This window comes from Pituophis catenifer, unplaced genomic scaffold (assembly GCF_029215685.1).
Source record: "Pituophis catenifer annectens isolate HBS135680 unplaced genomic scaffold, rPitCat1.0.hap2 SCAF_1, whole genome shotgun sequence".
In the NCBI taxonomy this organism is placed as follows: domain Eukaryota; kingdom Metazoa; phylum Chordata; class Lepidosauria; order Squamata; family Colubridae; genus Pituophis; species Pituophis catenifer.
The window spans coordinates 9,553,920-9,626,008 of NW_027256881.1; the positions used below are offsets into that span (position 1 = coordinate 9,553,920).

General features: G+C 41.7%; 1 protein-coding gene across 2 annotated transcripts; it reads left to right on the forward strand.

Moving 5' to 3' along the window:
- Positions 1–4,345: 4,345 nt before the first annotated feature.
- Positions 4,346–55,899, forward strand: WSCD1 (WSC domain containing 1). 2 transcript variants are annotated; one of them, XM_070945559.1, is made up of 9 exons: positions 4,346–4,415; positions 5,735–6,431; positions 18,734–18,848; positions 22,099–22,283; positions 25,002–25,123; positions 44,370–44,547; positions 49,359–49,523; positions 53,553–53,753; positions 55,068–55,899. In XM_070945559.1, exons 2-9 carry the CDS (start codon positions 6,005–6,007, stop codon positions 55,418–55,420), a joined length of 1,746 nt encoding a protein of 581 aa, XP_070801660.1. In that variant the 5' UTR covers positions 4,346–4,415; positions 5,735–6,004; the 3' UTR covers positions 55,421–55,899. The 2 variants fall into 2 exon arrangements, with proteins under 2 accessions (XP_070801660.1, XP_070801652.1); XM_070945551.1 differs by lacking the exon at positions 4,346–4,415 and adding an exon at positions 4,599–4,672.
- Positions 55,900–72,089: the final 16,190 nt, after the last annotated feature.

Genomic DNA, 72,089 nt, shown 5'->3' on the forward strand with positions numbered 1-72,089 from the left:
ACTTTGTATAAATATACAAAAGAATGAAGGCTATTGCTTAGCGCATTGTAAGCCGCCCTGAATCTCCGGAGAAGGGCGGCATATAAATCAAATTTTAAAAAAAGAAAAAAGTAAGAAAAGTGATGATTTTCTTTCTAATGGGAAGGAGATTGAAGTGTTCCGATGATCTAGTTCAGTGATGGCAAACCTTTTTGGGACTGAGCCCAAATTCGAATGTGCATGCATGTGTGTGCACCGGAACACCGGAAACCTGAAGACCAGCTGGCAGGCATGCACATGCCTGTTTTTTGGCAGTTTTCTGGGGCATTTTCAGGCCATTTTCTGGGGCGTTTTCAGGCTGTTTTCCAAGCTGTTTCCAGGCCATTTCTTAGGCTGTTTCCAGGGCTGTTTTTCTGGCCATTTTTGGGCTGTTTTCAGGTTATTTTTCAGGCCATTTTCAGGGCCATTTTCAGGTCATTTTTCAGGGCGTTTTCTGGGGCATTTTCAGGCTGTTTTCCAGGCTGTTTTCAGGCCATTTTTCAGGCCATTTTCAGGGCCATTTTTCTGGCTGTTTTTGGGCCGTTTTCAGGTCATTTTCCAGGCCATTTTCTGGCTGTCTTTGGCCCAAAAAGGCCCAGAAAACAGCCTGAAAACGGCCCAAAAACGGCTTGAAAAACAGCCTGAAAAATGGCCTGGTTTTGGGGCATTTTCTGGCACTCCAGCACCTGTGAAGAGCAGCTGATGATGGCTCACTTGCCCACAGAGAGGGCTCTGTCTGCCACCTCTGGCACGCGTGCCATAAGTTCGCCATCACAGATCTGGTTTATCTTGGTTTAAGGCTAAAGAATTGCATCCCAAGAATGAATGAATTGGTGGGTCATTACCAAAAGGGATTGCAGATTTGAATGGCCACCTCAGGTTATTTCTTCCAAAAAAATAAAACTCTTTTGGGAAAAGCTGGGCAAATATGCTCTGCGTATTTCTGCACCTTCTTCCTTGAACATGGCACCATCGTCGCATCTTTCCTGTAATGGTGAAAATCTCACCCAGAAAACCCAGCAGGCTGGAGAAGACGAGGACCTAAGTGACTGCATTTAGCTTGGTAAATAACACTGAGCCATTGGATTCAGGGTCAGAGTGAGATGGCAAGAATATATATGTCAAATATATCTTCAAAAGAAACAGACCCGTATGATGCAAGTAGGATACACAGAGAGGAAATATGTTTGTAAATGATAAGGGAGGGGAAAAAATGTGAGGTGCTTCTCTGGTTACTAAGGAAGCAGACTGTTCTTCTCCATAAATTTGTTCTAAACCCTTTATCTGGTTGCAGAGCTGTCTGACCTACATCTCAAATGAAGGACGTAAAATGGCATCTGACAAGCTATCTGCTCAAAATCACTATGAAGGATTAACTTTACTACTAAGTAGTCATTCTTAACATCATCTTTAGTTTGGAAATTGCAGTCCAGACATCTTTCAGTCACCAAGTTTGAAAAAACAGAACAAAATAACAGTTGGAAAAACAGGAAAGCCTGTACCATTTCAAACATGTGTGACTGTCCAGTCTCTTCTTAAAATCTCCAATGATGGAGCACCCATAACTTCTGGAGGCAATTCATTCTACTGGTTGATCGTTCTCACTGTTAGGAAATTTCTCCTTAGTTCTAGGATGCTTCTCTCCTTGATTATTTTCTATTCATTGCTTCTTGTCTTTTCCTCTGGTGCTTTGGAAAATAGATTGAAGCCCCACCCAAACCTCTTTGTGGCTCTCAAATATCGGAACACTGTTGTTGTGTCACCCCTAGTCCTTCTTTTCACTAGACTAGATATACCCAATTCCTGCAACCGTTCTTCATATGTTTTAACCCCCAGGCCTCTAATCTTTCTTGTTGCTCTTCTCTGTACTCTTTCTAGAGTCTCAACCTCTTTTGTATACTGTGGTGACCAAAACTGGATGCAGTATTCCAGGTGAGGTCCTTATACTTACAACCATTGCAGCATCTCTGTGATCATGTGATCAAAATTTGGGTGCTTGGGAACCAGAATGTTTTTACAGTGGTGGCCAAAATTGTGGAAACCTTTTGGGAAAAGTGTATTTTTGAGGTTTGATGGCTAATAACACCACTTTTTTTTTTTTTTTTTTGGAGTTTCAAGATAATCCTATTCCACTGCTGGAATGGCCTGGGAATAGCCCAGACCTTAACCCAATTGAAAATCTATGGAGCAGACTAAAGAAACTTGTTAGTCAGAAGCAACCAAGCAACAAAACCCAGTTAATAGAAGTTATCATTCAATCTTGGTTTTACATTATCACAGCTGCAGAACTAAAAGACTTGGTTCACTCCATGGGAAGACGTTGTAAGGCCGTGATTCATGCTAAAGGTTACCCAACTAAGTATTAACTGACATGGTGATAATGTTTGTATATCTCATTTTTTCTACGTGTTTCACTTTTCTTCTTTCTACTGTAACTGCTATTCTAATAGCAAATCCTTCATAAAAGTTATTGCATTACATTCTTGATTAAATTATCTTTCCATTGATATATAATGTTATGGTACTACTCCAAAAAAAAAAAAAAGTGTTATTAGCTAGTTTTAGAAAATTTTCCAAAAGGTTTCTAAATTTGTCATACAATTTTGTATGACAGTTGAAGTATTCCAGGATCCCCATTTGTGACCTTCTCAGCTGGCTGCCAATAAGCACAGTCAATGGTGAGCCCAGACTCTTTTAACAACTGTCTGATTTACTTAACAACCATGGCGATTCACTTAACAGCCATGATGATTCACTTAACAACTATGGAAAAAAGGTCATTAAATCAGGACATGACTCACTTCACAATCACCTTTCTTAATGACAGAAGTGCCAATCCTAATTGTGGTTATAAATCAAGGATTACATGTATTGTCTGGAATATATTTGGACAGGGTCTTTCTATTTTAATCACAAGCCACTCAACCTTTTGGTACTCTGTTTGATTTTGGATATCCCAAAGGTGCTTTTTCAAGAAGTAACTGGACTTTCTGATTTTTCTTTTCTTTCGAGACATTTCACTTCTTCAGAGCTGAAGAAGCTTCTTGGAGGAGAAGTGAAACGTCTTCAAAGAAAAACCAGAACATCCAGTTGCCTCTTGAAAAAGCACCTTTGGGACAGCCATGACCTGGGTGACCGAGAATCTCCATAGGCATTGATTTTGGGTAGTTTATTTGATCATTGGAGCTGATATAAACATTCAGAAACTATTCCTTGAAAATCAAGACCACGGGAAAAATCCCATAAAAGGAAAAAAAAAAAGTATTTTAAAAAGTGCCTTTGGTAGGGATTATGGGCACTTATTTTGTTGATTTAGGAAGTTATGCAGAATTGGACTTAGTTTGTAATTGGCTGAGCACCCATCCGAAAATCCCCATAGGTTAGTCCAGGAAATTGGAAAACATCCTAGAGAAAGGCAGTGGTAAACCTATGTTATTTCCAAGAAAATTATATGGATTCAATTATCATTAACTAGGCTTGGCACAAGGGCATATTTACTACTTTAGGAACGGATAAATCAATCTAGCTCCAGTTTGTGTCAGTATTACATAAGGTCAAACATAAAACTCTTTTTCATAGAGTTTTCAAAGATAGTATGAGCATCTCTAAACATAAATTTACTTTCTAAAATTTGCATTTCCCCTAAAGCACTCTTTTTATCAATATTTGCCTAAAATATATATGCTTGTGCACATTTTCTTCTAGGAAAAGGTGAAATGGAAAATGTGGAAGAATGTGAAATATGGATAACTATATTCTGATTTATGAATCCTGGGAATGCAAATTAGCTGCTTTGCTTTAAAAGAAGAACACACAGTCAACAGCCCCATCGGAGATTTGGTTGCAGTTCAGAGCTCCTGAAACAACTGGCAGTGATATAATTTTAATGTTCCAGGAGGGGATAATTGTTAAATACATGGGGAACAATCCTTTCAACTCTATTCAATTAATTTTTTTGCTAAGTTTTAATTAGGCTTTAATTTAAATTAAGTTTTAACTTTTCCTTGGCTGGCCCACCCAAAATCCAAGGATATTTTGGTTGAAAGTAGGTTATATAGCCAGTTTTAAAATAGGGTCTGAATCCATTTCTCCATGGTTTCATTTTAGACACTGAAATCAAAACATCATAGAACAGAATAGAATATTCCGAATAGAGTAGAGTAGAGTAGAGTAGAGTAGAGTAGAGTAGAGTAGAGTAGAGTAGAACAGAACAGAACAGAACAGAACAGAACAGAACAGAGCAGAGCAGAGCAGAGCAGAGCAGAGCAGAGCAGAGCAGAGCAGAGCAGAGCAGAGCAGAACAGAACAGAACAACAGAACAGAACAAAAAAGAACAGAACAGAACTGGAACTCTTTATTGGCCAGGTGTGATTAGACACACAAGAAATTTGTCTCAGGTACATAAACTCTCAGTGTACATACAAACAATAAAGTAATATAATTATAGTCCTACTGCATAGCAATAGCACTAAGACTTATATACCGCTTCACAGTGCTTTACAGCCCTCTCTAAGCGGTTTACAGAGTTAGCATATTGCCCCCAACAATCTGAGTCCCCATTTTACCCACCTCCGTAGGATGGAAGGCTGAGTCAACCAGCCAGTGATCAGCAGAAGTAGCCTGCAGTACTGCACTCTAACCACTGCGCCACCGGGTATGTGGGTAAATATCCTTAAACATAAGGCAATACTATAGTAATTAGGTATTCAGCAGAGTGATGGCACGAGAGGGAAAAACTGTGTTGTTTTGGTATGCAATGCCTTATAGTGGAGTCCCGAGGGGAGGAATTGAAACAGTTGATATCCAGGATTTGATGGCTATGTAGATATTTTCTCAACCCCCTTTGAGTCATGCAATATACAGGTCCTCAATGGAAGGCAGGCTGGTTGCAATTTTTTTTTTTCCTGCAGTCCTAACTATCTGTTGAGGGATGCGGCGGCTCAGGGGCTAAGACGCTGAGCTTATCAATCAAAAGGTTGGCAGTTCAGCGGTTCGAATCCCTAGTGCCAGGTAATGGGGTGAGCTCCCGTTACTTGTCCCAGCTTCTGCCAACCTAGCAGTTTGAAAGCATGTAAAAAAAAATGCAAGTAGAAAAATAGGGACCACCTTTGGTGGGAAAGTAACAGCATTCCGTGTGCTTTTGGCGTTGAGTCATGCCAACCACATGAACACAGAGACATCTTTGGACAGTGCTGGCTCTTCGGCTTTGAAATGGAGATTAGCACCGCCCCCTAGAGTCAGGAACGACTAGCACATATGTGCAAGGGGAACCTTTACTTTTTAACTATCTGTTGGAGTCTATACCTGTCCTGTTTGGTTGCTGTGCCAAACCAGATGGTTATAGAAGTGCAACTCAATAATTCAGACAGACTCAATAATTCCTCTGTAGATCTCTGCTCCTTGGGCAGTCTGAGCTTTCTGAGTTCATAGCTGCCAAAAGAACAAAAAGTTTTTATCATCCCAAACTTTCTCGGGTTGAAAATCAGAGAAAGCAGAAGGAAAATGAGCTACACATCCAGCTGAAAGTCCCTTATTTTGTTTCTCTCCCACCCTGCGTCTCATCCAGCATTTTTGAAGGATTATTGTTTTACCGACTGTCAGAGAAACAGACTGTGGTAAATTACAGATTAGGGTTTCAGCTAAAGAGGAATAGAACGGATTAGGAAGGAACAAATTGGTAAACTGGAACTGAACAGATTGTGCTTTCTTCTTGCAGATCTGAGGAACCGAGTCTTTGAAGTGTGATGGGCCGCAATCGAGAAAGATGCTTGTGAACAGTTGACTGGATGTTCTGGTCTTCTGAAACCCCCTCGGTGCAGAGAACTATGGCGACTAGCCTAGCGGTGATGGCAGAAAGAAGCATATTGGAGACAGGCAAAGTTCTAAGATGATCAGACGAACCCATGGGAGGGCCTGTAGCGAGAAGCCAAGGTGTGGCTTCAGAGCTGTTCTAAAGGCGTGAAGGGCTCAGTTTCCCAGGAAGGGTATGGCCAGATCCTTTTTCAGACCACAAAAGTTTCTTCGGAGGACCCAGTTTCTGCTCTTTTTCCTCACAGCCGCTTATCTGATGGCTGGTAGCCTTCTCCTCCTACAGAGATCTCGCGTGGTTCTGCAGCAAGGCTCCCGAGGGTTCTCCAGGAATCAGGGCCTACCAGTCGCTGAGACGTTGCCAGGTGAGGCAAATGCAGAGAGCAGACCAGTTCAGATGCCTCGCTTGACTTCTAAGCTTCTTGTGAACATGCATACAGTGTATGGATCCAACCCGGACGAGAAAGATGGACCGCGGTGGTTGATCTCCAGAAATTCAGAATTGAGACAGTTACGGAGGCGTTGGTTTCTCCGATTTGTAAATGACCAAGAACCCGTTCTGGCTTCTGGAGCAAAAACAGTGAAGCACGCCTCCAAAAGCAAAGGTAAATCTGGTTTTGAAGTTTGCACTAGATTTTGCAGAAGTATTTCTGAAAGGAGACATAGATACCTTAAAGTATCTTCTTAGGGTGATATTATTATTATTATTATTTACTTTATTCCTTAAACATGAAACTCAGTCAACTGAACATTAAAAAATGCATCACAAATACCATTGACTGGTGCTAATGGCTGATACGGGTTGCTGCCAGCGTCTTAGGTATCAAATAATAATAATAATAATAATAATAATAATAATAATAATAATAATAATAATAATAATAATAATATTAATTCCCCACTTTTCTACTTATCAAAGTGCACCAGGCAGTTTACAATAGCACGAAGTAGAAAATATTAAAAAAGGACCACCAAGAAATCAACAAAGAGCCCAATTTAAATTAATATGTAGTAGCTGCTACGTTGATGTCGATGATGACATGAAAGAGGAGCAAATCATTTCATTTATACTCACATTTCCTTTGGTTGGCTCATAATTCACCATCTGTCATTCTGCCTTCACAATACCTCCGTGAGATAAGCTAGGTTAAATGATGGTTAGTAACCGGTCAACCTTATAAGTAGGTAGACCAGGAAATTGATTCCCCAAGATGACTAGAACTATATTTTATTGAGATAGCCTGTAGTAACAAATTCTTGCAAATTTGCCTCTCTCTCCCTTCCTATCCTTTGTACCAGTGGTGGGTTGCTCCTGGTTCGCACCGGTTCGCAAGAACCAGTAGTAAAAATTTCTAGTAGTTCGGAGAACCGGTAATAACATTGGCTGGCCACGCCCCCGAACTGGTCCCTGGCCCGGTCGCCGCTCGCTTACCCCACCCACCTCATCAGAGGCTTTTTTTTTTTTTACTTTTAAAAGCATTTTTTCTGCAACCTCTTCAGCTGAAGAGGCTGTAGGAAAAAAATGCCTATAAAAGCCTCTGGCGATCCCAGCTGAGTTGCCTGATCGTCAGAGGCTTCTAAAAGCATTTTTTCCTGCAACCTCTTAAGGGTATAGAAAAAATGCTTTTAAAAGTAAAAAAAAAAAAAGTTGGCCATGCCCACCCAGTCACATTACCCCCCCACAAGCCACGCCCACAAAATAAGCCACACCCACAGAACCGGTAGTAAAAAAAATTAGAACCCACCCCTGCTTTGTACCATAGATGTGTGGTCTTCAACTCCCAGGATTCCCCAGCCACCACGTTGTGAGTTGGAGACTATATTGTAGAGCTGCCCAGGATGAGAAATGATGCCTAGGGAATGGGGGAACCAGTCTCATTTTGACACACACACACACACCAGGCTTAATGCATGTGTCTTCTCCATCTGTGGTTGTCTTGGCAGCTTAAGGAAATAATGATAGTAAATAAAATACATTTGTCAAAGCCTTACCTACTTTCCATTGTATCTCTTCCTTCTCCAAGATGGGCAGCCATATGAATTGACTAGAATGAATGAATGAATGAATGAATGAATGCCCATTCAAGGAAGTGCCTTTTATGAATTGACTAATACATATATGAATGAATTAATGAATTAATACATGAATAAATGAATACCCATTCAGAGAAATGCCCTTTATGAAATGACTAATATATATGAGTGAGTGAGTGAGTGAGTGAGTGAGTGAGTGAATGCCCATTCCTGGAAATGCCTGTTGTGTGACAATTGGCAATGAGGGATAATGCCCAAGGCTCAAACGTGGCAACGGGGTGAGGCAAAATATTGTTGAGTATGCGAAATCTAATCTAATCTAATTAAATCTCATGATTCAAACAGGCAAGGAGATGAGTGTGATTGAAACGTTGCCTCTTTGGCATGTTCACTGTTGTTACATGCATGCAGAAGATGGGGTCTTGATTGTGCTGTCACGCTCACATCTTGCCTCTTTTGAATAACCCCCTGCAGTGGTTGCCTATCTATGCACTATCTTTAGCTGTAATAGAAACATGGATTGCAATTGCTTTCCTCCAGAATTTCCCCCCCCCCCTCTATTTCCCAAGTTAGGCAACAGCTTGGTCATTTCCTGGTGGTCTCTCATCCCAGCATTAACCAATCCCAACTGTGAAGCACCAAGAAAATCAGGAGATCCAGACAGTTCAAATGGGTATAAATGAGAGCTGTGGTGGCACAGTGGTTAGAATGCAGTATGGCAGACTAATTCTGCCAACTGCCAGCAGTTCGATTCTCAAGGTTGACTCAGCCTTCCATCCTTCCGAGGTCAGTAAAATGAGGACCCAGATTGTTGGGGGCAAGAGGCTGACACTGTAAACTGCTTAGAGAGGGCTGTAAAACACTCTGAAGTGGTATATAAGTCTAAGTGCTATTGCTACTGCCTTAAAGATTTATTGTAAATGTAAGCTGTCTACAAGGATCTGTATTAATGGCCTAGGGAAATTGGCAGGAGATAAGAGTAGAAGGAATTCAAGGTGGGCTGAACTTAAATCTCTTGTGGGCACGCAGGGATTCATGACTTATGACATACCTCGTGCTCAGCCTGGTCATCTTCTACACCAACTCTGTTTAGCTTTTCTTATTGGTCACTTATTGCTTCCTAGGTGAGCCAGAGGGTAAAGTCAGCATATTGCCCTCTCCAACAATGTGGCTCCTCGTTTGACCCACCTCGGAAGGATGGAAGGCTGAATCAACATTGAGCCTAGTGAGATTCGATCTGCCAAATTGCAAGCAGCCGGCAGTCAGCAGAAGTAGCCTGCAGTACTGCACTCTAACCACTGCGCCACCACGGTTCATTAGAGATGTGAGCATCTCTGTGAGCACTAAGGGTAGTCAGAAGATGAGGCTCAAAATATCAGAGCAGGCCTTAACACAAAAGCCTTAAGAAGCCTTTTGTAATATTACAGATAGTCCTTTATCTACAACCATTCATTTAGTGACCGTTCAAAGTTACAACATCATTCAAAAAAATGACTTGTGACCATTTTTACACTTATGACTGTTGTAGCACCCCCATGGTTATGTGATCAAAATTCGGACTTATATACCACTTCACAGTGCTTTACAGCCCTCTCTAAGCAGTTTACAGAGTCAGCGTATTGCCCCCAACAATCTGGGTCCTCAGTTTACTGACCTCAGAAGGATGGAAGGCTGAGTCAACTTCAAGCCGGTGAGGATTGAACTGCTGGGAGTCGGCAGAGTTAGCCTGCAATACTGCATTTGTGTTACTAACCGAACAACTGCAGTGATTCACTTAACAACTGTGACAAGAAAGGTCTCAAAATGGGGCAAAACTCACTTAACAATTGTTTTGCTTAGCAACCAAAATGTTGGGCACAATTTTGGTCATATGTCAAGAAGTGCCTGTCACCTTAATTAAAAACGGTTACATAAAGCAGGTGTCAGTATTCTGAGTAACACATCCAAAAGTAGGATTCTGAGGCAGGTAGATTCCTCAAAGAACGTGTTTATTGAATACATCATATTGGCACAGCCAGTGAAAACGAACTCTAAAAAGTTCCTGAAGTTTTAGACTAATTAAAATAATAAATAGTTCCCTCCCCAAATGTCACTGTAGTTGGCAGGCTGCTTGGTCCCTCCTCTCTTCCTTCAATTGCCACCTGTTAGGATGACCTTGGTTCCCACAGGAAAACGCTTTGTTTTGACTGTTTGCCAGTCTGTCAACTTCCACTTCCTTTCCCCCTCTCAGAGTTTGTGGCAACTCTGTGGCAGCAGAAGATAGCTTCAGTCAGGTTCGCTCCAGAGTTGACAGCAGGAGGAAAAGAGGTTAAACCACAATATTCTATCTATCTCACAATGTAACAACAACTTGAGGAAGCCCAGATGGCTTTGAATGTGCAGCTGCAAAGGATGAAAAAAAACCTCTCCAAACCTGTGAAATGGAGCTCAGAAAGAGAAACTCCCACCTTCTTAGCAGCTTATTGTGGGTGTCTGTTCACAGCTTGTGAACTTCCTAATTGCATGTTTGGAAAGTGCCAATGTTCACCTCTTTAGAAGAAACATAACATTCACCTTGTCTCAACATCTTAATTCAGGAGTTCTAGCATTTCCTCCTACTTTGCTGATTTTTTTCTCTTCTCTACTCTTCTTTTTTTCATCCAAAAAGGAGAGTGATGTAGATTCTATTGGCTATTTTTAGCCATAAAAAAAAAAAAGGCTGAAGGTTGAATGATTTATTTTGGATCCATCTGTGGAAAGCTTTCATTCAGAGACTGAACGCGGGATGGGAAATAATGGAGGGGAAAAAAACCAGAAGAAAGCAGAGCCTCCATTTAAGTCTAAAAAGCTTGTGTATAGAAGTGTTTGTGGATGCGATGTATGTCAGAAAAAGTAAGGATGGTAGTGTAATTATTCAAAGCTGCCATCTTGAATTTCTTGATTCTGTTCCCTGTAAAGCAGGGGTGTCAAACTCGTGTTGTCACAGCGTCATCACATGATGTATCACAACTTTTTCCCCCTTCACTAAACCGGGTGTGGGCGTGGCCAGTCCGTGACGCATCCAGCCCACGGGCCGCAAGTTTGACACCACTGCTGTAAAGGAACACAGAATTGACTTTGGGGAAGATATAAGCCAGGGATGTCAAACTGGTGGCCTGCGGGATGGATACGTCACATGTCTACCCCAGCTCCATAAAGGGGGGAAATGTCACGATACCTCACATGATGGCAACATGATGCCACGAGCTTGACACCCGTGATATAAGCAATCTGTTAATGTTGCTTTACACCAGGAGTATCTAACCTTGGCAAACTTTAAGACGTGTGGACTTCAACTCCCAGAATTCTCCAGCCAGCCATTCAGGCTGTTGAACTAAACAATTACCCAGATTTCATCTAACTGGTTGATTCTATGATGGCTTGATTTGTTAGAAGCCAGGTGTCAAGTTCCAAAGTGTGCTTATGCTGTTGCAACCATTATCGCTTCTTGGCTTGCCAAAGAACAAGGGAGGAGGGAAGGTTGAGAAGGAAATGCAGGCTCCAGACTTTTGAGGAGGAGAGCTGTGAGATTCAAGGACACATCTGCAGGTGTTAGCCAAACCCAGAGACTATTTCTCATAACAATACAATAACACTCAATTGGACAATGTGACCTGTGCTAATAGGGGGAGGGGGAAATTCAATTTGTACTTTGTGGTGTGGGAAGCTCCCCTCTCCTAGAAGAAGGAAATACTTTGAGGAATATTGAAAAAGGCAGAATATTATATTTCCCTAATTGAAAAATGGAGAAACATGTTTTTAGAGGCAGGAAGCAGCCCAAGTCTCCCTGCCCCCAAGCAGACAGTGAGCTTTTAGAAATGCAGATTTGGTAATCCATTCAAGACAGGATATTTTGAAACAAAGGCAGAATGGTAGGATTAGAAGCAGCCCAGAGCAGTCCAAGGCCCCTTGATTGCACCACCCCCAGAGCAGTCCAAACTTCAAACCTGGGAGCTCAGGTAAACAATAAGCCAGAGGTTGACCAAATTAGCTCAGACAAGTGCCTAGGACAGTGATAGCTAACCTTTTTGCCATCGCGTGCCAAAAGCGGGGTGGTAGTGGTGGTGTCACACGGGGGGGTCGCATGCATGCTTATCCACACCCATAATTCAATGCGGCCCCCTGTGCATGCACGTGCGACCCCACTGCATGACCCCCGCTTTTGACATGTGATGGCATGGTGGGACTGGAAGGCCCATTTTCACTCTCCCCAGGCTCCAGAGGCTTTCTTGGAGCCTAGGGAAGGCAAAAATGGCCTTCCCCAATCCCCAAGGCCCTCCAGAGGCCGGAAACGGGCCGTTTCCCGACTTCCAGTGTGACCGGAAGACCTGTTTTTTACCCTCCCCAGGCTCCAGAGGCTTTCTAGGAGCCTGGCGAGGGCGAAAACTGCCTTCCCCCCTTCCCTGGAGGGCCTCCAGAGGCCGGAAACAGCCCGTTTCCTGACTTCTGGTGGGCCCAGAAGGCACGAAAATCAGCTGGAGCTGAGCTAAGTAGCTCTTGCATGCCCACAGATATGGCTCTGTGTGTCACCTGTGGCATGCGTGCCATAGGTTTGGCATCACGGGCCTAGGATTTGCATTTCCTCTTTTACCTAGAGCCAGCTATGACCCCTACATAACCCCTACATGACCCCATAGGAATCTGACAACAGCCAATAGAAAACACACTATTGCTGAGCACATTGTAAGCCGCCCTGAGTCTTCGGAGAAGGGCAGCATATAAATCAAATTAAAAAAAAAACATGTTCTTGCACAGGAACAGAAAGCTCAAGTGCAAAGCCCAAACGAAGATATAAAAATCACCCACTTTCAACTCCATTTTGTCAGCTGCCCAGAACCACAAACCCTGGTGGTTCTGCTTCATCAATAAATTGACCTTCTTTCCAATCAGCCTCCAGCTTCCATTTTATTTCCAGTGCCTTCCTCCCAGCTTGCAACTGAACTAGATGGATATTTCTTCCTACAGTGGGTTTGCGCGGGAATTTGGCAGAGCTGGTTTTGCCTTTGATAGTGCCAAAATGATGCACTCAACAAAGTTTTGCACTGAGACATTGGCAGGTCTTGAGTGTGTGCTTGCTTTGGTTGGGATCATCAGTAGGGATGTTGACCAGAGGTTATATTTAGTTGGTTTGGACCGGTTTGGGCGAACTGGTATTGGTTACCTGCAGGTGGGCCTGCCCACCCACCCAGGTGCAATCCCGTCCTATATCGCTGTGTTTTTGGCGCTGTACACACATGTGGATGGTGCACACTAGTGAATTGCCATGTTGTTTTAACGTTGCATGCATGTGTGGACAGCGCGCACGAGTGAATTGCCTTGTTTTGTGAAAATCAGCTGGCCGGTGCGCACATGCGCGCTGGAGCTGAGCTAGGGCAATGCTCGCGTGCCCACAGATTCGCCATCACGGATGTATACCATTCATATATACAATTCTTTCTACTTCACTCTCCTTTAAAGCAAGAGAAAATAGGATAAACCAGGCAGGATTTGCAGGTTGTTTTGATGCGAAATAAATAATTAAATGACAACATGAAATGGAAAAAAAAATATTGATCTCGCTTCAGATATCTTTTCCCTACTTTAAAGTACTCCGACCGAGATAGGAGAAATGTAGGTAGTCCTCAACTTTCAACCACAAGTGGGACGGCAGCTTCCATGGCTGTGAGATGGGGTTGTTAAATGAATCCAGCTTCCCCATTGACTTGTTTGTCGGAAGCCCAGGGGAAGGTCGCAAATGGTGATCACATGACCCCAGGATGCCGCAAAACAGGCATAAGTACATGCCAGTTGCCAAGCATTTGAATTTTGATCACAAGACCATGGGGACACTGCAACGGTCGTAAGTGCAAGAACTGGTTTTCAGTGCCGTTCTAACTTCAAACCTTGTTGAATGAATGATTGTAAGTCAAGGTAAGTCACTGTTCTTCTACCTAGAACAAAATTTAGCAATTTCAAGACATCTGGGCTAGAGCAGAGGTCCCCAACCACCAGGCTGTGGCCTGGCACTGGTCTTTGGCCCACCAGGAACTTGGCCATCTGCACACACACGGGATCCAGGCAGCAGGTGAAACCACACATCCCTGGTCCAAGGAAAAAAAACGCCCTCCATGGAACCAGTCCCTGGCACCTAAAAAGTTGAGGACTGCTGGACTAGAGTACAGGGTTTTGTTTGAAGAAATCCAGGCTGGCTGAGGAATTCTAGGAGTTGAAGTCCACACATCTTAAAATTGCCAAGTTTGAAATACAGTGACCTAGAAACTTCCGTAATGTGCGTCTACGGAGATTCTCAGTCATCCAGGTTCTGGTTGTCCCAAAGATGCTTTTTCAAGAGGCAACTGGACTTTCTGGTTTTTCTTTGAAGACGTTTCGCTTCTCCTCCAAGAAGCTTCTTCAGCTCTGCCTGGATGGTGGGGGAGTGGAAGAATAATTCTGTAACGTGTCCTTGTTGCAGAAATAATTCAACTACATTGCGTGAATCCTTCATTCGTGGAAATGAAATTGTTCACCAAGGCGTGTGCATGGAAAGGGGGCAAAGAGTCAGTAATAATTTTTACCCACAAATGCACACACAAGTAACATTCTCTGGTGACGTTCAGTATCTTTTTTTATTACTATTATTCTCTGTTATGTTCACATTGTGTGGTGGTTTCCTTTTGCATCAGAACTCTTGTGATTCAGATTTCCTTGCCTGTCTTTTATCTTACCGTGATTCAAATCAATCAGATAAAATTTAGCTCTGCTTTTTAGAGAGCGCTGGGCACGATTGTGTCGCTGTCAGATTTTGTGCAGTATAACCCATGCAGTTGAAGAGATTTCTAAGAAACACAAGAAGGCAGCTAGCTATCATGAGAAAAGAGACTTTACCAACCGTCAACCAATCCATTTCCAAAGCTTTTACAATACATGTTAAATGAAAAGGAGATATTTATGAGTTCTACACTTTTGTAGTTGATGTGATAGAGTGCTGTAATATAGGTCGTCGTCAACCTAGGACCACAACTGAGTCCAAAATTTCTGTTGCTAAGGGAGAGAGACATTTGTTAAGTGATGTTTGCCCCATGTTATGACCTTTCTTGCCACAGTTCTTAAGTGAATCACTGCAGTTGTGAAGTTAGTAACCCGGCTGTTAAGTGAATCTGGCTTCCCCATTGACTTGGATTGTCAGAAGGCGGCAAAAGGTGATCCCACAAGCCCAGGACATTGCAACCGTCAAAAATATGAATCAGTTGCCAAGCATCTGAATTTTGATCGCATGACCACGGGGATGCTGCAGTGTCCGTAAGGGTGAAAAGCGGTCATAAGTCACTTTTTTTCCAGTGTCGCTGTAACTTTGAATGGTCACTAAATGAATGGTTGTAAGTCGAGGACTACCTGTAATGCAGAGGTGGGATTCACTTATCTTCTCTACTGGTTCGCAAATGTGAGTACATGCATGCGCAGTGCTCGCGCATTACATCCGGGCGGGTGGGTGGAGCCTCCTGCAGTTACCACTACCGATTTGCCCGAACTGGACATAACCAGATGAATCCTTCCTCTGCTGTAATGCACATGTATTTCGTTTGGAAAGCCTTACAGAAAATGTCAGCTGATCAATGGCCAGGGCTGCTGCCACACCAGGGGTGAAATCCAGCAGGTTCTGACATGTTCTGCAGAACCAGTAGCGGAAATTTTGAGCAGTTCGGAGAACCGGCAAATACCACCTCTGGCTGACCCCAGAGTGGGATGGGAATGGAGATTTTGCAGTCTCCTTCCCCCAGGAGTGGGGAGGGAATGGGGGATTTTGCAGTATCCTTCCCCTGCCACGCCCACAAAGCCATGCCCACAAAGCCATGCCCACAGAACCTGTAGTAAAAACATTTGGATTTCATCACTGTGCCACACGCTAACCAAAAGGTGATTTTTTTCCCCCCGGATCAGCCTAAACGTTCCTGTTGCAATTTCGTAGTTCGTACATAATTAAAAATCATTTTCATGTCCTTTCACAAGAAATCAGATAAATGGCTAGTCTTCATTTCTCCACGTATGCCCCATCTTCTTCTCTCTACCTTTGCCTGACAGTTTGCAAGATTGAATTCAGAAGCTTTATCAAGGAGATGCAAACATGATAGTTTCATTTTAATTTTGCATTACAGAAGGAAAGGGGTCAGTGCGGAGAATGAAGGAAGATTGGTTTTAAATAAATGTTGCATTGCTTGAAGATTTTCCAAGTAGGATGTCGAAGTCAGGGAAAAGCAGGAAACATGCCTTAATAATGCCAGAATAAATTATATCACTTTTGCTTTCTAGCCCTGGTTCTAGTTTTCTTCTTTTTTTTCCTGGTTTCTCTGATGAATACAAAATCTGGGTTGGCTCATTTCTCCAATCAGATGTGCTTTAAAGTCTGACTAGAATCAGGAATGAATAATAATGGTTTGCAACTGGCATGAGACGTTTCATAAACACTCCAATCAACCTTTATGGGGGAAAGTGAGAAAGTTGATTGTACAGTAAATGGTCATAGCTTTTGAACGAAAATGAAATATTCAGTAGTTAGCCCTCAACTTACAACAATTCATTTAGCAGCTGCTCAAAGTCACAATGGCGCTTTAGAATAGAGTTGTCAAGTTTCCGAAAGATGCCCTAATTAATTCATGAGCCATGATGCAAACTTCAAAGGAAATACAGTCATTTATTAGGAGCGACATTCCGGCAATACTCGGATGCAGTTAGGACTGATCCCACATAGATTTACGTTCCCCTATGACCCTCTCTCTCCCCTTTTCTCTGGCCATGTTATAAATCACATTCTCCAATTAACCACTTTGGCTGGCTGTGAAACCTAACACCCTCCTTCTGATTGCGGTCAGGAAGAATGTATGGAATTCACTTCAGTTCTTCCTCCTCCTTGCTCATGGCAACTTGAAAGCTTTGCAAGTTGACAAGAGTAGAATAACAGAATTGGAAGTAACCTTGGAGGTCTTCTAGTCCAACTCCCTGCTCAGGCAAGAAACCCTATACCAGTGATGGCTAAACTTTTTGCCATCGCATGCCAGGAGCGGGGGGAGGAGGGGGTTTCGCGCACATGCGTGCCCAGACTCATAATTCTATGCGCATGCACATGTGACCCCCCCCGCTCCCCGCACTTTTGGCATGTGATGGCCCAGTAGGCCTGTTTTCTCTCTCCCCAGGCTCCAGAGCCTTTCCAGGAGTCTGGGAAGGGCGAAAACAGCTTTCCCCACCCCACCCCTGGAGGCCCTCTGGAGGCCTGTTTGCCAACTTCCAGTGGGCCCAGAAGGCTGACGGAGCTGAGTTCACGTGCCCACCAATATGGCTACACGTGCCACCTGTGGCACGCATGCCATAGGTTGGCCATCACGGCCCTACACCACTTCAGACAAATGGTTGTCCAATCTCTTCTTTAAAATTTCCAGTGTTGGAGAATTCACAACTTCTGGAGGCAAGTTGTTCCGCTGATTAATTGTTTTTACTGTCAGGAAATTTCTCCTTAGTTCTAGGTTGCTTCTCTCCTTGATTAGTTGCCATCTTTTGCTTCTTGTCCTGCCCTCAGGTGCTTTGGAGAATAGCTTGACCCCCTCTTCTTTGTGGCAGCCCCTGAGATATTGGGACACTGCTACCATGTCTCCCCTGGTCCTTCTTTTCATTAAACTAGACATAGCCAATTCCTGCAACTGTTCTTTTATATGTTTTAGCCTCCAGTCCCCTCATCATCTTTGTTGCTCTTCTCCGCACTCTTCTTCTTCCCACATTTGTTATATGAATCACTGCAGTTGTTGATAAGCAAATCTCGCTTCCCCATTGAATTTGCTTGTCAGAAGGTCACAAAAGGGGATCACATGACCCTGGGACACTGCAGCTGTCATAAATATGAGTCAGTTGCCAAGCCTCTCAAATTTGATTATGAGCCTACCGTGTTTTTCCCCGAAAATAAGACCCTGTCTTTTTTTTTTTTGAACCCTCAAATAAGTGCTTGGCCTTATTGCCATGCGCTCAAAAGCCCGATTGGGCTTATTATCAGGGGATGTCTTATTTTGGGGGAAACAGTGTATTGGGATGCTACAATGGTCATAAGTTTGAAAAATGGTCATAAGTCACTTTTTTCAGTGCTGTTTGTAAGTTCGAATAGTTACTAAATGAATGGTTGTGAGCCAAGGATTACTAATAAAAATGCTATATGTTTTCTTACATGAAGTTTATGTTTTGTTTGTTTATGTTTTATTTGATTTGTATACCGCCCTACTCCCGAAGGACTCAGGGCGGTGAACAGCCACAAGATAAAAACACATAAGTACAAAATTTAGAACGGAATTAAATAATTTGGCTGAAGACAGATTTAAAACACCCCAATAAATTAAAACCAATTTAAAATTTGTATTCTAAAAGGGGAAAAAAGGGAAAAATTAGGCCAGGCCAGCCTGATAGAATAAAAAGGTCTTAAGAGCGCGGCGGAAGATGCGTAGATCCGGGATCCTCCGTATCTCCGGGGGGAGCTCATTCCAGTTAGTAGGTGCCCCCACAGAGAAGGCTCTCCCCCTGGGGGCCGCCAGTCAACATTGTTTGGCCGACGGCACCCGGAGGAGCCCCTCTCTATGAGAGCGTACCGGCCGGTGGGAGGCTACTGGTGGCAGCAGTCGGTCTTGTAGATAACCAGGTCATAAGCCATGGAGCGCTCTAAAGTTCAGTTCTTAATCATATTTTATTCATTCTTCTTGGCAGAACATGAGTCTACAGCTATTATAGGAGAGGAATCCAAGGCTATTCTTTAAAAGGAGAATGCTAGGGTTTTTTGTTTTTTTTGGTATTCAGTTCTATTCTCAAGATTCTTTCTAACTGTCCGTTGTATTTTCATATGCTCAAGGCACTTATATTGGCTGCTTTGGCAACGACTCAAGAAAAAGGACGTTGAAAGGAGCCGTGTTCTATGACTTGAGAAAAATGACAATTTCCCATTGCCAAGAAGCCTGTGCTGAGAGGTAAAAAAAATAAGAAAAAAAAGTATTTTATTTCTTCTGCATGCTGTTGCTCCTAAAGTCTCCATAACAGGAATGGCCAAATCAGTCTTAACATGAATTGGTCCTTATTTTATGTATATTGACTCAGCATGAAATGGTATGTGCGTGTTGTGGCCCGCCAGCTGCCAGCGGAGTTGGCGACAGACTCGGATGATGAGGAGGTTGGGGAGGAACTTGGGTCAGTGCTGGACTCTGCGGAAGGCTCTGATGGATGCTCTGCATCGGATGCAGAGATAGAGCCAGGGCCGTCCAACATTTCCCAGCCACTGGAGAGGCAGCTGCCTTTGGAGGCTGAGATGAGTGAGGAGGAAGAACAGCTGGAGCCTGTTCCAGATGCACGTATCCGCAGAGCAGTTAGGAGACGTGAGCAATGGAGGACAAGGAGTCAACTTGGGAAGCAAAGCACATATGGATGCTGAATGGCCCCTCCCTGGCTGGGGAATAAATAGAAGGAAGGGTTGTCGTAGGAGACAACAGTTCATATTTCTGAAGATTTTGCTCATTGTGTTTCGTGCCACAAAGACTGCTTGCCAGAACTTAATTTGCAGCCTTTCGACTGGGAGCTCACAGCCTTGAAATTATCGCAAGGAACTGATAAGGTCTGTACTGCAGTTAACTCCTTGAAGGACTCTTGCCCGGACTTTTCGGTGGGTGAATGCCATTAATTCACAAGAGGTAAATAAAGAGGGGTTTTTTTGTGATGAGTCTTTTTCTTGCTTCTGCAAAGGCTGCGTCAGAACAGTGAGAATGACCTTGGGAGACAAAAGAAGCCACAGCCAGGGGAACCATCAGATAAGAGGCAGCTGAGCCCACAGAAGGAATGGGAGCATGGCAAATGTCTCAAAAGGGACTCCCTAGTTTGTTGGACTGTAAAGGTGAGGGGAGAGAGATGTACTTTCATTCTTGCAAAAATTCTATTAATGTAGCCTTACAATAAAGATAGTATTTATAGATGTGCTTATTGTTTAAACTAGGCTGATATCCAAATTTGAAAGCACATCTTTCCCCCCTCACCTTTACAACTGAAGAAACTAGAGAGGGTTCCCTTCTGAGACATTTGCCACACCTCAACTCCTTCTGTGGGCTTAGCAGCTGCTTGTTTGATTTGTCTGCAGATCTTGCTTCTGTCTGCCAAGATTATCCCCAAATATACTATATGTCAGGGTTCCAAGTAATATACCCATAGCAAGCAAAACTCCAAGGCAGATAGATTCCTCAAAGAATAGTTTTATTGGGTATATCTTATTGGCACAGTTCTGGTGAAAACCGGCTCTGAAGGTTCCTGCAGTTTTCACCTAATTAAAAGTAAAAGTTTTTTCCCCTTCCCCAAACAGTCAGTCACATGGTCCAATCAAGGTACTCTTCAGTTGCCTGGTAACATCACTACTCCTCCTGTCTCTCTCCCTCTCCCTCTCCCTCTCTCCCTCTCCCTCTCTCCCTCTCCCACACACACACACACGCACACACACACACACACACCAGGTGTGAGAATGTCCTTGGTTCCCAGGAGAAAGTATTTTGTTTTGGCTACAAAACCCCAACTATCTCTATTCCTCCCTCCCTATCCCTCAGCTCCAGTGTGAAAACACCGAAGCTCCAACATGGCTTCGGTCAGGTCAGCTTCAATCTGTTCTGACCTATGCTTCCTTAGAAAGTAAACAGCACAAACGTAGTCCCAGCAAACCTCTTTATTGTCATTCCTAGTCTGAAAGGCTTCTCAAACAGTCTATTAGGGGAGTGTTTACAAACACTCACCTTATCTCCCTTGGAATGCTGCCAGAGAACTAATTGCCAAATGCAGGGCAAGGCCAAACTTAGCACAGAGTCAAACAGAGCTTTTCCAGAGCTTTTACCGACCAGATGAACTAACTGCTTCCTGCAAAAACTCACGTCCCGTTCGCTTCTCTTTTATGTCTTATGGGAGGGGCCAATCATCTCCAAGCCTTACTCCCAAGTTGACCCTCTTTCCTTAATTGATCCTGTCTCCTGGCAGCTCTGCGCATGTGCACACTGGGAACAGGCTCACGCTGTTCTTCTGCCTCGCTGATGTCAGACTCCGGAGACTCTGGAGGTAGCAAAGAACTACCAGATGGCCTTGGCCCCCTCTCTGCCTCTGACTCAGAGCCATCGTCCGAGCCTTCCCCAGGCTCCAGGACTGGCCCACGTTCCTCCCCAACCTCCTCACTGTCCGAATCTGCTGCCAGTTCTGCTGGCCACTGGCGGGCCACAACAACTATATACTATACCTCTATTATACTATAAATACTATATAGACTGGACAACTATTTGACCAGGATGATATAAGGTCTCCTTGAGGAGAGGGTTGGACAAAGACCTCTTCCAGCCCTAGGATTCTATGTTCTGTATTCTATTACACAGCAGCATTGAGTCAACAGCATCAAAATGTGTGACTGAGCCATCAAAACCCTTCCCAATGTCTTTTTGCAAGTTTGGTCACTGTCTGACAAACAATGCTGGACTAGATGGTCCTTGGGCTGATCCAGCAAAGTCAGAATAATAGAATAACAGAGTTGGAAGAGATTTGGGAAGTCTTCTAGTCCAACCCCTTGCTCAAGCTGGAGACACTATCCCATTTCATACAAGTGGCTTTCCTGTCTCTTCTTAAAACCTCCAGTGATGGAGCACCCACAACTTCTGAAGGCAAGCTCTTCCCCTGGTTAATTGTTCTCCCTGTTAGGAAGTTTCTCCTTAATTCTAGGTTGCTTCTCTCCCTGATTAGTTTCCTTCCATTGTTTCTTGTCTTGCCTTCTGGTTCTCTGGAAAATAGGTTGACCCCCTCCTCTTTGTGGTAGCCCCTCAAATATTGGAGCACTGCTATCAGTCCTACTTTTCCCTAGACTAGACATACCCAACTCCTGCAACCATTCACATGTTTTAGTATCCACGCCCTTAATAATCTTTGTTCTTCTCTGCACTCTTTCCAGAGTCTCAACATCTTTTTTATAATGAGGTGACCTAAACTGGATGCAGTATTCCAAGTGTGGCCTTTCTAGGGCTTTACAAAGAGTCCTTGGAAGTCTCTACCTTTTCTTCTTCAACTTGTCTCCTTTCCGTTTCCCCTTGATTTCCTCCACCACCATTTCCCAGGACCCCCCTCCCCCCACTCTCCTTTTGAACATCACTCCATATTTGTCTTTGGTCTAGGTTGCAATGATGATATAAGAAGAGTTTTCTTTTTGGTTTTGCCCAGGGCTTATAAATACGCCGGCTTGGAATATGGAGCAGAATGCTATTGTGGAAACCAACTGCCAGTGAATATTGCAAAGCAGGAAGAGTGCAACAATGAGTGCAAAGGGGAGAAAGGGACCATCTGTGGAGGCATCAACAGGCTCTCTGTTTACCAGGTGGAGGAATCAGGGGCAGGGCCTAAACGACGTAAGTGATGTAAGCTTCTTAAGTGAGTATTTATTCCCAATAGGGATGGGCCGCAGAATGCATGTATTGTTTTCTGTTTGACTGTTTGTCTGGTGTTAATAGATAAGCAGGGATAAACAGTAAGTAAGTACCGTAGATAAGCAGGGATTAATACCAGACAAACAACCAAGCAGAAGGTTTTATGGGTGGGACACTGCCCTCCCCCCCCAGAAAAATACCACTAAATCTCTACTATGGGTACAGGAGATGGATTCAGGAGATGGAACTGGGAAATTGATGGGATTACATTTTGAACTCTATAATCACCTCATCAGTACAATTCGAGGTTGTCTCTGCTGATGTTCACATCAACTCAGGGTGTGATATGGAAGGATCCTACAGACATATAGATTAGGACTTTCCACAACTGATTCTGTTGAGGGATTCTTAGCTCCTGCCCTAGTTGTAGTCCATCATTAAGGGACCAAATGGAAGATTCTAAATTTTAAAAAATGCCTGTAATGAGTAAGAGTTAATTTTGCAATGAAAAAAACCTTTGTTCATCCTTTTTGGTTTTAAAGGAAAAACAACATTTCCTTTTTCATCCTTTTCTAGTTATCTTTTCTAGAGTGGGAAATAACATATCTTAAATCTCTGATTCATTCTTATTTTGCTCCAATATATAGCTCCCTATGAATGCCATTTGTGGAGAAGAAATGCTAACCTTGTTCCCTCTGCTAATAAAAAGGCCTTTTAACCTGCAGAGTTTAACCTGCTTCTTGGCGCATTCTCCAAATTTGCATCTGTGCTAACACTTCTTCAAGTACAAATGCAGCCTAGGGTTTATTGATTGATTTAATTATTTGTTCCCAGAATTGGGAATGTTCGAAGGAGTACAGTCCATTCATTTAGTGAACATTTGAAGTTGCAACAGCACTGAAAAATGTGATTTCTAACCATTTTTCACATTTACGATAATTTCAGCATCCCCATAGTCACGTGATCAAAATTCAGATGCTCGGCAAGTGACCTATTTACGACAGTTGCAGTATCCTGGGATCACGTGATCATCTTTTTCAACCTTCTCACAAGCAAAGTCAATGGGGAAGCCAGATTCACTTAACAACCATGTTACTAACTTAACAGCTGTAGTGATTCACTTAACGCCTGTGGCAAAAACAAAAAACAGGGAAAAATTCACTTAACATCAGTCTCGCTTAACAATATACATTTTTGGCTCAATTGTGGTCGTAAGTTGAGGACTAATTCCTGAAACTTTCAAAACTTCTGATTGATACCAATTGGGCTCTGAGAAATGCCTAAATAAATAAAAAAAAATATTATTGATTAAAATAGCCAGACCATTTAATTGATTAATTGGGAGGAAGATGAAGTGATTGGCATTTACTATCTTGTTCTTATGGACTTAGAAATAAAGTCTGCAATGGAACTTAATCAAAAAAAAATTCTGGCTGAAGAATTGCAGCCTCTGCATTTTTCTTAAAGGATGCCCCAATTGATTAATTATTATTATTTTTTTTGTAAACTGTTCTTAATCGTGATACTTACAGATTCAGCAAAGTGTATCATCGAAAAAGGTACTTTCGCATTCTGGCTGACTCTTCTGTCCTGATGTGGCAGAGAATGCATTTTTTGTCATCTTTCATATGCAGATTTAATCAAGATTAATTGATTCATCACATAAAATCAGCTGCTTAAGAATTTTCTAATAAGGGAGTTGCAGTCTCCTGAAGCCCGCCTGCTCTTTAATGAAACATTTCATTTAAAAGCCTAATGATCAACAAGAATTTGATGTCTTTGTAGGCTTCCTTTTGTTTTCTGTTGAAAATGGAGAAGCTGGGGTTCTTAGAGGTTCCCCTGTTAAAGGACAAAAGTCAAAAATGAAATGCATTTTGTATTTCAACCGAAATCCTCGATTCAAAACTATTCCTTTAGCGGCTGTTCAAAGTTACAACAGCACTGAAAATATGACTTATGACCGGTTATGACCGTTGCAGATCACGTGACAGTGGTGAAATCCACATTTTTTTTACTATAGGTTCTGTGGGTGCGGCTTGGTGGGTGTGGCAGAGGAAGGTTACTGCAAAATCTCCATTCCCACCCCTGTCCTGGGGGAAGGATATTGCAAAATCTCCATTCCCACCCCACTCTGGGGCCAGCCAGAGGTGGTATTTGCCGGTTCTCCAAACTACTCAAAAAATGTGGATTTCACCACTGCCTCAAAGGGAGGGGTCATTTTAAACCAAGCTTTTTACAAGTAGATAGGGCCAAGCTAGAAATCAGGAATTGTGACTAGGCTTCATAGAAACCAGATCCTCCCTCTCTCCCTCCCCCCTCTCCCACACTCCCTCCCTCTCTCTCCCCCTCCCTCCCTCCCCTCCCCCTCTCTCCCCCTCTCCATCTCACTCTCCCTCCCTCCCTAAGAGTATGTGTCAGTGATGAAATCCAATTTTTTTTACTACCGGTTCTATGGGCTTGGCTTGATGGGTGTGGCAGGGGAAGGATACTGCAAAATCCACATTCCCTCCCCATTCTGGGGCCAGCCAGAGGTGGCATTTGCCGGTTCTCTGAACTGCTCAAAATTTCCGCTACTGGTTCTCCAGAACCTGCTGGATTTCACTTCTGATATGTTTGTGTGTTTGGGTACATTCCTTGTGGTGATGGGAAGTTTTCCTGGTTTCTATTATTTAAGACTAAACTTCTGGTCTGTCTTTGCAGGGCAAAATATTATCTATCGAGGATGTTTTAAAGTACCCGAAAATTTAACAAATATCTTGCCAGCCTCATTGATACATTCCAATTTGACAGTGGAGATGTGCTCTGAATTTTGCTCCAAAAAGGTAAGAATTCCTTTTCCTTATCCATTCTTCCTTTCCTTTCCTTTCCTTTCCTTTCCTTTCCTTTCCTTTCCTTTCCTTTCCTTTCCTTTCCTTTCCTTCCCTTCCCTTCCCTTCCCTTCCCTTCCCTTTTCCCTTCCTTCCTTCTTTCCTTCTTTTCCTTCCTTCCTTTCCTTCCTTCTTTTCCTTCTTTCCTGTCTTCCTTCCTTTCCTTCCTTCTTTCCTTCCTTTTCCTCCCTCCCTTCCTCCCTCCCCCCCCTCCCTCCCTTCCAAGTTTAATATATTATTACGGTTGGTCACACAGTTGAATGTTGTTTAATAAGATATTGCCACAGGATGTAAGCTGTTCCAAGTACAGGTAATCCTTGACTTAACAACAGTTCATTTAATGACCATTCAAACTTAGTACATTATTGAAAAAAAGTGTCTTATGACTGTTTTTCACACTTAGGACCATTGCAGCATCCCCATGGTCACATTATCAAAATTCAGATACTTGGCAATTGAACTCATATTTTTGATGGTCACAGTGTCCCAGGGTCGCGTAATCCCCCTTTTGCGACCTTCTGACAAAGCAAAATCCATGGGGAAACCAGATTCACTTAACAACCATGCTACTCACTTACCAACTGCAGTGATTCACTTAACAACGTTGGCAAGAAAAGTCGTAAAATGGGGCAAAAACACTTAACAAACGTTTCACTTAGCAATAGAAATGCGGGGCTCAATTGTGCTCGTAAATTAAGGACTTTCTGTAAAAGCTGCCTTTTGCAATTGATCAATGGTGATTTTGTCAATGCCAGATGTGCTATTCCAGATGTTTTCGAACCAGATGTTTTGGAACTGCAACCAAGGCCGCTATTATTACTACTGGCACTATCTTTGCTTTCTATTGTCACAATTGTTCTACCTCTGTTTGCAAGTCTGTATATTGTGTGATTTTTCTCCAGTTCTTTGCATTCTATTCCATTCCACTGAGTCCAGGAAGTGCAGCATCCACTAGCCAGACATTTTTTTGTCTTTCTTATCAACAGTTGTTAAGTCTGGGGTGTTATGTGGCAGGTGCTTGTCTGCTTGAAGTCTAAAATCCCAGAGCACTTTAGCTTCTTCATTTCATATTACTTCGTCTATTTGTGATCCCGTCAGTTCTTGCTTTCTGGCAAGTAGCATTTCCTGGAGATCTCCTGTGCATCATTGTTGCTACCTTGTGGTGCCATTGTTTGTAGTCACCCTGTGTGATCTTCTTGCACCAGCTAACCAGATGGTCCACTGCTTCCTCAGCTCCTTTACAGAGATGGCATTTCCTGTCTGTTGTGCTCTTCTCAATTCTGGCTTTGTATGCATTTTTAAAGATTTATTTTATTTTATTATTTTATTATTATTTTATTATTATTTTATTATTATTTTATTATTTTATTATTTTTTTATTTTGTCAAGCATGTGTAAGATAACAGATAAAAGTATAAACATGATTATGAATACATGAAATGGATACGAATAGAAAGGGGACAGTAGGACAGGGACGGTAGGCACGTTGGTGCGCTTATGCACGCCCCCTTTACAGATCTCTTAGGAATGGGGCGAGGTCAACAGTAGACAGTTTAAGGTTAAAGTTTTGGGGGTTTGAGGAAGAAACCACAGAGTTCGGGTAGTGCATTCCAGGCATTGGCCACTCTGTTGCTGAAGTCGTATTTTCTGCAATGGAGTTTGGAACGGTTTACCTTGAGTTTGTATCTATTGTGTGCTCGTGTATTGTTGTGGTTGAAGCTGAAGTAGTCATCGACAGGTAGGACATTGTAGCAGATAATTTTATGTACTATGCTTAGGTCAGACAGAAGTCGGCATAGTTCTAAGTTGTCCAAGCCCAAAATTTCAAGTCTGGTGGCATAAGATATTCTGTTGCGAGCAGAGGAGTGGAGGACTCTTCTTGTCCTTAAGACTTGGTTTTACACAGCCAGAATTAGCTCCTCTGTTTCTTTCTTCAACTTTCCTGCTCTTACCCATCACCCGGCCTTTTTGTTACCTGCTTTGCCTGATAGGATTTTTTTTAAATATACTGGCCATGTAATACTTTGCCTTGTCATTATTATTACATAATACGAAATCACAGCTGCAAGTCATTTAGTTCATGTTGGCCTTCAAACACATCGAGTAGCAATAGCATTTAGACTTATATACTGCTTTACAGCCCTCTCTAAGCGGTTTACAAAGTCAGCCTATTGCCCCCAACAATCTGGGTCCTCATTTTACCAACCTCGGAAGGATGGAAAGCGGAGTCAGTCTTGAGCCGGTGAGACTTGAACTGCCAAACTGCTGGCAGAATTAGCCTGCAATACTGCACTCTAACCACTGTGCCACCATGGCTCATGTAATCCCCAAGAACCTAGGATTTATTTATTTATTTATTTATTTATTTATTTATTTATTTATTTATTTAAATTTGTATACCACCCTTCTCCCGAAGGACTCAGGGCAGTGAACAGCCAAAATTTAAAACACATCCAGTATAAAAATTAAAAAGATTATAAAAAGATTATAAAAATTTCATTACATAGCAGTCGTGTGTGTATAATGTATATAATAAAGATGGGATAATAAAGTGTATACAATATACACACATGCACTGTATATCCCACCTGTATTATTTTTACAAATAACTCAAGGTGGCAAACTTATCCGACAGTCCTTCCTCCTCCTATTTGCCCCACAACAGCAACCCTGTGAGATGGATTGGGGTGAGAGAAAGGACACTCAGCTGGCTTTCCATGGCCAAGCCCTTTAGATATTGGAAGACTGCTATTGTGTCACCCCAGTCCTTCTTTTCATTAAATTAGACATACCCAATTCGAACTAGTTACTAAATCTGCATTACTATTAATCTTCTCATCGTTCCAATCACCCATCTCCCCCCGCTTATGACTGTATGAGTGTAACCTTGTTGCTGGTATCCTTACGATTTATATTGACTGTTTCCTAATATAATTTGATTGCTTATTTGTTCCCTATGACCATCATTAAGTGTTGTACCTTATGATTCTTGACGAATGTATCTTTTCTTTTATGTACACCAAGAGCGTATGCACCAAAGACAAATTCCTTGTGTGTCCAATCACACTTGGCCAATAAAGAATTCTACTATTCTACTGCAACTGTTCTTCATATATTTTAGCCTCCAGGGTCCTAATCATCTTTCTTGCTCTTCTCTGTATTCTTTCTAGAGTTTCAAAATGTTTTTTACATCGTGGTGACCAAAACTGGATGCCATATTCCAAGTGTGGCCTTACCAAAGCATTATAAAGTAGTACTAAGTGGTATTAACCCTCTGTTAATGCAGCCTAGGACTGAGTAGTCCTAGGGCAGATATAATCTATCAATATCACTATGGGGTTGTAATGCATAGTGAACAATCATTAGCTTTCTTGTTTTTTTGATCCAAATTGTCCAGTTCAGCCTGTGTCCAGTTAATAATTCCAGCAGCATATTGTGTCACAGCTATGGCCCAGATATTGATGGCTTTGATGGTATTTCCACCATCCATTTTTGTCTTTAGCACTTTTCTCACTCTTTGGCTATATTTGTCACTAATTACTTTTTTAATTTGTCATGCTTGATATTATCCAACTATAAAATGCTCGGATATTTGTTGGCTTCAGATTGATGGCTCCTAATGGTTTGGCCATTTAGCATTTCAATTGCATTATTGTCTGTGATTTTACTTCAATTTATTTCTACTGAGCCATTATTATTATTACAGAACTTTTCAATTTTCCTATATTTTCTGCTACAAAATTACAGCAACCTACGCCACAGTTCCTTGACAAATGCGGTCATATAAGGGTCTTGGGATATATCTACAAAAGAGGTTTGTAAATTCTGTGTCTTCAGATTCCTAACTTTTCCTCAAAGCTAGGAGCTTCTGATATACTGTAGAAAACATCTGGAATTGATGTTAAGATGATTATAAAGATGATTAGGGGGCTGGAGCTAAAACATATGAAGAATAGTTGCAGGAATTGGGTATATCCAGGGGTGGGCATCAAAAATTTTAGCAAGGGGTCCTCTGCCTGTTTGTGGGGTAGGTGTGGCTGTGGTGGCTGTGGCCCAGTCAGCCTCCTGCACCATGGCCGGGGGGGGGGCATTTTTGCCATCCCCAGGTTCCAGAGGCTTTCCTCAAGCCTCCGGGAGGGCGAAAACGGCCTCCCCAGGCTCCGGAGGCCTCTGGAGGCTGAAAACAGGCCTGTTTCTGGCCTTCCCGAACTTCCGGTAGGCCCGTTTTTCGCCCTCCCAGAGCCTCTGTGCATGCCCTGCACTTACCTGCATCCAAAATGGGCAGCATGGGGACTTTTAGGAGGGGCGGGGTAGGGTGGGCGGGGCCAGCGAGGAGAGTGTTTTGGGGGATCTCCAAACTGCACAGAATCTTAGCTAGAGGTTCTCCCGAACCCCCAGCAGCCCATCCCTGGATTTGTCTAGTTTAATGAAAAAAAAAAAGACTAGTCTCTAGGGTGATATGATAGCAATGTTTCAATATTTGAGGGGCTGCCACAAAGAAGAGGGAGTCAACCAGTTCTCCAAAGCACCTGAAGGCAGAACAAGAAGCAATGGATGGAAACTAATCAAGGAGAGATCCAACCTAGAACCAAGGAGGGATTTCCTGACAGTTGGAATAATTAATCAGTGGAACGACTTGCCTCCAGAAGTTGTGGGTGCTCCATCACTGGAGGTTTTTAAGAAAAGATTGGACAACAATTTGTCTGAAATGGTATAGGGTCTCCTAGTTGAGCAAGGGGTTGGACTAGAAGACCTCCAAGAGGTCCTTTTGAACTCTGTTATTCTTTTGTTTTTTTAATTTGATATATATGCCCTTCTCCGGAGACTCAGGGCAGCTTACAAGGCGTTAAGCAATAGCCTTCATACTTTTGTATATTTTTACAAAGTCAGCTTATTGCCCCCACAAACTGGGTCCTCATCCATTCCGGTCCCCTTCTTACACTTACAGGCCCGTGCAATTAATTTTAGAATTATAATACTTTGTCACACTAATTGTTCTTATATTTATAATTGTTTTTATATTTCTGTTCTTATTATTTTGTAAGCCATCCAAAGTCACCTTTTCACAGCGAGATGGGTGACGTATGCTGATAGATAGATAGATAGATAGATAGATAGATAGAGAGAGAGAGAGAGAGAGATGATAGATAGATAGATAGATAGATAGATAGATAGATAGATAGATAGATAGATGATAGATGATAGAGAGATAGATATGATGATAGATATAGATAGATGATAGATAGATAGATAGATAGATAGATAGATAGATAGATAGAGAGATAGATAATGATGATGATAGATAGATATATGATAGAGACAGAGACAGACAGACAGACAGATAGATGATAGATGGATGATAGATAGATGATAGATAGATAGATAGATAGATAGATAGATAGATAGATAGATGATAGATAGATGATGATGATAGATATATGATAGACAGATGATAGATGATAGATAGATTGATGATGATGATAGCTAGCTAGCTAGCTAGATATATGATAGACAGATGATAGATAGATAGATGATAGATAGATAGATAGATAGATAGATAGATAGATAGATGATATAGATGATAGACAGACAAACAGACAGATGATAGATGATAAATAGACAGACAGATAGATAGATGATAGATAGACAGACAGATAGATAGATGATAGATGATAAATAGATGATAGATAGATGATAAATAGATAGATTATGATAGATAGATAGATATATAATAGAGACAGACAGACAGATAGATAGATAGATGATAGATGGATGATAGATAGATGATAGATGATAGATAGATAGATAGATAGATAGATAGATAGATGATAGATAGATATATGATAGACAGATGATAGATAGATGATAGATTGATGATGATGATAGCTAGCTAGCTAGATATATGATAGACAGTTGATAGATAGATAGATAGATGATAGACAGATAGATAGATAGATAGATAGATAGATAGATAGATAGATAGATAGATGATATAGATGATAGACAGACAGACATGATAGACAGATAGATAGATAGATGATAGATGATAAATAGACAGACAGATAGACAGATGATAGATAGATGATAGACAGACAGATAGATAGATAGATGATAGATGATAAATAGATAGATGATAGATGATAGATAGATAGATAGATAGATAGATAGATAGATAGATAGATAGATAGAATGCAGACAGACAGACAGATTTTCCTAGAGCCCCAGGCCCCCAGGTCTCTGGGGTTCACTTCACCTTCAGTACTGTTTCCATGATAACATACATTCTTAACATTTCTCTTCATTGTTTCCATGAAAGCAAAAAGTGAGTGTGTTCCTGCTGTGATTCATTTTGAACATGCTGAATGTCAGATCATGGCTTTGTTTGAGGAAAGGATGCTGTATTTCAAATTTGAAAACAAAAGGGAAAAGGAAGCGTTTGGAATAACACACATCTGCTTGCCTGTGGCTGAATAGGGTGACGGCCCCAAAGAAGCCATCATCACGTCCATCAAAATGTCAAGGCAGATCATTGTAACAAGTTCTGCTTTCAACCACAATCCTTCTTCTCTGCCCTGGAGAGTCCTTCTGGGCGCAGTCAAAATATCAAGATGGCAATTGCACTAAAAAAGATATTTTTTTTTAATACAACAAACAGACACACACAAAAGTAGGCAGGATTTTAATTGTGTGGGTTTTGATCACCATCTTTTTGGACCCTTCCTCCAGATACCCCTGAGCAGATACTAATCTCTGCAAAGAGGATTAAATAACAAAAGGATTAATAAAACTTGAGTGTGGTCAGTTCCAATTTTATGCGGTTCCAGGAATTTTAATAACGTTATGGTTAAGAAGATTGGAGCCCTGTTGGGAGAAATCGAGGGTGGAGAATGTACAGGCAGGCCTCAATTTACGGCTATTCATTCAACAACCCAGAGCTTCCCCCACTTCCTGAAGCACCCCATGTTCAGCATAATGATTTCAAGGGGTGAGCCGGGATTGCATTGGTGTCTTGCTTAATGACAAGAATTTAATGGGCTCCATTGTGATCCTTCTCCGGGAGAAACATCAACAACCTCATATTTTCCTCCATGAAAATATTCATGACTGCTCTTTAGAAGGCCAGATCCTGAAGATGAAACTCAAATACTTTGGCCACCTAATGAGAAGGAAGGACTCCCTGGAGAAGAGTCTAATGCTGGGAAAGACTGAGGGCAAAAGAAGAAGGGGATGACAGAGAACGAGGTGGCTGGATGGAGTCACTGAAGCAGTTGGTGTAAGCTTACAGTAAATGGACTCCAGAGGATGGTAGAGGACAGGAAGGCCTGGAGGAATGTTGTCCATGGGGTCATGATGGGTCAGACACGACTTCGCAACTAACAACAACAACAATTGTGATCCTAGGTCGAGGACTATCTGTAGGAATTTTGCATTCAAAACATTTTGGGCTGGAAACCTCTCTATTGAGCAGAAAACAATCGTCCTGAGTTTGAAACAGGTTGTTCTGCCCCTGATAGAAATATTTTCATAGTGAGTGTAAGATTTCCAGTTAATCTATTTTGAATTGGAAATGGGCTGTTTTGGCATTCCAAACACTGCCAGGATGTCCTGAATAGTATCAGAAGCCCACTGAGATGTCCAAAGAACCCATTCAGATCTGAAAATCAGTACTATCCATTTTTTGATGTCTAATCACACTCTTGAAAGGCCTAATTTTGAGCAAAGACAATGATAGAGCTGTGGTGGCACAGTGGTTAGAATGCAATATTGCAGGCTAACTGCCCGCTGCCCAGGGCCGAAATGTTCCCGGTTCAGACCGTTTCGTTTAAACCGGTAGCGATGGCCGCCGGTGGTTCAGAGAACCAGTAGCGATGGCGGCACGACTCTCCGCCCACCCGCCTGGTCGTCGTTACTTCTGGTTTTAACCAGGAAGTAACCTGTTTTTTACCCTCTGCACATGCGCAGAAGGGTTTGTGAATGCGCAGAGGGTCCGCACGCACATGTGACGTGCAGCGCGTGCACTTCTGAACTGGTTGGGAAGGTAAGTAGATTTCACCCCTGCCCCTGCCAGGAGTTTGATCCTGACAGGATCAAGGTTGACTCAGCCTTCCATCCTTCTGAGGTGGTAAAATGAGGACCCAGATTCTTGAGGGCCATACACTGACATTATAAACTACCCAGAGAGTGCAGTAAAATGTTGTAGAGTGGTATATACTGTAAGTCTTAAGTGCTATTGCTATAGAAAGAAAAGGTATCATATGGGAAAAGATCAAGTCAGCTTTCTATCTTTGCTGAATGTAGGACACAAAACAACGTCTTTAAGTTACAAGGAGGCAGTGTCTAAATGAACATTAGGAGCCTGAGTGATGTAGGAGGCTAATGCCTCATACTAAGGCAGCATTTAACATCCAGCTGCCTGCAATTACTGCGAGTTCAATTCTCACCAGGCTCAAGGTCGACTCAGCCTTCCATCCTTTCTAAGGTGGATAAAATGAGGACCTGGTTTGTGGGGGCAATAAGCTGACTTTGTATAAAATATACAAAAAGTATGAAGGCTATTGCTTAACGCATTGTAAGCCGCCCTGAGTCTCCGGAGAAGGGCGGCATATAAAAATAAAATAAAAAATAAAATAAATAAAAATAGGAAACACATCCCAGTCAGGGATAGGATTCAAAAATTTTAGCAACCGGTTCTCTGCCCGGTTGGTGGGTGGGTGTGGCCATGGTGGGCGTGGCCTACTCGGCCTCTTGTGGGAGGGGGGTGTTTGTGTCATCCTCAGGCTCCAGAGGCTTTCCTCAAGCCTCCAGGAGGGCAAAAACAGCCTCCCCTGGGCTCTGGAGGCTGGAAATGGACCTCTTTCCAAACTCCCGGAACTTCCAGAAGGCCCGTTTTTCACCCTCCCAGAGCCTCTGCTGCACCCAAAATGGGCCTCATGGAGACTCCTGGGAGGCGCGGGGCCAGCCAGTCCTTGCAACTACCGGTTCAACAAACCAGATGTAAAATTAGCATCCGGTTTGCTCAAACCGGTCCGAACCAGCTGAGTCCCACCCCTGATCCCAGTGTTAAAAACAACTGAACCACCAATATTGGAGGGTGTGTTTTCCTGTAAGAGAGGCTTTAATCTGTGCTCAGTAAAAAGTTGAACCACATGACCTAAATACAGGTAGTCCTCAATTTCTGACCAAAATAGAGCCCAAAATTTCTGTTGCTAAGCAAGGCAGTTCTTAAGTGAGTTTTGCCCCATTTACGATCTTTCTTGCCACATTTGTTAAATGAATCACTGCAGTTGTTAAGTTAGTAATATGATTGTTAAACGAATCTGGCTTCCTCCTTGACTTTATCAGAAGATTGCAAAAGGTGATCACATGACCCTGGGACATTGCAACCGTCATAAATGCATGCTAGTTGCCAAACGTCCCCATGGGGATGTTGCAATGGTCCTAAGTGTGAAAAACAGTCATAAGTCACTTTTTTTCAGTGCTCTCGTAACTTCGAGCTGTCACTAAGCGAACTGTTGCAAGTTAAGGACTATCTGTAGTTTCTTCCAACTCAATGGTGCTCTTCAAACTTTATTCTTAACCTCATTTCTAAATTAACCTGTTTTCTGGATTTGTGTTACACACTGGACCAATAATCCAGCCAATATGTTAGATAATGTGTTAAACCACAGAAAACTCAATTTTGGTTAATACTAACCAAACTTAGCCTATTATGCAGAAGCAGCTACAAGCTTTTTTACTGAGATGAGTTGTGTTGTGTATCCAGAAGATGCAATTTAGCAGTCCAAATCGCGGCTCTGTCCTGCTCAGATAAACCTCACTGTTTTCCTAGACTGTGTCTCTACGAAGGAAAAGGAAAATCTGCTAATGCCTTTCTCTTAGAAAATGGATTTTTTTACATGTAATCAAACTGAATTTATTTCTATCCTGTTAAAATGGACTAATGAGAGCCACAGTTTTCTCCCCCGCCATGATTTTAACCTAAAGGGAAAGTCAGAAGGGGACAGTTTGAACCCAATTATGTTGACAACTATTTAATGCCTTGTCATGCTGATAGAACATTAGAAAAGAGCCTTAGGGACTCTCCATAAATTACCTCATTAGGAGGGGATCATTACCGAGCGAGCCCATGTTCTCTTTAGGAGAATAGCATTGGATCCTTTTCATCAGACACATTTAGGGTAGTTGATAGCTGCTGCCTGCTTTGAACTGACCTATTTTGCATAGATGGGAGAAAATATAGACTTATTCTTTCCCGGTGCCCTGATCCATAAAGGTGATCCTAGACACACCTTCTCATCCTTAAGGCTCACCGGATCACGGAGCTTCCTTTCAAGTCCACATCCATTTTGTTTATTTAATTTGTATCCCACCTTTGAGTGGTGTGGTGACCTAGAAGAGGAGTTCTTGCTTCACAGTCAGGAAGCTGTGAGTTTCGATCATAGATAGCGGCAGATATTTCTCTCTCTGGGCTCAATGAGTAATTGACTGCTGTGAACTCTGCATAGGTGTCAGGGAGGTCAGCCAGCCAGTAAATGCTCAGCTCCATTCAGTCGCTCGACTCCACCCTGAAGTAAGGGGATTACAGGGGGAAAAATGTATCCCACCTGTATTATTTTTTACAAATATCTCAAGGTGGCTTCCTCCTTTTATTTGCCTCACCATAACAATCCTGTGAGGTGGGTTGGGCTGAGAGAGAGGGACTGGCTCAAAGTCACTCAGCTGGCTTTTATGGCTAAGGTGGGACTTGAACTCACAATCTCCTGCTTTTTAGCCTGGTGTCTTAATCATTAGACCAAAATGTTCCTCTTTTACTGCATTTCACAATTTTAACCCTTTCGTTGCATGAAGTGAGATGAAAACCACCATTTTGCCTGCGTAATATTATTTAATGGCACATTTCTTTCAAGGGTAGAATTTGGGGGATATTTAGGTTGGAAAGTTAGACAATCCTTTCCTCAACTTAGTGTCTTCAAATAGGTTGTAGATATATGTCCCATAAATCTCAACAAACAAAGACACACTTTTGGGTGATTTTGTTTAGTTTCCATGGAACTAAACTATGTGTTTTTATACTTCCTGGAATAATAACTAGATTGGAGTATGGTCCCTTTCAGATTTTCACAAAGCGAAATGTTGTGATTTAACTTTCAAGGGGGGGAAAAAAACCTGTCCTGAAATATTTATAGTAATTAGGAAAAAAGATCTTTAGTAAGATGTGTTTTGAGAGATAGTACAGTACCTTCAGGCTAGGCCTTCATTGTGTGAATTAAAAAAAAAAAACCCACTCAAAACAGCATGCAGTTTTTTCTAGCACAAAATGGTTTTTAGCAGATCATTCTACATGCAACAAATGTACACAAATGCATACATGATATATACTTGACCAGTAAAGTTAAGTTCTGTTCTGTTCCACTCTGCTCCATTCCATTCCATTCCATTCTGAGATGGCGCAGTGGTTAGAGGGCAGTACTGTAGGCTACTTCAGCTGACTGCTAGGTGCAGTTCAGCAGTTCAAATCTCACTGGCTCAAGGTTGACTCAGCCTTCCATCCTTCTGAGGTGGGTAAAATGAGGACCCAGATTGTTGGGGGCAATATGCCGACTGTGTAAACCGCTTAGAGAGGGCTTGTGAAGCAGTATATAAGTCTAAGTGCTATTCAGGGGTGAAATGTAAAATGTGTTACTACCGGTTCTGTGGGCGTGGCTTGAGGGGGTAATGTGACTGGGCGGGCGTGGCCAACTTTTTTTTTTTTTAAAAAAAACTTTTCAAAGCATTTTTTCTAATGCTTTGAAAAACCTCTGGCAATCAGGCAACTCAGCTGGGATTGTCAGAGACTTTTCAAAGCATTTTTTTTACCACCTCTTCGGCCAAGTGGTTGCAGAAAAAAATGCTTTGAAAAGCCTCTGAGGATCCCAGCTGAGCCACACGATCATCAGAGGCTTTTTTTTTTTACTTTTAAAAGCATTTTTTCGTTGGAAGAGGTTGTAGAAAAATGCTTTTAAAAGTTAAAAAAAAAAGCCTCTGATGATCGTGCGACTCAGCTGAGCTTGGGGGGGGCAGGGATTTTTGCTACCGGTTCTCTGAACCACCCGCCACTATCACTATCGGATCAGGCGATCCGGTCCGAACCGGGAGCATTTCACCCCTGGTGCTATTACTATTGCTATTCCATTCCATTCCATTCTGCATTTTATTATTCTATTCTATTCTATTCTATTCTATTCTATTCTATTCTATTCTATTCTATTCTATTCTATTCTATTCTATTCTATTCCATTCCATTCCATTCCATTCCATTCCATTCCATATCATATAGCCATTATAGGTGATGACAAATACACAATCTAATAGTTCAGACTTGATTGTTACTGTTCTTGGAAAAATGTATCGGGCTACTTGAATTTCAAAACTGGATTATATCAAGTGAGACAATTTTCTTCAATCTGGCAGCAACATGTTATGTTTGCTGTTGTTGTTGCTGTTGCTTTATTTATGTGATGGTACAACTCTAGCATTAGAGTCGTAGAATTCTTGAGAAAGTAGGTGTGTACGCGCCACATTTTAAAAAGTATGCATTTAAATGCAGTCATTTACGGAATGGTTGAGTTTAAACTTTGGTCTTGTCTGAGTACGAACCAGAGTATTGTAAAGCAATAATTTAAAAAAAGGTGATGGACCATACATATCCATGGGGGATTAAAATATTTTGAAACATGGAAACAAAACAAAAAAAGTAGACCTTGACTTAGAATCATTTGCTTAATGACTGGCCAAAGTTACAATGTCACTAAAAAAAGTGACTTATATCTGGTCCCCTATTGCAGCAACCCCACAATCATATGATCAAAATTCAGGCACTTGGCAACCAGTCAGGGGTGAAATGCTCCCAGATCAGACTGGATTGCCTGATCCTGTACCGATGGAGGCGGGTGGTTCAGAGAACTGGTAGCAAAAATCCCTGCCCCCCTCCCCCCATGCCCAGCTGAGCCGCACAATCATCAGAGGCTTTTTTTTTTACTTTTAAAAGCATTTTTTCTACAACCACTTCGGCCAAAAAAATGCTTTTAAAAGTAAAAAAAAAAAAGCCTCTGATGATCGCGCGGCTCAGCTGGGATCATCAAAGGCTTTTAAAAGAAAAAAAACCTTTTTTTTTCTTTTAAATGCCTCTCACGATCCAAACTAAGTTGCCTGATTGTCAGAGGCATTTAAAAGAAAAAAAGCCTCTGCTGATCAGGCAACTCAGCTGGGATCGTCAGAGCCTTTTGAAAGCATTTTTTTACAACCTCTTTGCCAAAGAGGTTGTAGAAAAAATGGTTTTAAAAGTTAAAAAAAAAAATTGGCCACGCCCTCCCAGTCACATTACCACCACCACCACCACCCCCCACCAAACCACGCACACAGAACCGGTAGTAACAAATTTTAGATTTCATCACTGCAACCAGTATGTATTAATGATGGTTGCAGAGTCCCTGGGTCATGAGGTTGCCACCTACAACTTCCATAACTGGCTTCTGACAAGCAAAGTTAATAGAAAATCTGGATTCACTGGACAACCATATGATTTATTTAACAACTACAATGATTCAATTAACCAGGGCAAAAAAGGTCAAAACTCACTTAGCAACTACCTTGCTTAGCAACAGAAATCTGTGTCCTAATTGTGGTCATAAGTTAAGGATTACTTGTATTCAGAGAAGACCACGCTAAAAAAGGCAGTTTATTAACCTGGAAAGTATGTGTCATATCTGTGGCTTAATATGCACATAGAGATGTACATTTATTCAAATTGATCTCAAATGTTCCAGTTCCAATAGGACCAAGTAAATGTCTTCTTTTATTTCTTCAAGATTATATGAAAAGAAACTGCAGCAAATATTGTACAAATAATGACCGATATTAAAGCTGACTAGTGTTTTGGATTTGAAGACCAAATGAATCTCTAGAGTGGCTTAATCCAAATTAATCTTGTCCTGTGAGAGATTCCTGGGAGCAGATTCTGAGATAGAATCTTCCAAGTGAATATGGTGGCCATGACTCTGCAATTTTATTTATTTATATCCCACCTTTATTATTTTTACAAATATCTCAAGGCAATGAACATTGGTAAGGTCACACTTGGAATACTGCATCCAGTTTTGGTTGCCACGATGTAAAAAAGATGTGGAGACTCTAGAAAGAGTGCAGAGAAGAGCAACCAAGATGATTAGGGGACTGGAAGCTAAAACATATGAAGAACGGTTGCAGGAACTGGGTATGTCTAGTTTAATGAAAAGAAGGACTAGGAGAGACATGATAGCAGTGTTCCAATATCTCAGGAGTTGCCACAAAGAAAAGGGAGTCGAGCTATTCTCCAAAGCACCTGAAGGCAGGACAAGAAGCAATGGGTGGAAACTAATCAAGGAGAGAAGCAACCTAGAACTAAGGAGAAATTTCCTGACAGAACAATTAACCAATGGAACAATTTGCCTCTAGAAGTTGTGGATGCTCCAACACTGGAAGTTTTTAAGAAGATGTTGGATAACCATTTGTCTGAAATGTTGTAGGGTTTTCTGCCTAAGTAGGGGGTTGGACTAGAAGACCTCCAAGGTCCCTTCCAACTCTGTTATTCTGTTCTGTTCTGTTCTGTTCTGTTCTGTTCTGTTCTATTCTATTCTATTCTATTCTATTCTATTCTATTCTATTCTATTCTATTCTATTCTAATTAACATATCCAACACACACCTTTTTCCTCCTATTTTCTTGGCAACAGTAACCCTGTGAGGTGGGTTGGGCTGAGAGAGAGAGGAACTGGCCCAAGGTCACCCAGTTGGCTTTCATGCTTAAGGTGAGACTAGAACCCTCAGTCCCTGGTGATTGGCCCAAAGTCACCCAGCCAGCTTTCATGCCTAAGGTGGGACTAGAACTCACAGTCTCTTGCTTTCTAGGCTGGTGCCTTAACCACTAGACCAAACTTTCTCTCAATCAAAGATTGAGAGAAAGTTCTCTAAATCAATTTTAATGTATATCCCATATTGACACCCTTGGACACAACAGAATTCAGGATTCAGGCAGCAACTGCTTTTTGGAGTTCTTGAAAGTCCTGCTTGAGACATCAGTGATACCATATTTCCCCGAAAATAAGACAGGGTCTTATATTAATTTTCACTCCAAAAGACGCATTAGGGCAGAAGTGTCAAACTTGATTTCATTGAGGGTCGCATCAGGGTTGTGTTTGAACTTGGGGGGCCAGGGTTGGTGTGGCCAGCTTGATGTCACTCGTGTCTGAGGCACCTGTGGTGGCCCAAGCACTCTGCCAGCGAAAAAGGGTTCCTGAGCTCTGTTTTCAATTGGGACGGCCTCCTGCAACCCTCTGCCAGCGAAAATGGAGCTCGGGAGCCCATTTTCGCTGGCAGAGTGCTCGGGCCACCACAGGTGCCCCCGACATGAGTGATGTCAAGCTGGCCACACCATTTTCACTGGCAGAGGCACCGCAGGCCGGTCCTTCACTGTTTCCACAGGCCAGAACTAAGCACCCCATGGGCTGGATCCGGCCCGCCGGCCTTGAGTTTGACACCCCTGAATTAGGGCTTATTTTCAGGGAAATATGATAAATGCATCCATCTGGCTGACGATCTTAACTGAGGCTTATTTTGGGTGGTAGGGCTTATATTACGAGCATCCTGAAAAATCACATTTGGGCTTAAGGCAGCCATCTTTTGGCATCTTTTTCTATTGCTTTCAGTTTATATCAAGATCTTTTCCAATAACTCCTTGCCTTCACAATACGGGTCCAAAGTATTTAAACTTTAGCTTTATTACTACTGTCATCCGGTTTTATTTTGTCTGGCACTGAATGATTTGTTCTTCTTGGTGTCCAAGGCATTCTTTACAATCTTTTCTAGCACCATAATTCAAAGACATCCATCACTGTCTCTGTTTACTCTTTCTAATAATGTAACTCTTACACCTCTATGCCACAATTGGGAGAACCGTGGCCTTGACAATATGTACAGGTAGTCCTTGACTTATGTTCACAATTAAGCCCAAAATTTCTTTTGGAAAGCAAGACCGTTATTAAGTAATTTTTTTGCCCCATTTTATGACCTTTTCTGCCATGGTTGTTAAGTGAATCATTGTAAGTTGTTAAATTAGTAACAGGATTGTTAAGTGAAATTTGGCTTCCCCGTTGACTTTGTTTGCCAGAAGGCTGCAAAAGGTGACCACATGACCCAGGGAAATTGCAACCCTCATAAATATGAGCCTGTTGCCAAACACCTGAATTTTGATCAAGTGAGCATGAGAATGCTGCAATGGTTGTGAGTGTGAAAACCAGCCGTAAATCGTTGTTTTTGGTGCTGCTGTAAATTCAAACAGTCACTAAAAGAATGGTTATAGGCCGAGGACTATCTGTAATCTGAAACCTTAGCCCCATTCCTTAGTTTGTGGACATTTCTCCCAGCAATTTTAATGCCAGTTTCTAGTTTGTCATTTTTCATATGTTCTACATCAGAATTTCTCAACCTTGTCCTTTTAAAGATGAGTGGACTTCAAATCCCAGAATTCCCCAGCCAGCTGGCTGGGGAATTCTGGGAGTTGAAGTTCACTCATCTTAAAGGGGACGAGGTTAAGAAACATTGTTCTATATAGATATTACAGAAGGCAAGTGAATATAGGCAACTTTGACACATTCCTTTTCCATTTTAAATCATCTGATTATTAAGGGCCATGAAGTCGTGGCTGACTCCTAGTGACTATATAGGTAGACTTCCCCCAAAACTATCTATTCTAACTTGATTTTCCAGGTCTTCCAATGGTACTCTCATTGCCACTGTTACATTCTAACTATAGGTCAAATTAATTACTATGATTCAATATTCATTTCCTGCTCATCATCCAAATTGTATAATAAGCTGTTGAGCTGGCTTGCTATATCCATGTTTTTAAACACCAGGCATAATTAGTTGTAATCCATCCAAAAGACTTGAAATAATCAATCAAAAGTAGGCACATTTTTTTGAATTTCCCTTGTTTGTTCTATTATCCATCAGATGCTGAGCAATATGATCCTTTCCTTTTCTGAATTCAGCTTTTATCCCTGACAGTTCTTATTCCGTGAAGTCTTTTTTTGTAAAACCCTGAGGATTATTTCAGAAGCATTTGCAAGATGTGCAATTGTTTGATAATTTCAGCATTCTTTAACATTGCCCCGCCTATCGTTAAAAACAGATCAGTAAAAATTCTTCTCATCTCTAGCACAGGTATTTATTCAAATACCCTTAACAGTATTACAAACACAAATTCCTTCCTTAGGTAAAAATGTAGGTTTAATGCAAAATCAGAACAAGCTCATACAGTGGATTTATGAATAGATACAAGTTAGGGGGGGAAGAATTAGATTTCAATATTTTTTTCTTGAATCGTACTAATTACTTTGACCTATTTACAGAGGAACGTGGTGGCTCAGTAGCTAAGACGCTGAGGTTGTCAATCGAAAAGTTGGCAGTTCAGCGGTTCGAATCCCTAGTGCCGTGTAACGGGGTGAGCTCCCGTTACTTGTCCCAGCTTCTGCCAACCTAGCAGTTCGAAAGCAAGTAAAAAATGCAAGTAGAAAAATAGGGACCACCTTTGGTGGGAAGGGAACAGCGTTCCGTGCTCCTTTGGCGTTTAGTCATGCCGGCCACATGACCACGGAGATGTCTTCGTACAGCGCTGGCTCTTCAGCTTTGAAATGGAGATGAGCACCGCTCCCTTGAGTCGGGAATGACTAGCACATATGTGCGAGGGGAACCTTTACCTTTACTTTATTTACAGACGTATGCATCTTTAATACATTGTTTTGTGTCAAAATGAATACCTGAGGACAGATATTTTATGACTAATTTACAAAGTCTATCGTTCGTGTGTTGGCTGGGGTGGGTCTCATTGAACTCAATGGGATTTACATATAGTACATATACTATACATTGTGTTAGATTGCAGAGTTAAGTGTTTTGGTCAGTTGACGGTGTCATTGAATTGTGCAGCAGCTGTCCAGATGAAGCCGGAGCCATTAACACAAACTTGTAGTCTTATATACACATAAATATATTTAACATACAAACTTATAGCAGTATTTGTCATCATCCAGAAAGAATAAAAACACAATATAATCAGAAATACAAAAAGCATCATGAGGTAAATTAAACAGTACAGGTAGTCCTCGACTTGCAACAGTTCATTTAGTGACTATTTGAAGTTACAACGGCACTGATAAAAGTGACTTATGACCATTTTTCACACATATGGCCTTTTTAGTATCCTCATGATCATGTGATTTACATTTGGATGCTTGAAAACTGGTTCATATTTATGATGATTGTAGTTTCCCGGGATCACATGATCCCCTTTTGCAACCTTCTACAAGGAAAGTCAATGGGAAGCCAGATTTGACTTAACAACCGTGTTACTAATATGAGTGGTACAGTGGCCTAGAAGTGGCGCTCTCGCCTCACAATCAGGAGGCTGTGAGTTCGATACTAGGTAGAGGCAGATATTTCTCTCTCTGGGCACAATGCACTCTGCATTGGCGATAGGAATGGCATCGAGCCAATAAACACTCAGCTCCATTCAATTGCCCCAACTCCACCCCGATGCAAAGGATTATGGGGTCATTAAAAGAAAAAAAAAACCCATGTTACTAACGTAACAACTGCAGTAGTTGACTTAACAACTGTGGCAAGGACAATGGAGCTCAGTTTTTGCTGGCAGAGGGTTGCAGGAGGCAGTCCCAGCCAAAAACGGAGCCTGGGAACCTGTTTTCTCTGGCAGAGGCACCACAGGTTGATCCTTCACTCATTCCAAGGCAGCCCCGCAGGCTGGATCTAAGCACCCCACAGGCCGAATCTGGCCCCCGGGCCTTGAGTTTCACACCCATGCACTAGACCAAACTGGCTCTCTATATATGGTAGATATGTGATAACTATAATTCTCTGTTTATGGTTTGCATACTCTATTTTTGTAATGATTTTTAAATTACTAACCATTTTGCTGTCTATATTTTTATAATGATTGTTTTTATATTGTGGTTTTACTTGAGTGTTGAATGCTGCCCAGAGTGGCATAGTGGTGACAGAGGTGGCTATATAAATTGAGTAAACACATTTCTTAAAAAAAGTAGCTAATATTTACTGATGTTTACCACTATGGATGACAGCCTGATTTTCTTCACTTTCTTCCTGATTAGGAATTCCCTTTGGCGGTTATTCGAAGGCCTCAATGCCATTGTGGCTTTGCAACAATTAATTTCCCACTGCATAATAGTTCTGACAGATCGTTTTGCAGCAGGCTTGAAAATGTCAGCGGTACGGCTGAAGTTTCAAATGCAGGAGACCATGGCTTTGTTTATCAAACTCCAGTCCAAGGTAAGGAGAGAGTCCATTGAGACCCATAATGCTCATACTCATATCATCTATCATCATATTAATATTTATATAGTAAATACACAGACAGACAAACACAGGGATTGAGGAAAGAAGACAGAAAATTACTGTGTTTCAACAACATTCTAGAACAGTGTTTCCCAACCTTGGCCATTTTAAGATGTATGGACTTCAATTTCCAGTATATCCCAGTCAGCATTGTTGAAATGTGTCCATTAAATAAGAAATGTGTCATTAAATAAGAGCTGTGGTGGCGCAGTGGTTAGAATGCAGTGCTGCAAGCTAACTTTGCCCACTGCCAGGAGTTTGATCCTGACCAGATCAAGGTTGACTCAGCCTTCCACCCTTCTTGAGGTGGTAAAATGAGGCCCCAGATCATTGGGGGCAATATACTGACATTATAAACCACCCAGAGAGTGCAGCAAGGGCACTGTGGAGCAGTATACAAGACCAAGTGCTATTGCTATCGTCATTCTGGGATTTGAAGTCCACACGTCTTAAAATGGCTACGGTTGGGAAGCACTGGTCTAGACTAACACTTCCATATTTGAACTTCCAGAATTGTCACCAATGGTCATCCTGGCTGGATAATTCCATGAAATAAAGTTCTGGAGATTGCCTGTCTTTTGTCATTTCCCCTTATTGCCACTCTTGCAGACACACAGGGGCAGATAGATAGATAGATAGATAGATAGATAGATAGATAGATAGATAGATAGATAGATAGATAGATAGATGATAGACAGACAGACAGACAGAGAGAGAGATTTGATGATTGATGATAGAGAAATAGAGAGATAATCATTAGACAATAGATAAATAGATTTGATGAGAGAGAGAGAGAGAGATTAGACATAGGTAGATAGATTTGATGATTGATGATAGAGAAATAGAGAGGTAATCATTAGACGATAGATAGATAAATAGATTTGATGAGAGAGAGAGAGAGAGAGATTAGACATAGGTAGGTAGGTAAGTAGATTTGATGATAGATAGATAGATAGATAGATAGATAGATAGATAGATAGATAGATAGATAGATAGATGATAGATAGACTGATAGATTGATTAGACGGTAGATAGGTAGGTAGATTTGATAATTGATGATAGAGAGAATAGATGATAGATAGACAGACAGACAGACAGAGGTAGAGAGATAGATTTGATGATTGATGATAGAGAAATAGAGAGATAAACATTGGACGATAGATAAATAGATTTGATGAGAGAAAGATTAGACATGGGTAGATAGATTTGATGATTGATGATAGAGAAATAGAAAGGTAATCATTAGACGATAGATAGATAGATATGTAAATAGATTTGAAGAGAGAGATATTAGACAGGTAAATTTGATGATTGATGATAGATAGAGAGAGAGAGATTAGACATAGGCAGGTAGGTAAGTAGATTTGATGATTGATGATAGATAGATAGATAGATAGATAGATAGATAGATAGATAGATAGATAGATTAGATGGTAGATAGGTAGATTTGATAATTGATAATAGAGAGAGATTAGATGATAGATAGATAGATAGATAGATAGATAGATAGATAGATAGATAGATAGATAGATAGATAGATAGTTAGATAGATAGATAAGACGATAGGTAGGTAGATAGGTAGGTAGATTTGATAATTGATAGAGAGATTAGATGATTAGATAGATAGATAGATAGATAGATAGATAGATAGATAGATAGATAGATAGATAGATAGATAAGACGGTAGGTAGGTAGATTTGATAATTGATAAAGAGAGAGATTAGATGATGAGATAGAGAGATAGAGAGATAAATGATAGATAGATAGATAGATAGATAGATAGATAGATAGATAGATAGATAGATAGATAGATAGGCAACACAAATAGAAAAAGGTGGACCTTGCATTGTGGACATCACCACCCATTTCATTATGTTCACCTCCTTATGGTTAGGAATGGTTTGTTTTTAGAGGTCCTATCCTCTTTTTAGAGTACAATTTAACATACCACTATAAAAGTATCCAAGGGCCTATATGGTAAGGTAGGGTGAGGCAGAATTCAAATTGCTCTGTTGTAGCAGTTACTATGCTGAATGGGACCAGAAGACATGTCAGTTTCAAATCTAACATGTGATAGAGAAAAGTGAAACTGGATGACTTTGGGACAGTCTCTCCCTCTCTTAGCGCAACCATCTTTGTGAAGTTGGGGTGGAATCTGGCATTGAGAAGAGGCGGGAAATGAAACAGTTGACTCCCTTGTGAGGAGCAAGAGGCTGAAGGGAGATCCTCCCTAAAACTTTGCAGTATTTATCTAGTAGTTATGCAGTGTTGTGCTTTAGTCTGGCAAGATTCCTGTCTGTAGTCGAGCAACAATAAATATACTGCTCCGATCAGTTCATTGTGTCATTTTTGGTTCCTTATGCCTAACAATTATGGGCTTAACGTTGATAAACTTCTGGAAGAAAGGCAGTGTCTACATCTAATAAGTAAATAAACTCTCATCCTATACTCTGTTCTGTTCTCCTGTGCTTTTAATGCTGTTTTCAGAAGGTTTACAGGGTTTTTAAACTGTTTTTCCCCCCATGGTTGAGCTGCATTCATTTCATGGTTTCACAACTTCTGAGCATTTCCCCTTGAAACTGTGTCTTATCAATGTTCATCTTCTTTAATGCTGCCTGGAAGCCATTTGCAGTGAAAGATAAACCACACTCTGTAGGTCTGTGTCCCTGTGTGTCCAAGTTCATCTCTAAAAAGATCTCCAACTGCTTTTGCTAAAAAAAAAAAAAAGGAAGATTTTCAAATTCCAGTTTTCCCACTGTTATCTCAGCCGTCCGCCCCTTTGACCAATAGCCCCTGAAACAAAATGATATATTTATTTATGAGATATTATATGCCAGCCATCTTGCTGTCATGTGACTCTGGGTGGCTCAAGTTGAATAAGAATCATGGCAAAAGGAAGAGAGAGAGAGAGAGAGAGAGAGAGAGAGAGAGAGAAAGAAAAGAAAGAAAAAAGGAAAGAGAAGAAAGGAAGGAAGGAAGGAAGGAAGGAAGGAAGGAAGAAGGAAGGAAGAAAGAAAGAAAGAAAGAAAGAAAGAAAGAAAGAAAGAAAGAAAGAAAGAAAGAAAGAAAGAAAGAAAGAAAGAAAGAAAGAAAGCCAATTCCCTTGAAGAAAGATAGGCTAGAAATTTACTATATTTATTTATTTATTATTTATTTATTAGTTGCATTTTTATGCCGCTCATCTCCCGAGGGACTCTGGGCGGCTTTAAATTTAAATAGTAAATAGATATAAATAAATGTCAACATTTTAAAAATAAGCAATACTTCCTATAGAGTCCTACTGGGCTCACACATAATAATTTAACCTGGCTTCATACCACGTAACTGCTCTCTTTACATAGCATGCTACACCCAAAAAACCAAATCACAGCTTAACATATTGGCTTGGTTCATCCAGCATCTGAAGACAGCAATTGGGCTCCACAAACCCAAATGCACAAGCATAGAATAGGTGGCACCTGGCTCAACAGTAGTAACTGCAAGAGAGGGACCTTGGAGTCCTAGTGGGCAACCACTTAAATATGAGCCAGAAGTCTGCCGTAGCTGCCAAAAAAGCCAACCCAGTCCTAGGTTGCAATAATAGAGAGATAGAATCAAGATCATGTGAAGTGTTAATGCCATTTTATAATGCCGGACAGTGAGAACAATAAACAAGTGGAAGGGTTTGCTTTCAGAAGTTGTGGGTGCGCCAGTACTGGAGGTTTTTTAAAAAAGAGATTGGATAACCATTTGTCTGAAATGATATAGTTGTTTCCTGCTTGTGTAGAGGGTTGGACTGGATGATCTCAAAAATCTCTTGCAACTATGTCATTCTGTTATTCTATTTATTTATTTATTTATTTATTTATTTATTAATTAATTAATTAATTAATTAATTAATTAATTACATTTTTATACCGCCCCCTCTCCTGAAGGACTCGGGGCAGTGAATAGCCAAGATTAAAAAACATACAATATAAACATTAAAACACATTTAAAACAAAATTAAATCTCTAATGGCTTTCCCCAATTTAAAACCCCTTACCCATAAAATTCACCAATAAAACATTTTAAGCCAGCCCGACTTGCCGAAATAGAAACGTTTTCAGAGCCTGGTGAAAGGTTCGGGGGTCCGGGATCAGTCGTATCCCTGGGGGTAGCTCATTCCAGAGGGCAGGTGCCCCCACAGAGAAGGCTCTTCCCTGGGGGGTCGCCAGTTGACATTGCCTGACCGACGGCACCCTAAGGAGACCCTCTCTGTGGGAGCGTATTGGCCGGTGGGAGGTTATCGGTGGCAGAAGGCGGTCTCGTAAATAACCGGGCCCTAAGCCATGGAGCGCTTTGAAGATGAGAACCAGTACCTTGAAGCGCACCCGGAAGACCACCGGAAGCCAATGCAGCTCGCGCAGGAGAGGTGTTACATGGGAGCACCATGTTGCCCCCATATGACCTTATCGGAAGTGGGATTCACTTACTTCTCTACCAGTTCACAATTGCGAGCATGCATGCCATGCATGCTCACTTCGCTCACTCATGCCACCTCTGTGCATGCACACAGCCTTCTGCGCATGTGCAGTAATTACACATTATGTCCGGGCAGCGTGGGCGGAGCCTTCCACAGTCACCGCTACCAGTTCGTGCAATCCGAACAGAACCGGCTGAATCCCACCACTGGACAGTATTAGCAAAAAAGCAATTTAATAAGTAATGGGAGGAACAGTTTTGATTTGACTGTGGTCAAATATGTCATTTATGTTTGCTTGCAGATACCCGTTGTATTGACCGGAATTTTCTCCCCACCAAATCAAAAGCCCTTGTTGCTTTGTCGAGCTTCCCAGGAGCGGGAAATACGTGGGTTCGCCATTTGATAGAGCATGCCACAGGAATCTACACAGGGAGCTATTACTTTGATGGAACTCTGTATAATAAAGGTATGTGTTGACTCTTCGCTAGACTGAATTGGATCAAGCTGTGGATTAGAAGCAGGCAATCTTTTGGAAGTCAATGGACAACCTAAACTATGGCGCCATGTGGTGGGTGAAAGTCTGTAGAGATTCTCAGTCATCCAGGTCATGATTGTCCCAAAAGTGCTTTTTCAGGACGCAACTGAACTTCCTTGTTTTTTTTTTTTTTTTAAGACGTTTCGCTTCTCATCCAAGAAGCTTCTTCAGCTCTGACAGGACAGTGGGGGGATGGAAGGATTTATATTCCTTGCAGACAGCTGGTCATTTGCATCCTTTTAGAGCAGTGTTTCTCAACCTTGGAAGCTTGAAGATGGGTGGACTTCAATTCCCAGAATCCCCCAGCCAGCGCTGCTGACCTAAAGCATTAGGCAGCTGCCAGTTGGGGGATTCTGGGAATTGAAGTCCACCCATCTTCAAACTTCCAAAGTTGAGAAACACTGTTTTAGAGGGTTGTTGAAGCACTTGGAGGTTTATCTGTATCCTTAGGGTCACATGAGTAGTGCTCCTGGTTCCTGTAATCTGCATTTTTTATCTAGAAATCAAAGGGTGTGCATCCCAAATTGTATAGCTAAACGTCTGTAAAGATTCTCAGTTATCCAGGTCATGGTTGTCCCAAAGGTGCTTTTTCAGGAGGCAAACTGGACTTTCTTGTTTTTTCTTTTGAAGACGTTTCGCTTCTCATCCAAGAAGCTTCTTCATATATAAATCCTTCCATTCCCCACTTTCCTGTCAGAGCTGTAGGAGCTTCTTGGAGGAGAAGTGAAATGTGTTCAAAGAGAAAACAAGAAAGTCCAATTGCCTCCTGAAAAAGCACTTTGAGACATGTGGTATGTGGTTTTCCAAAATGGGTGCCACAATGGTTACCCATCTCCAAATGCCTGTTAAGGGGTAAAACCACTCTACATTAACTTCTCTACATTTGCAGCATGGTCTCTAAAACCCTTGGTTTACTTTTGGTTTGCAAGCTAGACAATTGCTACTATCTTCTAGATCTTTTGAGACTACAGCTACCAGAATTCCAAGGAAAATAGTTATGATAACTACTGTATGTGCCCAATTACATTAGCTAAGGTGTTCTAAATTCCTGTTATCTATCTATTATGGATGCATATGCTTTGAAAATTATTTGAAAGAAATACTTCTGAATGGATCCAAAAGTTTCTATTTGAAACAGTCCCTTCTTTTTAGACTTCTACATGACCCTGGAAAATGTCAAATGCTAAATATTGCTACAGCTAGCTCATAAAAGACATAGCTATTACGATTTTGACATTAAAATGACTACATCTTTTATCTGAGCCTGGAGTAAGAATGGCTGTATTAATGAATCATATTAAAGACATGGTTGCTTTTATCTGGCCGGTGGTGAGATGGATGGCAAATAATTAAAAAATAATAATAATAAAATAAAAATAGAACAGAACAGAGCAACAGGACAGGACAGGACAGGACAGGACAGGACAGGACAACAGAACAGAACAGAACAGAACAGAACAGAACAGAACAGAACAGAACAAAGATACGATTGCTTTTATGAGTTGACTAATTAAAGTAGTGAGGTTTCCAGTTCGAAGAGATGTATCCTTGTGCTCTGCTCATTCTGAAAAACCTCTTTTGACCAAACCCAAGATTGTGTATTCTAAATGTGATCACCCTTCTCTTTAGTTCCAATTTTGGAGCCTACATTTATTTAATTCCTCATTCACCATCACATGCTTATATTGCTAAGTAATGCTCACCAATTATACTATGCAAGCATATAATTAGAATTTCTAAAGATATTTAAATATCAATTCCAGGTGCAATTCAAGGTGTTGGTTATTACCCTTTAAAGCCCTGCATGGCATGGCTCCAGGTTACTTAAGGAACTGTCTCACCCTGATGGGACTGGCTTGCCCTACCCATGCTGGCAGAGGAGGCATACTGCAAATCCCATCAGCCAAGGAATTTTGGCTGGTGGGATCCAGGAAAGGAGCCTTTTCTGCAGGGGTGGGATTCAAAAATTTTAGCAACTGGTTCTCTGCCTGGTTGCTGGATGGGCGTGCCCATGGTGGGCGTGGCCTACTCGACCTCATGCACCATGGTGGGGGGATGTTTTCGCCCTCCCCAAGCTCTGGAGGTTTTCCTCGAGCCTCTGGGAGGACGAAAACAGCCTCCCCCAGGCTCCAGAGGCAGGAAATGGGCCTGTTTCCGAACTTCCGGGAGGCTCGTTTTTCGCCCTCCCAGAGCCTCCATGCAGGCGCTGTACTTACCTGGTATCCAAAACAGGCCATGTGGAGACTCCTGGGAGGAGAGCGGCAGGGTGGGCAGGACAGGGCCAGACAGTCCTTGCAACTACCAGTTCGGCGAACCAGATGTAAAATTAACATCCGGTTTGCCCGAACTGGTCCGAAGTGGCTGAATCACACCCCTGGTTCTCTGCCATAGCTCCTGTCCTTTGGAATATTTTACCCCCTGAGGTGAGATTGGCTCTACTGACCTTCTGTAAGGATCTTAAGACCAGTGGGGGAGTATCACACTGGAGGAGGTTGATTAATTAACAACCAATCTCACCTCCGTCCCCCACAAACTGGCTCTCTCCTTCCCCTGTCACCTCTGAAGTGAACTTGGATGAAGCCATTTTGTGCTGCCTCACAGTTGCCATGAAGCCTGAGAGGGGGAAGGGAGAGCGGAAAATAGATAGCGCAGCATATTGTCAAAATAAAAAGTTTTCCTGTGGGAACCAAGGTCATTGTAACAGGTGGCTGGTGAAGGAGGAGAGGAACCAGCCAGCTATATTAATGTGACTGATGACACTGGGAAATGGGGAAGTTTTACTCTTTTAATTAGGTGAAAATCATGGGAACTTTTAGAGTTGGTTTTCACTGGCTGTGCTGATATGATGTATCTAATAAATATGTTCTTTGAGGAATTTACCTACCTTGGAGTTCATCTTTCAATGGGTGCATTACTCGAAATGTTGACATTCCTATTTTGTAACTATGATTTGACTTTGATGATGTTTTCATTTTGTTGTATCAGGAATATTTATCTTCGGTGATTTAAATATTTTTATACTGTAGCCCACCTACACGATGGGCAGCAAATAAATTAAATAAAAAATAATTTCAGAATGAAAATTAATTTAAGTCATAAACAATTAAACACACACCATTTTTAATAACCAAGCTCTTAATGGCTATTTTTAAATGTCAACAAAGGCTTCACTTTGCTCTGTGAATGGAAACACGGATAACTACAGAAAAGATTTGACCTGGGTCACCACCCGATGACAATTACATCATTTGTACAGGGGTGGGGTTCAAAACTTTTAGCAACCGGTTCTCTGCCTGGTTGCTGGGTGGGCATGGCCATGGTGGGTGTGGCCTACTCGGACTCCTGCACCAGGGCAGTGGGGGGCATTTTTGCCCTCCCCAGGTTCCAGAGGCTTTTCTCAAGCCTCCGGGAGGGTGAAAACGGCCTCGCATGGGCTCCGGAGGCCTTCCAGAAGGCCGGAAACGAGCCTATTTCTGGGCTTCTGGTACTTACGGTTGGCCTGTTTTTCGCCCTCCCCAGGCTCCGGAGGCTTTCCTTGAGCCTCTGGGAGGGCGAAAACGGCCTTCCCCAGGCTCCAGAGGCCAGAAATGATCCCGTTTCCAGGCTTCTGGAACTTCCGAGAGGCCCATTTTTTGGCCCTCCCAGAGCCTCTGCGCAGGTGCTGCACTTACCTGGCATCCAAAATGGGCCGGATGGAGACTCCTGGGAGGCACGGGGTGGGCAGGGTCAGCCAGTCCTTGCAACTACCGGTTTAGTGAACCAGATTAAAATTAACATCCGGTTCGCCCAAACTGCTCCAAACCAGCTGAATCCCATCCCTGCATTTGTAGGGGAACTTCTTCAGATGATTTTAATAAATGGGGAGGAATTATAGAGAAGAAGGTATTTTCTCATGTAACATATATCCGAGACTTTTTAAGACTCTGAAAATAGTAACGCCAGTCTTTACATCCTGGCCAGGTTTCAAAGGAGAAAAGGACCACTGGAGAAGCAGAAGAACTATTTGTGTCAAAACACATGAGAGTGGCAGAAAGGAAATTGAAATGTTTGATGCGGCCATCTTATTGATACGCAACCCGTACAAATCATTGGTGGCGGAATTCAACCGGAAATGTGCTGGCCATCTTGGTTATGCCACAGACCAGAATTGGAAAAGTAAAGGTAACTAGAATAGCTAGCTTTCTTGTGATCATTTTGGCCCTGGGAATATTTCTTCCTACCATGGAAGGATTGCGGTCAGTTTGGTATGGCAACAGAAAAGGGTCAATTAGAAGCACAGCCAAATCCACCCATAGCATCTCTCAGCAACTTCCTCAGATGGTTAATTCATTCTGGAACAAAAATATAAAGGATCTCAAAGTGAGTGAGTAGCAGTTCTTTTCTTGCCCACAGATAAATTGGGAGCTGCTAGCACTTTTAGCAGTTCAAATCCCTAGTGCCGCATAACGGGTGAGCTCCCATTACTTGTCCCAGCTTCTGCCAACCTAGCAGCTCGAAAGCACGTAAAAAATGCAAGTAGAAAAATAGGGACCACCTTTGGTGGGAAGGTAACAGCATTCCGTGCACCTTTGGCATTTAGTCATGCTGGCCACATGACCACGGAGATGTCTTCAGACAGCACTGGCTCTTTGGCTTTGAAACGGAGAAGAGCACCACCCCCTAGAGTCGGGAACGACTAGCACATATGTGCGAGGGGAAATTTTACCTTTACCTTTATCACTTTTAACATAGATTGGAACTCATTGAATCCTTCCCATAAGTAGTAACCATTTAAGCCAGGGGTGTCAAACTCTATTTCATTGAGAGCCGCATCAGGGTTGTGTTTGACCTCGGGGGAGCGGGGGTGTATGTGGTCATGGTAGGTGTGGCCATCTTGACGTCACTCATGTCGGGGGCGCCTGTGGTGGCCCAAGTGCTTTGCCAGCGAAAACAGGCTCCCGAGCTCCGTTTTCGGCTAGGACGGCCTCCAGCAACCCTCTGCTAGTGAAAACGGAGCTCAGGAGGGCTGTGGCTCCATTTTCACTGGCAGAGGCACCTCAAGCCGGTCCTTTGCTGTTTCCAGGGTGGCCCCGTGGGCCAGATCTAAGCACCCCATGTGCTGGACCCTTGAGTTTGATACCCCTGCTTTAAGCAAACCCTTCCAGACATGTGAGGCCACTGCAGAAAAGGCCCTCTCTCTTATGTTAGCCAGCCAAACAGCTTTATTTCAAATGTTATTTCTACTCTTCTCTGACCCTTCTATGGCTACCTACTGTAGGAGATGAGCAGGCAAAGCTTGGGGCAGAATCAAGTGAGGAATCAGCCTAGAATCGTTACGTTCCCAGAAATGGTCCAAGTCCAGCCCCCCTTTATCTAGTGCCAATTTAGTGCTGACCATTAGTTGACTAAGATTTAAGAAGGTGCAACTGATTTTTTTTCTGCACAGTGCTTCGAAAAGCCGCATAAAGCATCTTTATTGTCTTTCTCGCCCCGCAGAATGGCCTGATTTTGTAAACAGCTATGCTTCTTGGTGGGCCTCTCATGTGCTCGATTGGCTTAAATATGGCAAGCATCTCCTCGTGGTTCATTACGAAGATTTAGAAGAAGCCCTTCTTCCCAAGCTGAGGGAGATGGTTGAATTTCTGAACATCACAGTGACTTACGACCGGCTCCTCTGCGTTGAAAACAATCGAGACGGGAATTTCAAGCGGTCGGGAGCCAAGCAGAAAGGGTTTGAACCCTTCACAAAGGAAATGAAAGAAGGGATAGATCAGTTTATTGTGATCGTGGACAAAGCCCTACGTGAGAGGAACTTTACGGGGCTGCCAAAAATGTATTTGCGCAGATGATGCCCTGCAGCCAGCTAGCTGCATTGTTAAAGGGAAGACCGAATAATGAAATTAAAGAAAAGGCTAGGATTTTATAGCATTTAAAAGCAAGATTTGCACAGAGTCTGCTGATGAATGCAAATTCTTAAGACTTGGACAGTCTTCAGGGTACTAAGTGCTATGAAAGGCAAGCAATGAAGGATGGAAATTAGGTTATAAACCGAGGCAAAAGCCATTAGCATCTCTGCCTGTGTGTGTCCTTTTCTCTATAAATGGCTACGAATTTTAACATTTTTGTGCACTGCTAATTCTGGGAAATGTGGCTGGGGGCGGGAAGCAACAGTGTCCTTTCTCTTATCCTTACTGCCTACTAGCAATATTTTCTCAAGAGTATCTGACATTTTTATAGAGGTTTTTGGCAATTCAAATGTGTATTTTTCCCCTGGGGTTTTGGTTTGTTGGTTCTTTTGTTTCAAAACTCATCCTGATAAATATTTTTAGTGAAGCAAGTTAATGGAAAAAAAAACAATAATTGTCTTTGTCTTTTTTTTCCCCGCCATTGCATATGAAACATGAAGATATCGCAGTAGCTTCTTCCTATTTCTTATTTACAGGATAATCCTGTATGTGTGTATTTAGCTGTAAGACTTGACGAGTACAATGGGATTTACTCCCAGGTAAGTGTGTTGGGGATTATAGGCTTAGCAATGAAATTAGTTTGCTGGAAATTATTTTCATAAACATATTTCTTTAATTGGTTTATAACGGGTGTCAAACTCACGGCGTAATGGCATCGTCATGTGATGTATCGCAACTTTTTACCCCTTCGCTAAACTGGCCGTGGACCGGGGTGAAATCCGGCAGGTTCTGGAGAATTGGTAGCAGAAATTTTGAGCAGTTTGGAGAACCAGCAAATACCACCTCTGGCTGGCCTCAGAGTGGGGTGGGAATGGAGATTTTGCAGTATCCTTCCCCTGCCATGTCCACCAAGCCACACTACGCCCACCAAGCCACGCCCACAGAACCGGTAGTAAAAAATTAGGATTCCACCACTCCCGTAGACGTGGTCAGTGTGTAACGCATTCAGCCCATGGGCCTGGAGTTTGACAGCCCTGTTTTATAATAACAATAGTTCCAGAAACATTGCAAACACAATGGCTTTCTGCCCCTTAAATGATTAAATAAGAGTGCATTCATTTTAAGAGACATGGATCGTGACACTGAATAAGGTATATATAAGGACTTAGCGAGTTATCCTGAACTCGCTAATCCATAAACTTGTGGCTCAGGGGTGGTATTCACTTACATTCGCTACCAGTTCGCAAATGTGAGCGTGTACACGCAGGACCTTCTGCGCATGCACAAAGCATCAAGAATATGATGTAATGACATCCGGGTGGGTGGGCAGAGCCTCTTGCTGCCTCCGCTACCGGTTCGCTCGAACCGGATAAAACTGGCTGAATATCACCATTGTTGTGGTTCTTACGGAAAGCCATCCGGGCAGTTAACCATTCTTGCCATTCAATAAAGGAGACCGTATTTCACCATCTAAACTTTATTCAGTGCTGCAAGATCCGGTACAATGTAAAAAAAAAAAAAAGCAATAGTATATGATTACAACATGAGTAACAACTAGCAGCTGTTGTGACCCAGGCCCGAGTAGGTAGTAATCGACGTAAACAGTTCCAAAACAAACAGACTTTATTAAAACAGCTGAGAATTAACTCATTCTCAGCGTAGTCCAAACTAAATTAAAACAAATTCTTCATAACACAAATTCTTCAGTCTAATCACCAACCTTGGTATAATTAGGCAAACTGCCAAAGGCTTCTCTTGGCAAAGTTCAGAAGCAGAAGACGCCAACAAGAGATAAGTGCAGCAAGACTATCAACGTTGTTTTCTGACAAAGAGCCCAAGAGCCGTTACTGGTCTTTTAAGCCTTATGCGAGGGGCCAATTATCTCTTGGCCCTACTCCCGAGTTGTCCTCTTTGCTTTAGCTGCTCTTGCCTTCTGGCAGCTCTTCTCATACGTGCACTAGGAACAGGCTCCTCCTGTTCCTCTGCCTCTCTACTGTAAGCCTCTGGAGGCTCCGGAGTCTGCACATCACTCCCCGATGGTCCTGGCCCCATCTCTGCCTCTGACGCAGACCCTCATCCAGGACTGGCCCATGTTCTTCCTCAGCCTCATCACTGTCCGACTCTGCTGCCAGCTCCTCAGGCTGCTGGCGAACCACAACAGCAGCATGTTCCAAAAAACAGACCATGTGCTCCAAGCTATAACAATGTAAGAAGGCAAATCCATCTGGTTCAGTTCCAAGCTAGGAGAAAGACGCTGGAAACAACATGGAGGCTGAACTGATTGGAAAGATGGTTTATTGATGAACAGACCCACCAGGGTTTGTGAATGTGGGTCAGCTGAACAATTGGTTTGATAAGTACATGGATTTTTATAAGTTTCAGAGATGCTGCTAGGGGGGCTTGTGCAATGTCTGAAATGCCCTTAGGAGCTTGTGGAATGTAGTGAGCTCTGTGTCTTCTGCTAAATGGTAGTGGGTCAATCCTATTATGTCCTGAAGGGTCATGTCCTGTTCTTCTTAATCCCATCATCCTGGAGCTGAAGGTCTTTTGTTTTGTAGATAGGATGGCCCAGTCTTTCTTAATGGGCACCAAATATCTGCTGGGTGGGGGGAAGGGGCTATTAAGAAAGGCTGAGTCTGCTTTCTGTCTCTGAGCGTATTTCTCAATTTCTCCCTTTGGGAAAATATAATAATCTGCCTTTTTATTATTTCCCAAAATATCTTCTTGGAGGCAGGGTGGGTGGGCTTCCCACAATAGTCTACTTTCTCTCTAGGCTAAAAAAATATAACTGCCCCTACACTACTTAGGACCTAAAACCAGTGGTGGGATTCAAAAAATTTTTACTACTGTTTCTGTGGGTGTGACTTGGTGGGCGTGGCATGGCTTGGTGGGCGTGGCAGGGGAAGGATACTGTAAAATCTCCATTCCCACCCTACTCCAGGGGAAGGATACTGCACAATCTCCATTCCCTCCCAATCAGCTGGGACTCGGGAGGCAGAGAATAAATGGGGGTGGGGCCAGTCAGAGCTGGTATTTACTGTGTCACTGCGTTTTTGTATTTACCAGCTGAGCTTTTATTTTTGGATTTTCAGACTTAGCGTAGCTTGCCAAGTTTCTTATCAGTAAGCTAACTGCGCATGTCTACATTCCTTCACTTTCTTCTAACTTTCTTTGTTCTCCTGCCAGGAGAGGTCCGGCCAAGAGAGGTGGCCGGCAGGAACGTTGCCAAAATGTAACTAATTAGATTAGTGAGATGTTTTATTTTCTTTATAACAAATAAATGAGTTTTTCTTAGAAAACATATCTTCAGGTTTATTTTCTTAAAGTATACTTCAAGTCACGATCCGCCTCTCTAAATCAAGGTGCAATTGCCGAAAAGCAGAATGGGATTAATTAGCACCCTGACATACTGGTTCTCCGAACTACTCAAAATTTCCACTGCCGGTTCTCCAGAACTGGTCAGAACCTGCTGAAACCCAGCTCTGCCTAAAACTGAATAAAGGTGTGTAAGGATATTTACTCACCTGCAATACCCCCAGATGGGTTGAGATGGCAGCTGAAAAACTGTGAGTGGCTTTTCTGAATGGAAGATGGAGGCTGGAATGGTCTCGCTTCCCTTCTCTTTCTCATCAATGCTTGTAACAGAAAATGATGAACAGGAAAAGGGAAGTAAGTAATAATACCTAAACACTTCCTTATGAAAGGAACATGTATCTACTTTGGCCAGTAAAGTCAGGGTTGCCAAACTTACCTATAACCTAGCTAAACAGAAAGAAATTAACCTTATCTTGCCAGAGCAGCAAAATCTTTGTGGAGAGAACAATACCCAAGAGGTCAAGCTAAAGACTAGGCCCAATTCTATTCCGAGATCAATCAAGGATAGCTAAATACTGACAATTGCTTAGGCTCTAAGTTCTATATTGAAAAATAACAGAGAAATGAAATGCAGAAGATGCAAACATTAAGAAGTACGTAATTGACAATGGCCGTTTGCAAAACAGAACATACAAAATCCTTGCCGTAGACCACACAAACCATAGTATCAAGGTATCAGAAGGAGAAGTAATTCAACAAATTTAACAAAAATTAGGAAGAATATATTTTCACTGATTAAGAGGTAGTTCAAACATCAACCAAAAGACAATCCTTATGAAAATCAATAATCCAAAATATAGTGGAATTTTCAACTCGGACCTTGTAGTTTTCCCCTGTGTTGTCACCACAAAGGTTTAGGGAATCGTTGATTAAAAAGCCATCATTAAGACGCGTGGACTTCAATTCCCGGAATTCCCCAGCCAGCGTAAACAACACTGTCCATAATTCTGATCCTTATTAGGTCTAGGAAAGATGGTTTCAATATTTTTGAAAATGTAACACAATTTGTCACAAGTTTTTTTGCATCACCATCTAGCCTGTTCTAGCAGCTCAAAGACTTCTGCTTTTGAAAAGTACATTAAAAGAGATATATCCTGCAACTGTTAGAACTGCTGAAGGGATATGGATCCAAACAGATGCTTTGCACTGGTCTTGGAAACAGGGGTATGGATTGAGATGCTTATTTTGATGTGCTTGAGATGTTGTTTTATGAAGCAGTTTCAAGAGATGCCATATCTGGATTGCAAACAACAAAACACCCGAGTGACTGTCCCAAAGGTGCTTTTTCAAGAGGCAGTTGGACTTTCTTGGGTTTTGACCTGTGAATTTTCTAGATAAAATATGCAGATAGAGTGAGCAGCTACTTCTGTTCTGGAAATGAAAGTGAAAAATAGGTGTTCAATTATCTGTAATGGGTCTCCAAACTTAGTAACTTTGAGACTTGTAGATTTCAACTCCAGGGTTGGGTTCTAAATTTTTTTACTACCGGTTCTGTGGGCGTGGCTTATTTTATGGGCGTGGCTTGATGGTCATGTGACAATTCTTTAGGATTTAGCAAAGGTACTGGTCTACCAGGCTTTTAACTGCTTGCAGAGCTGTACCGATCTACCCATTTATTTTTGCAGGCACCGGTCTACTCATGTATTTTTGCAGGCACTGGTCTACCCATTTATTTTTGCAGGCACCGGTCTACTTGTTTGTTTTCTTTTAACACTGATCAGCTGTAGGGCGGCCCTTTGAAGTCCCGCGGCAAGAGTTTTAAACAGTTTTTTTCCCTCTAGTCATCAACTGGGACTCAGAAGGCAGCAATAGATTGGGGGTGGGGCCAAATAAAAGGTAAGAATAATGTGGGGGGACGGGGGGGCAGAACCAGTTTGGTGACATCATATCGTCACCGCTACCGGCTTGGCAGAACTGGGCCGAACCGGGAGGAACCCACCACTGATCAACTCCCAGAATTCCCCAGCCAGGCAAGAAGTAATAGATGGAAACTTATGAAGGAGAGATCAACCTAGAAATAAGGAGAAATTTCCTGACGGTGAGAACAATTGGAACAGTGGAATGGCTTATTTCCAGAAATTGTGGGTGCTCCATCACTGGAGGCTTTTAAGAAGAGCCTGGTCAGCCATTTGTCTGGAATGGTATAGGATCTCTTACTTGAGCAGGGGGTTAGACTAGAAGACCTCCAAGGTCCCTTCCTCCCTATTATTCTACATTCTATGATCTAGATAAATAGATGTTGGAGACAGAGCCTTTGCTAACAGCTTATTCAGCTTTTGAATTTATTAATATTTTCAGCCAGTTTCTAACTCAAACAATCCTTTTATGAAGGTCACAGGCCTACAGAAATTTCCCAGCACTGAGGTCCCAAAGTTAAAAGCATGAATCTCAATATAACCAATTATCCAGCAGACACTGGCAAATAAAATAATCAGCGAGCTTAGTGACCCGGGACAAAACTTAGCCCTCTGCATGCTTTTTCATGCAGAAGACTGAAATTTAGCAATTGCTTCAGTAATCCTTGTCTTTGTTTTCCACAAAAAGGAACATTAGAAACCATCGCAAGCCATCCGTCAGGGCATTTTGCCGTGTCAGAGGCTAGAAATCTTACCCGCTTTTCTATTAAAAAAAAAGAAAGAAACACAAAAGAGGAAAGAGCTGACTTAATTATTCCGCTAGCCCTATCTTTTTATTCATCTTTGCTGTGTTAATCAATTCCTTTAGAGATAGTGCTGTCAAATCACGAACTGGGCTGCCTGTCCAACACATCTCCAGTAACAACAGCGCTCAAAAGACTCAAATCCGTGCCCCAATCAATTCTCATTCAATGCGATGGGAAAGAATTGGCTTTAGAAATACTTTCAAAAGGAGAAGAAGAGGATTCCAGAGAAATTGGGGGTGGGGGGGTGGCATGTGGTGCCATTGAAGCTAACTTAGGGACCACAGCCAAGAAACTCAGTGTCTTTCCAGCTTTTGTTGCAAATCGCCTCTCCCTATTTTTCGACATTTCCCCTCATTCGCACAGAACAATCTTTTTTTTAAAAAAAAATATTTATACATTTTTCTGTTAACATACGTAAATGCTTAATGAACAATGTGCTGGGTCAATTTAGTTATACATAGTAACAGTAATAATAATATTATTTACTTGTACAGAGTGGTATACTTCCAACTTCTAATTTCTACCTCTATTATCTTTATTAGCTCCAACACTGGAAATTTTTAAGAAGATGTTGGAAACCATTTGTCTGAAGTGGTGTAAGGTTTCCTGCCTGGGCAGGGGGTTGGACTAGAAGACCTCCAAGGTCCCTTCCAACGTTGTTATTCTATTCTATTCTATTCTATTCTATTCTATTCTATTCTATTCTATTCTATTCTATTCTATTCTGTTCTACTCACAGAAAAATCTTAATGGGAGGGGAGCACTCCTTTCCAGGTTCCCCTGAGATCTGGCTAGTCCGCCCCCGTCCCCCGCCTAAGTCTTGTTCAGTCCAGCAAATGTCACGACCGCAGTTGTAAAATCCTTCAAAAAATTGCGAATCACCTCCCTGTTACAGAAATGCTCATTAAATTAGATGCTTTTTACTATATGATTGATTTGTTCAACGGGAAGACAAAGAAAGGCAATAAAGATTTATTGGCTGAATTATCTTCCTCCTTTCTCTAATGCTAAGGAGAATGTTCATTTAAAAAAAAAAAAACATTGACTTCTTTCACATTCATTTCAATGAGCTCTATTTTTTTATGCCTCTTTTTAATCCCAACCCAGGTTAAAATCAGTTTTTAAACTTGGAGTGATTTTTTTTTTTCATGAAGGATAAAGGTGGAGGAGAAAACATATCCATCTCTCTTTCTCTCCTAATCTAATCTAATCTAATCTAATCTAATCTAATCTAATCTAATCTAATCTAATTAATCTAATCTAATCTATCTAATTAATCTATCATCTATCTAATCTAATCTAATCTAATCTAATCTAATCTAATTTATTATCTATCTAAGGGTATGTGATGGCAGAGTGGCTAAAGATGCTGAGCTCGTCAGGTGGAAAACTGACAGCTCAAGTTCGAGACCTGAACACCGTGCAATGGGGTGAGCTTTTGTTAATTGTCCCAGCTCCTGCCCACCTAGCAGCTCGAAAGCATCAAATGCAAGTAGATTAATAGGTACCACTTCTGTGGGAAGGTATAGCAGCATTCCATACGTCTTTGGCATATAGCCATGCTGGCCACATGACCACAGAAAATGTCTTCAGACAACGCTAGCTATCTCGGCCAAGAAACAGAAATGAGCACCATGCCCTACAGTTGGACACGACTGGACAGAACCTTTACCTGTGTCTGTCTGTCTGTCTGTCTATCATCTATCTATCATCTCTACTTATCATGTGTCTGTCTGTCTGCCTATCCGTCCATCCATCCATCATCTACTTATCATCTGCCTGTCTGTCCATCCATCCATTATCTATTATCTATCAAGCTATCTAGCTATCTATTTATCTAATTTATTATCTATCTATCTATCTATCTATCTATCTATCTATCTATCTATCTATCTATCATCTATCTATCTATCTATCTATCTATCTATCTATCTCTATCTCTATCTCTATCTCTATCTCTTATCTATCTATATCTATCTGTCTATCTATCTGTCTATCTATCATATCTATCTGTCTGTCTGTCTGTCTATCTATCAAGCTAGTTTCTAGTTTTCTAGTTTCTACTAGGGTCTGAGAAATAACTCTGGGAAATGTATCTTCTGAATGTACATATTATTCATTGTATTTAACAGTAATGAAGAAAAGATGTCTTTATGTTTCTTTCTACTCTCTCTCTCTCTCTCTCTCTCTCTCTCATCTATCTATCTATCTATCTATCTATCTATCTATCTATCTATCTATCATCTATCTATCTATCATCATCATCTATCTATCTATTTATTATGGTTGCCCATCTCAAATTCATGATACTGAATGGCTACCCATATACAAAAACACTGTAAAACACATAAAACCATAGAAACATAAACAGCAGCCAAGCTTAAAACAAAATCTGCATAATCATTGTAAAAGTCAAAGCAGAAACACCTTCCATATATCCCATACCCAAGTGCACGGGTTTAGTACCTAGTACAGTAGAGAAAGAGATACTTCTTTCAATAAGGAAAAACATGAGGCAGATGTCTGTGTAAATTAAAACTTGTCATTTGTGAAAAAGCTCCTGTTTCTCTCCGCCCCTCCCTCTCGTATCCCTGGATTGCTTGAGAATTTCTTCTGGCAGTGTTCTGAATTTAAGTTATGCCTTTCAGGCAGAATTTATTTGTTAAATTTATTTGCTGCCCATCTCGCTCTTACAACAAATAATAGGGCTTACAGCAAGAAACGGGGGAAAAATTGATAAAAAATGTAAAGATAACAATAGCAAAGGAATAAGACAATAAAAATAAACAATGGGAGTACAACAATATGAAATTAGAAAGATGGGGGGGGAAGGAAGCACAGGAGGGAGGTGGGGTCAGTTAATTAATCCACCAGAATATGCCACTGTTTATTTCTGTTGCATGTCTCTCCATATAAAATTTACTACTTTATTTAATAAGCTATCGGATCATTATCCCAAATTAGGATACCACATAATACAAAACAATTTAAAATAATACAGCACAGCTGGTCCTCAGCTTATTATCACAATTGGGACCAGAATATCCATTGCTAAGCAAGTGGTCGTTAAGAGAGTCCTAGCCGATTTTAAATTTTTGACATGGTTGTTAAGGGAATCACTGCAGTCGCTAAGTGAGTCACATGGTCGTTAAATCAATCTGGCTTCCCCAGTTGACTTTGTTTATCGGAAGCTGGCTGGGAAGGTCCAAATGGCAGCCCCAGCTGTAAATACAACTCAGTTCCCAAGCATCCTAATATGATCATACAACTATGGAGGTGCTGTGACAGTCATAAATGATATGATTGATTGTAAGTCACTTTTCTCAGTCCCACAATTCAAGGTGTTGGTTATTACCTTTAAAGCCCTACATGGCTCAGGGCCAGGTTATCTTCGAGACCGCCTTCTACCATATAGCTCCCAGCGACCAGTAAGATCCCACAGAGTTGGTCTCCTCCGGGTCCCATCAGCTAAACAATGCCGGCTGGTGGGCCCGCGGAGGAGGGCCTTCTCTGTGGCTGCCCCAGCTCTCTGGAAACAGTTACCTCCTGAGGTCCAGACCATCCCCACCCTATTGGCCTTCTGGAAAGCGATGAAGACCTGGCTTTTCTGGCAGGCCTGGGGCCGTTGATCTCGCTTTGCGATCCGACGAGATCTGGCCATGAATGGTGTGAATGGGTTTTAATGTTTTTAATTTTTTAATTTTTTAAGTGTTTTTATAGTGATTTTTTGAGTGTATTGTGAGCCGACCTGGGTCTTCGGAGAGGGGCGGCATATAAATTGAATAAATAAATAAATAAGTTTGAACACACCCAGATCAGCATAGATTAACTCAGTGGTGAAATCTAATTTTTTTTACTACTGGTTCTGTGGGTGTGGCTTGGTGGGCATGGCAGGGGAAGGATACTGCAAAATCGCCATTCCCACCCCACTCCAGGGGAAGGATACTGCAAAATATACGGGACCGCCTACTACCACCAATAGCCTCCCACCGGCCAGTACGCTCTCATAGAGAGGGACTCCTCTGGGTGCCGTCAGCCAAACAGTGTCGACTGGCGGCCCCTAGGGGGAGAGCCTTCTCTGTGGGGGCACCTACCATCTGGAATGAGCTCCCCCCGGAGATATGGAGGATCCCGGATCTGCGCTCCTTCCGCCGTGCTGTGAAGACCTTTTTATTCCATCAAGCGGGCTTGGCCTGATCTCTTCCCTTTTTAAATATGTAAATTTTAATCTGTTTTTAAATTATTGGGGTATTTTAATTTGTCTGGGCCAAAAAGTTTAATTTGATTTTATCGGGTTTTTAAATTTTGTGTATTTATGTATTTTATTGTTGGCTGTTCACCGCCCTGAGTCCTTCGGGAGTAGGGCGGTATACAAATCAAATAAATAAATAAATAAATAAATAAATAAATAAATAAATAAATAAATAAATAAATAAATAAATAAATAAATAAATAAATAAATAAAATCTCCATTGCCACCCCACTATGGGGCCAGCCAGAGGTAGTATTTGCCAAACTACTCAAAATTTCCGCTACCGGTTCTCCAGAACCTGTCAGAACCTGCTGGATTTCACCCCTGGATTAACTCCAAGGTTAGCGCCAGACCAACAATTAAGCAAACAATACCCCAATCAAGAAACTGCCGAAGAAGCCAACAGCAAAGCCCAATGAAAGAATCTCTAAGAACACCCCCACCAACACTGACAGGGCAAACCAGCAGAATATAAACTGACAGCAAACTGCACTCCTTACTAGCACTGATGATGTTCCCTCGTTTGGGTAATTTGGGTAGTTTGGGACATTTCATTACCCAAATGAAATGTCTGCAAGAAAACCAAGCAAGCTCAGAGAGCACCAAAGACTCCTGCTAAATTTGAATGGTTTCTAAATGAATGACAGTAAGTCAAGAACTATAAGACAAATGGTTATCCAACATCTTCTTAAAAACTTCCAGTGTTAGAGCATTCACAACTTCTGGAGGCAAGTTGTTCCACTGGTTAATTGTTCTAACTGTCAGGAAATTTCTCCTTAGTTCTAAATTGCTTCTCTCCTTGATTAGTTTCCACCCATTGCTTCTTGTCCTACCCTCAGGTGCTTTGAAAAATAGATTGACTCCCTCTTCTTTGTGGCAGCCCCTGAGATATTGGAACGCCGCTATCATGTCTCCCCTACTCCTTCTGTTATTAAACTAGACATACCCAGTTCCTGCACTCTTTCTAGAGTCTCCACGTCTTTTTTTACATCGTGGCAACCAAAACTCAATGGAGTTTATCTTATAACCCATGCAGCTCACAAAACAAAAATTATTATGTGGGCATAATTTGGCATGCCCATTACTTTTTGTTTTTCTCCAAAAGTGTTCTAAAATCTCTTCTGGCATTCCGTCCACTGGAGCACCTCAGAAACCTGAGGATCCCAGATCGATTCACAGCAAAAGGCTATGAATAGGAGTAACCCTCCCCAAGGCCCTTCTCACTTACCCATTCCAAGTATCCCCCCCCCCGGAGATTTACCTTATAATGGGTTTAGATATAAAACAGTTGGCATTCTAAAAACCTCAATGAAAAGCAATTGATGACTCTTTCATTATAAAAGTGCTGGAAGTCCTATTTGTTAAAACACGACTTAGCTTTTAAGGAACATGCCCCCGAATTATTTAGCATTTCCCTCAAATGTTCACTTATTATGCAATTCCACTGCAACTCCCATCAATCTGCCATTTTAACCAAAACACCCTTAAAAAGGGGCACATTTTAAAATGCGACTAAATACACGATGTGTGTAAGGCTATGCACACAGAGACCTCTCTCCTTTAAATCAAACTTGAATTTTAGTGACTTGAGGACATGTCTGGATTGCTTTGCCAAAAATGTAAGAGCATTTTTGCTGCTGTCTTTTTCTGTGATTTGTTTTTTATGATTATTATTTTCCAGTCTAATGCCTTGTACGTCTCAGCCCAGACCCGCTGAGACTCTCTCAATGCGTTTGCTTGTGTAATTTTCAAGTATTTTTTAAAATTAATGTCGGCATACATTGAACACAAAAAAATATATTGGGACGTTTAAAAAAAAACACCAAAAGAATTTATGGCTGATTAAGCTTACAGGTAGTCCTTGACTTACGACCACAATGATGCCCAAAATTTCTGATGTTAAGTGAGGCATTTGTTAAGTGAGTTTTGCCCTGTTTTACGGCCTTTCTTGCTACAGTTGTTAAGTGAATGACTGCAATTGTTAAATGTATCTGGCTTCCCCATTGACTTTGCTTGTCAGAAGGTCTCAAAACATGATCATATGATCCTGGGACACTGCAACCTTTCATAAATATGAACCAGCTGCCAAGTTTTCAAATTTTGATTATGTGATCATGGGGATGCTGCAGTGGTCATAGCAGGGGTGGGTTCTAAATTTTTTTACTACCGGTTCTGTGGGCGTGGCTTATTTTGTGGGCGTGGCTTGATGGTCATGTGACAATTCTTTAGGATTTAGCAGAGGTACTGGTCTACCAGGCTTTTAACTGCTTGCAGAGCTGTACCGGTCTACCCATTTGTTTTTGGAGGCACTGGTCTACTCATTTGTTTTTGGAGGCATCGGTCTACTCATTTGTTTTTGGAGGCACCGGTCTACCACCACACTGCCTTTTAACACTGGTCAGCTGTAGTCTGGCCCTTTGCAGTCCCGTGGCAAGAGTTTAAACAGTTTTTTTCCCTTCTAGCTGATCAGCTGGGGCTCGGGAGGCAGTGAATAGATTGGAGGCGGGGCCAAATAAAAGGTAAGAATAACGTGGTGGTGGGCAGCTCCCGAACAAAGAGAACCGGTTCGGTGACGTCATATCGTCACCGCTACCGGCTTGGGGGAACCGGGCCGAACCGGGAGGTACCCACCACTGAGTCATAGGTATGAAACAACAGTTGTAAGTCACTTTTTTCAGTGCCATTGTAACTTTGAATAGCAATAGCAATAGCAATAGCACTTAGACTTATATACCACTTCACAGTGCCTTACAGCCCTCTCTAAGCAGTTTACAGAGTCAGCATCTTGCCCCCAACAATCTGGGTCCTCATTTTACCCACTTTGGAAGGATGGAAGGCTGAGTCAACCTTGAGCCTGGTGTGATTCGATCTGCCAAATTGCAGGCAGCTGGCAGTCAGCAGAAATAGCCTGCAGTACTGCACTCTAACCACTGCACCACCGTTACAATGGTCACAAAATGAACGAAACTAAATTGAGGATTACCTTTATTTGACCAAATCCATTTTTAAGAAATTATTTAAACACTGAAATATTTATGACCTAACAGTGAGGACAATTAACCACTGGAACAGCTTGCTTTCAGAAGTCGTGGGTGGACCACCACTGGAAGTTTTTAAGAATTGACAGTCACTTATCTGAAATGGTATAGGTTCTCCTTATTGAACATAAGGCTGGACTAGAAGATCTCCAAGATCCCTTCCAGCTCTATTTTTTTTTTAAAATAGTTAATTTGTACATTTTCATTTAACATATACAAGTGCTTTGTGAATAGTGTATTGTCTGGGTAGATTGCTTACATAATAATGTTTTCCCAGCTCCTAATTTCTACCTCTATTATCCAACCATTTATAAAACAAATCCCATATTTGAAAGTCCTTCCAGTTCTATTCTGTTCTAATCTTCTATTTAGCACCTCAGCTGGAATTTCCATTGCTACGCAGGGCAGTTGTTAAATGAATTGCACCCGATTTCACAACCGTCTTGCCATAGTTGTTAAGTGACTCACTGCAGTTATTAAATGAATCACATGGTTGCTAAGCAAATCCAGCTTTCCCCGTCAACTTTGCTTGCCGGAAGCAAGCTAGGAAGTTTGCAAATGGCAATCACACGACCCTGGGATGCTACAATCACTGTAAATACATGTCAGTCGTCAAGTACCAAAATTTGGATCATGTGATTGTGGGGAATATTGGCAATGTCATAATGCAAAGGCTAGTTGTAAGTCACTGTTTTTTCAGTGTCCTTGTAACTTCTAAGTCACTAAAGGTATTACTATAAGTCAAGGACTATCTTTGTTACAGATGGCCCTCATAAGTGCAATGAATGGATGTAAGTCACTTTTTTTCCAGTGCTTTGAAGGATCACTAAATGAATGGTTGTAAGTTGAAAACTCATCTGATACTATCTGTGCAGTAGACCAAGAGCCCAAGGAAGAGCAACCTGCATTCTCAGGGCTAGAATCTGACTCTGTAAACCGCTTAGAGAGGGCTGTTTCAAGCACTGTAAAGCAGTATATAAGTCTAAGTGCTATTGCTATTGCTAGAATCCGTTCTAATTTTAAAAGCCATTTGCAAGGCATCTGTTCAAATGGTCTGACCCTTCTCTGAGCCTGCTATGATGCAACAGAAGAATGGAGGAAAGAATGTGTTAAATTCTTTGGGGTTTTTTGATTTTTCTACTTTTCCTAATTTGCAGATGGTGGTGTGAGACAGTTTCCCCACTTTCATTGTTCTCTGGGGACCTGCAGACTCTCTGGCTTCTCGCGTTATCCCTAAACTCCAATGAGGGCATTACACCAGAATTCTCATGATAATTTTTCAGTTTAATGAAAATAGGCTAAAGGCACAATGAACGTTTGGGACGTCCTATTTCCTCAGGCAGGAGAAACCAAGGGGCCCTGATCTGTTGGTTTTCAGAAAACTATTAAACCAATGAGTATTAAACCAGCCATGAACCAATAGCCAAAGCAAGTAACATTTTCTTTCTTTCTTTCTTTCTTTCTTTCTTTCTTTCTTTCTTTCTTTCTTTCTTTCTTTCTTTCTTTCTCTCTCTCTCTCTCTCTCTCTCTCTCTCTCTCTCCTTCCTTCCTTCCTTCCTTCCTTTCCTTCCTTCCTTCCTTCCTTCCTTCCTTCCTTCCTTCCTTCCTTCCTTCCCAAAGCAAATCTGACCATTATTTAATTTCTCAGGCATAGTCACAATCAACACAGCCGTTGAAACTGGGGAAATATTATCATCCTAATAATATAGTCAAATATTTATGAAATAGTTAATAATTAATAAATTTCATTAATAAATTTCATTAAGATCTACACATTTGCAATGGAATTATTCCTCTTTTTTCTTCTCTTAAAGGGGAGTTCGATAGATAGATAGATGATAGATAGATAGATAGATAGATAGATAGATAGATAGATAGATAATAGATAGATAGATAGATAGATAGATAGATAGATAGATAGATAGATAGATAGATAGATACTGTAGATAGATAGATAGATAGATACAGTGGTGGGATTCAGCCAGTTCGCATCTATTTGGGAGAACCGATTGTTAACTTTCTAAGCAGTTCAGAGAATCGGTTGTTGGAAGAAAACTTATTTTGTTTTTTTCCACTTTACAGGGCTAATCCTGTAAGGAAGGCAGGAAGGAAACATTCTGGTGTTGTTTCTAGCCTAATCTTTATTGCCTTGCTTACAGAAACTGCCTCTCTGGTTAACCCTTATTACATTACAACGTGAGTGACGTTGAGTTGGGCACGCCCACATGGTCACATGACCACCGAGCCACGCCTACCCAGCTGGTCACTAGGGCAGAGAACCGGTTGTTAAATTATTTGAATCCCACCACTGGATAGATAGATGAGAAAGAAAGAAAGAAAGAAAGAAAGAAAGAAAGAAAGAAAGAAAGAAAGAAAGAAAGAAAGAAAGAAAGAAAGAAAGAAAGATAGATGATAGATACATACATTCAAACACAGTGCGCACACAAACACACACTAACTTCTATATATTGCAACTAACTGCACATATCTACCAACACGAGAGATAAAAACATATATCCCAAATACACACAATTTACAGTACTATGTAATTTGTGCATGTAAAGATGTGCTATGTAACGCAAGACTAATAAAATAAAGAAGATTTGAAAAGATACCCTCCTGACAGATTGATCTTGGTAAAACAAGGTCAAAAGTAAATTATAAGCAATGCATTTAAGGACTTGGAAGGACCTGGCTAGATAAATGTTCTAAGTGAAAGAAGCAGTAACTCAGTTTTCTATATTTGAACATCTCATTATATTCCATGCCAGTGAAAGACATATTAGTTTCTTGGGAGGTGACACTGAGTGGGCCCTCCTATTTTGTGGAGGTTAATGTGCCTAGAATTGCTCTGCTTTAAGAGTGAATATTAGATCTCCATAGGAATTGGTTTAATGGGAAATTAATAAAGCAGGGCCAGATCATCATGAAGATTAAAGAGGAAGACTTGCCCTATGAGAAGGAGAAGGTCTGGAGTTCAAATTTCTTCCTTAGAATGGAGAACTTATTCTCACATCCTGGAACATATGCTAAATTGGTCACAGAATCGCTCTGTGAAGGAGATGGGCGGTCTCCAAATTTGAGAAATAAAAATGAATGAATGAATGAATGAATGAGTGAGTGAATACTGTTGAATGGATTGCTTCTTCTTCCAGATCTCCTCCTCCTCCTCCTCCTCCTCCTTTCCTGCTATTGGGAAAGTTAAGAAATTCAGCATACCTTGATTTTTAGCAGGGATAGTTAATGTGTAGTGGGCTTCAGTAGGCAAGAAACAGACCAGCATAG

What these genes read in the sequence shown, in the direction of transcription:
- WSCD1 (XM_070945559.1), top strand. Translation starts at nt 6,005, where the DNA reads ATGGCCAGATCCTTTTTCAGACCACAAAAGTTTCTTCGGAGGACCCAG. An exon ending in GCACGCCTCCAAAAGCAAAG is followed by an intron (nt 6,432 to 18,733) that starts GTAAATCTGGTT and finishes CATATGCTCAAG; the next exon opens with GCACTTATATTGGCTGCTTT. An exon ending in CCAGAATTGGAAAAGTAAAG is followed by an intron (nt 53,754 to 55,067) that starts GTAACTAGAATA and finishes CTCGCCCCGCAG; the next exon opens with AATGGCCTGATTTTGTAAAC.